General features: G+C 36.3%; 1 long non-coding RNA gene across 1 annotated transcript; it reads right to left on the bottom strand.

Moving 5' to 3' along the window:
- Nucleotides 1-25,106: 25,106 nt before the first annotated feature.
- On the bottom strand, nt 25,107-59,085 carry LOC128589693 (uncharacterized). The gene is made up of 4 exons (XR_008381118.1): nt 58,776-59,085; nt 58,483-58,606; nt 26,317-26,409; nt 25,107-25,161 (listed from the first exon to the last, which is right to left on the bottom strand). It is a non-coding gene; the product is annotated as an uncharacterized LOC128589693 (long non-coding RNA).
- Nucleotides 59,086-72,089: the final 13,004 nt, after the last annotated feature.

The following is a 72,089-nucleotide window of genomic DNA, read 5'->3' as shown; positions in this document are numbered from 1 at the left end:
TTGTGTATAATTCTTGGCTTGGTCCCTTGTAATGTGACATTGTTCAATCTATTAAATTATATCAACCCCAGATTTCTTATCTATAAATAAAAATAATATAGTACCATTCTTATAGTGTGAGTAGTAAATCAGACACTATCAATAAATCCCTATCATAATAATTAGAATTGAGTAATCTCTCAAATATATTAGCCGTCATTAATGCCATCTTAGTATTAATTTATTATAAAATAATAATCCATGATCAACTATTAAAAATCAAAATTTGTATTTTTAGAATTTTGATAGTTATGATGTATACAAGCATCTGAGTATTGCTTACTAGCTGACTTGCATCAGCTCTTACTGAGGAAGAGTCAGATGGTATATAGCACATACCTAGTCCATCTCTATAACTCATTAACATGGGGCTGCAGTTAAGTGTCTAGGATCTTGGATCAAGTTCGAAAAATCTTCTGGTCAGGTACCAAAGGTCTATTTGTTATCAACAGACACGCTGCGGATACTTTGTGTTTCTGATATTTCCTCAAGGAGTTGAACCTACTATCAGACTAAAGAAAAGGGAAAAGAAACTAGGTACTTTGATTAGTTCACTTACTATGAATAATTCTGTCATGGCCATAAGTTTTCTTAAAACTCTAATTATAACCTTTTTAAACTACAGAGCCAGTTTCTTCAGAAAAGTAAGATACTCTGGACAGTACTAGTGAAACCAGAATAGCGATTCACCAAATGGTACAAATAACAAGGAAGAATTCTTGCTGAGTTCACTAATAAAGAAACCAGTATAATTGCTTTCTCTGCTGACAATGAAGAAAATATTTTGGCCGGAAGCAGTGCACATATTTGTATGTAAAGTATATAAAAGTCTCTACATTATACACAGGGACTTTGGATAGAACAACCTTGCTCAGAATGGGCTTGTGGGTTGAAAGCTGATTGACATCTCTGGTTTAGTCTATTAACTGGAGGGATTTATAATTTAGATGGAAAAATAGACCATAATAATAACTATAAATTGATACCAGTATTTTAAACTACAGGGAAAGCAACTATCAAACTAACCCATACTGTTCCTAAACTACACACAAGAATCACATGAAATTTCTTCCACCACTGAAAGTTAAGTCTTTGAAGGTCAAGGGTGCACATTATAGTCAGCCTATTATCATTTGGAGCACTTAATAGGATGCCTGACATGTCTTAGGCATTCAATAAACAGTTTAAGTGAGCAAGAATCCAAGTAGAATTTCAGAATATATAACATAATAAAACGAGGTGAGAAATTTCTCAGAAATATGAGACATTTGTCTGGTAAGCAAGGTTTACTGGGAAGACAAACAAGTTCTGCCTATGAACCCAACCAAGTTCTGCTGCTCTAAATATAATCTCATTTCTCCATTTTATTCCTGTCCTCATTCACGAACGTGAGTTGATATGATCTCAGCAAAATTGAATGTTGCCCTTGCCCCATATATCTCTAATTTAGGAAGGTCTATTTTTCACCTTTCAATAATACTCTAAAGTACAGCTCACAAAGGAAGGCCTACAGCACAAAAACATATGGAAAAACTCTACTGACATACTACTACTACTGAACACACAACTAGTAAAAAATATAACCCTGCTACTATTGGTAACAATAAGTGAATAATGTGTTTATAAATGTAGTTTTAAAATACTAAAATGAGAACTCTCTTTTTATAAAAAATATGCCGTACTCTTTCCAAAAATGTTCCTAAATTTAGTGGTATTCAACATATATATTTTTTAAATATTAAAACCCTTTTTCCAATTTAGACAAGTGTACTTTGTATTTTTTTAAATTTCCTTATGTATTTTGACGAGAGCCATACTAATTTATGACTTTCCTTTTTGCATTTGAAGCCTACTTCATTATTTTATACATAGTACCTTTCAAATAAATGTAGATCATTTTATATATTGTGTGCAATTGATCTAGTTTGAATGGTTTTTAGTTTTCCATTTATATAACATTTTAAAAGCTAAGCAGCTACTCTGTATTAATTCACATTGTCTTTGCATATACACATGCAAATGAGCAAATGATGTATGTGTGTGCGCATATGTACATAAATATGTACAATGACAGATCTATTAATATTTATGAACTGAATTTGCAATGATTCTACACAATACTCAACTTGTAAAAATATGGTTTTATTTTATAGTCACTATAAAACTGATTCTTTTCGTTCTTAAGACTAAGTTACTAAGTCTTATGGATGTTGTTTTATAAGTTGCCTGAAAAAGTGTTGCTTCAAATATCAAGAAGGTGGTCCTAAACTTAAGTTTCTGCTATTAACTGATATATTGAAGCACTGAAAACATAAAATAAAAAGTCTTGATTTTCTTTAAATTTATCGAAACTGATAAAAGTATTGAATCACTGAAGTTCTCTTTGAAATGCTGATAGATCTTCCTTATGACACATAAGGGCCTTACGACAATATTTTTGCAGGACACTTTATTGATATTTCAATATTTTCATTGTCCTAACAATGATGCCTTTAAATGTGAGGTGTCATGTTCATGTTTACCTTCTGCTTAAATGCATTGTCCTATGATAACTGGTAATAAGCATTCGGAAAGCGTTCTATGCTGCACAGTAAATCATGAAATACTAACCTGTTTTCTGTTTCCTTTGTCTTCCTTCAATACATGTTGTTATTTCTTATACTTAGAAGTCAAAATAATTTTTTCTCCAATTGCTTCTGAGCACTTAATGAGCAACGATGAGACAGGCTGGAATTTGGCAAAATTCTGATTTCTGCATCACAAACATGTCAAAAATAACATAGTCTTGAATCTATGTTGTACCAGACCCAGGTGATGCTCCTCCCAGATTCCCTGAGCCCCAGGGAGCCCTGTTCTTTACCTGTATTGCCTCCTGTCCTAACATTATTAGCTGTTCCAGCTTCCCCGGCAAGAGTCACACTTCCTCACAGACTCCTTTTCACCCCCCATTGTGGGAGCTAGAGCAAGTCCAGTGTCTGGAAGTCAATGCAGCTGCCTGGAGAGCTTGTCAAGGCTGGATAACATAAGGTACATGTGCAGGAGAATCAGATTTCAACAGTGAGAGACAAGAAGAGGGGCTCTTCAAGTTCTCAGGAATTCTACAAGGACTTTCCAAAAACATACCTTGTGACCTAGCAACAGGTCTTTCTATTGATAGAATCTTGGTTAACTTGGCAAGCACCATCTTTTATATTTGCTTTTTCTCCTTTTCCACTTCATTCCCCTTTATTCTCCACAAAACACTGGCATATAAGTTTTATCTCTCATTATTTTGTGTGCATGTAGAATACAGGCTAATGTTTTTGTAGAATATTTTTTAAACAAAGCATTCAAGTACCTAAAGTCAGATTTCCAAAATCTCTCTACATTTAAAAAATTATAAACCATCACCCTTCATGCCACTTTCTGAGAATGAATTTTACTATCACACTTTCTTAGTGTGACATTAGGAGCTTTTATGTTTCCTACAGCTAATAAATGGTAGTACAGAGATTTAAAGTAGCATAAATTGGCGACCAATTAGCTAGAGGAGAGAATTCAAAAGCGTTAAGAATATCACTGAAGTTTTCAGTCTGGTGGACTATAAATCAATGATTACAACCAAAGCATAATGACTATACAAAATTTGGGGGAAAGATGATACACTCTTTCTCTGCTGCAACTCCTGCTATCTCAGTATATTGGCCTCTACTTGGGCGGTGGAAATGGGACCTGGTTAGGAGATAACAAATGTGGGGACTCTTCTGGGGTCATTCTTGTGGACACCGCCTGCAATTTGGTGGCCTCTCCCAGCCACATAGTCCTTTTTGAATTCATGCTATCCCCAGTACCATCTCTGTTGGTGAGATGTTGTCAACCCATGCACTTAATTTTTTTTTTTTTCCAGCAGAGAAAACAGCTTGTAGGACTGAAAAACATCATTAGTGAGGATTCTAAGCACACCCAGCACCCTCCCCTTCCTTCCTCTGATTTGTAGGCCCCTTTTAAAAGCATCATGGCCCCTCCTTGGTCTTGGTCATCTTCCCTCATAAGGAAAGTCTTCCCTTGGGAAGGGTTCTCCTCATTTGGATGATGAGTAATAGACCTGTCTGGAAGAATACTTCTGTGAGCTTTCAGTTTGGAACTTTGTTTTGGAGGGCTATTTTTCTGTTTAATCTTCCCAGTCCAGTAACCACTGAATGTTTGTATTTTTTGGTGATCATTCAAAGCAGATTGTGGCTCAGTCTTGTGTTCCCACCCCTCCCTTCTGCTTTATTCTCTAACATGTCCTCTAGAAGATAAGCGTTAAGACAGGCTCACCACAGGTTGAGAAATCCTCAGGGCCTTTTTTGGGCATCCCCCCTTTTCCCTTACCAGACTAGAGAGAAAGTGCATGAAAAGAAGCATGGGAGCTCTGAGGTTTTCTTGACTGTCTTTTGGGGTGTCCCCTTAAAATTTTTCCCCTCAGCAACACAGAGCTAAGCAATTTTGTAGTTCCCCATTCTCCCTTTGTTGCTTTAGCTTTTCTGTGGGAACTGCTGGACAGGGAAAGGGTTTATATTTTGGAAGCTAGGCATTCTGTTCAACATCAGTGGAAATGCTTCTTACAATATCCCACTGAGATTTGTTTTGAGAATGTCATGTATGGCGTTCTCAACTCATGAGGGGAGGTGCCTTGATTTATTTTGTGGGACTGTACCCGTGCCCATTGTGTCTCTTACCTGCAGAGAAGCCAGCAAGCACTCCCTCTCTCCTTGAGCTTACTTTCTGGCAGAGAGAATTAAATATTTGATTTGGGTTTGGTCTAGTAGGTTAGAAATCCCTGCAAATCACTGGATACTCCCTCTTAGGAGCTGAAGACCAATTGCTAACAATCAATAGCATAGGGAACATGGCGTCCCCTATACTGGAGGAGAACCCATTTGGATGCCTTTGTAAGAATTGGGAAATAGGATACACCCTATTCCCCTTATGTGGGGCTAGAGCTGTGCCCCCAGCATCTGATCCAGGGTCCTCATTTCTGCTAAGCTAGGGACCAGAAGCAAAAAGAATGTCCCCCTCCTACACATGACAGGGAGCCAAATTTGGTCAGGGTGCCATTAAGCTCCAGGAGGGTAATTTTATTTTCGGGGGATTGATGCTGCCATAGGTCATCCCACAGGGCTTATCTGGGTCTACTCTCAATTCTCAATCTGATTTTAGTTGGAAAAACAGCATGCCTAACTATCGGGACAACTCAAAGCTTGCTTTTCTCAATATTTGCAACCTACAACCTGGTTTGTGATCTGGGCAGATGTTCAGAAGCTGATTGACACTTTAATGACCTCAGAGGAATGGAAAATGGTTTTGGATAAGGCCAGGGAAGGAGCAGACTGCATGCATGCTGACTTTTCTGGTAACCCAGTAAGGCAGCTCCTCAGGTCACAGTACCTACCTAGGACCCAGGATGGAATGTAAACAATGGAGATGGACCTAAACTTGAGCATTACTTGCACTGTATCTTGGTTTGCCTCTAAAAGAAGAGGTTTAACAAAGGACCGGAAATTAGACAAAAACCTAATGAGGGCTCCTCATAATTCTTAGAGTAGATCTTCAAAGATATCCATAGCACATGAATGTTAATCTAGAAGCACTGGAAAATTCTAACATGATAAATATGACTTTCATCAGCCTCAATGCTCCTGACATTCAGAGAAAATTACAAAAAATGGATGGGGCTTGGGTATGCCTGTATCTCAATTAGTATACACAGGCATAACCAAGCTTTTTAGGTGTCCTCTGATCAAGATGAGGTGATAGACAAGAGAGAACAATGAAGATGAAACGGCAGGCCGGCCTTCTGCTGGCATATCCTCCCCTAGACACTCTGTCCAAGGTAGGATGCCCCTCTAGCCCCAGACCACCAACAAAAAGGGACCTCCCACTGCAGGTCCCAATCAAAGTGCTTATTGAAAATAGGAAGGGTGCCAGAAGAGAGACTGCCCAGATCATACAAAGGCAAATGCTGAGAAAGAGCCCTCCGCATTTACCAGATAATCCAGCTAGCCTGAGGCTTGCAGCTACAGTTGTCAAGATGGAGACCAGGAATGATGGGGCCAGGGGTTCCTCCACATCCAAGCAACACTCTCCATATTACCTGCATGAAGCCCCGCATCATAATGATAGTGGGTAGGAAACCAACTTTTGGACTTACTGGTAAATAGTGGTGCCACTTGCTCATTAATAAACACCAGTTGTCTAAACTGTCTTCAGAGAGTATAAAAGTGACTGCAGTCTCAGAAGAAACCTTGACAATACCATTATTACAAAGCTTGGAGTGCAAATTAGGCCAACCACACTTGAAACATAGTTTCCCGTATATTCCTGAACATTCCATTCCTTTGCTAGGATGTGATATTTTAACCGAACCAAATGCCAAGGTTACCTTCAGCCCATGACAATGGAACATTGGTGCCTCCAGAACAGGCCTGCTCTGCTGCAACCAGAAGCCTCTGCACCACTATTTACCAGTAAGTCTGAAATTTGGTTTCCCACTATCATTATGATGCAGGGCTCCATGCAGGTAATATGGAGGGTGTTGCTTGGATTTAGAGGAACCGCTGGCCCCTCATCCCTGGTCTCTATCCTTGACAACTGTAGTATCTGAAGAGATAATTGGAGAGATGAGTCTGAGGGCATGGACAGAAAGCAGACCAGGAAGGGGTAAGATTTCCATCCTAGTGCAGGTCAAGGTGTAGGTGTGGATGGCACTGCCACATTTAAATCTGTACCCCGTGAGGGAACTGGGAATCTAGTCTCCACTGACTATTTTCTTTCGGTTTGAACTCTTCAGGCCTTGCTGATCGTGCTATAACAAACCCATCCTGCCAGTCGTGGAGCCTGAGTCTAAGGAATATAGACAAGTTTAGGACCTGAGAGCATTAACCAAATTGCAGAAGACATTTACCCAGTAGGATGCAATCCTCATATATTATTCAAAACTCTCACTGGTAAACTTGCTGTTTCACAGTCTTAACTTTAAAAGATGATTTCTTCTGCTTCCCTTTGAAGCCAGCCAGAATCAAAAGAACTGTTTTCTTTTCAATGGAAGGATCCAGGTAAAAAAGCAAAGCAACAACACTGTTGTTCAATTTTTCCCCAAGGTTTTGTTTGTTTTAACATTAAAGAGGCAGAAATATTTTTGTTACATGGATAGCTTTTACAATGAATACATTAAGGCTATAAATATGCCCATTACCCAAATAGTGTTCATTGTACCTGATAAGTAGGTTTTTAAAATCTCCTACACCATCTTCAGGGAAATCCTTGCTAAAGACCTCCATGACCACCAATTAAAGGATTGGACTTTATTGCAATATGTCAAAGACATATGAGTTTTTAACATCACAAAAAAAGTGTCTGATCAGAGCACTAACTCTAAACTTTCTGGCCAAGGGAGAATAGAAAATATCCAAGAAAAAGACTCAAATTGCATAGCTAAATATCTCAGTTTTTAGTTTTCCTAAGGACAAAGGAACCTACTCTCTGATTGGAGGGACACCCTCCCCAGAGTAGCACCAAGGTCTTTGCCATGCAAACTGTGGATCTCTGACTGGGCACCTGTGTATTTCTACAGACAACTGCAAAGCAGGTCCAACATCACCTGTGCTTCTTGTCAGCAGGATGAAGCCAGAGTAGTTATCAGCCTTTCTTCACCTCCTTGGTTTACACCTATAGAATGAAGTGTTATCATGTCCAGGGGGTGCTGAAACTGCCTACATTAAAATAAGGTAAGTTCATAAAGCAGGACTAGTAATAAAAGTCTGATTTCTATGGAAATACAGATTTAACTAAAAGTTAACCAGCCATTGTTCCCTAACTTCCCTACTGCTGTAACTATTTACTGTTTAAATGTCACATATCTTTGACAAGTGCAAGATTTGTGACTTCCCTAACTACTTCTATAGACATGAATGTAAATTGCTACCCCCTACCCAGGAAATCCCATATGATCATTTCGTAATATATGAAAATAAAAGTTTAATATAAGCAATCTTTTTAATTGCAGAGTTGATAAGAATGAATTGCTAAGTTATTGCTCAAGTGAAATTTCTATCTGTATTTATTTAAAAATATTAAAAAGATACATTTATTCTATGCCACCATTTCTCTGTGAAATCTTGATTCAAATTCAGCCACCATTAGAATATTTACCAATAAAATATTTCCCTGGCAACAGATATCACATGCATAAATAGTTTTCACTGTTCATTTAACTCCTTTTTCCAGTCCAACAATTGGCATATATTTTCATGTATGGCATCAAGATTGAAAATTCAAATTCAACACCAAATGACAAGTGAAAAGTAAAAAAATAATCAGAAAAAAAATGAATCTGTATATCAACACACTCACTACCGCAAGTGAGTAGACTAGGTTGGAAAAGCACACAAATATCACTTAGGGAAGTTGGAAACTATGAGATAGGATTTATAAATGCCATCACCTAAATCACAGTGCATCCACTGTTTTAGAGAATGAAAAATATAAGCTCAGATTTTTGAGAATTTCAAGCTTTTCTGAATGTGTGATAGTAAAGAAACTAATTTTAAAGAAAACCTGTATAAAAGTAGTAAAAGAAACAAGGAGATCCAGTTCACATATTGTGTAAAACTATAGAAATTTTCTTTTAATGCTCATATTTAGCAGATTTCTTAAACTCAATTATGAAGAAAATGAAACTGTCAATCACTTTGGCATTGCTAACACATTTATCCTTATAAGAAATTAGCCTCTCAAAATGAAGTAAATTTCTTCAAAGAAAGCAACATAATAGTTATAAACAGTCCCTTTTAAATCATAAAATAAACTCAGGGAAAGGTTGCCATCTTTAGGGAAAAAAATTAATATGTGTCAAATTTGTTAGTGCAACTTTACTAAAGGTGCTAAATGTGAACACTAGCTCAGAGCCATATGTTTTGGACATAGAATCACACATTTACTTTTCAGTTCACTTACTTATTCATTTATTTAGTTAATGATTTAACATGTATCTGTTGAGCTACTATTATATGCAACACGCCGTGCTAAGTATTGAATCAAGTAAGTAGACCTTGAAAGAATAACAGCATAGAAAAAAGTAAAATAGGTAGTCAGAAGAGTCTGCTAACCAAAGAGTAGAGAGCTTGCCCAACAGCCAGACATTTGAACTTCACTTCCCTTTATCATTTAAAGTCTTTGGGATATTAGGTAAACACTGGCCTATTTACTTTATAAATTACCACAAAAAGCACAAAGAATATAAACATTTCATTTTCATGGAAGGTTTTATACATTGCAAAATACTCTATATGTTACTATTCCATTGAAAACACAGTGCCCCCCAATGACCTTACCCTTTCCATCCATTGCATGTTCCTACCTACTCAGTCAAGTTAGTTCTCTGATTCTTGCTAGAAATGTAACATAGGTCTCCAATTTTTCATACTCTCTTATATTATACAACATATAATAAATTGTTGCAATAACATTTAAGTTTCTCATTTCGCTGATTATGGAGTGTCCAGTTTTCTATAATGGGAAATCATTGTCTTTTGACTCAAATCCTGTCTTGAGAAATGGAGTATGATTAGGTTCTTGTCTATTCCTGGGTTCCTTTCTTCCCTCTTCCCAGACCACAAGTTTGAACCCAAGGAGTTGTTACTGGGGAAGGAGAGGTCCAAACAAGAAAGGTCTCAGTTGACAGGGCCCTTGGGTTCTAGCATCAGTGCTGCACAGGCATTCAGCATAAGATCTTCAATACATAGAGGGCATTATCCATTCTTCAGGACCCATTCATTAATGGATATCCCTCACCTGCAGATTTCTTTTCTAGCAGGCTGCTTAGTTTCTTTCCTCAGACTCTGGTTTTAAAGGTCTAGTCCATAAAAAACTCCATTATCTGAGATTGAAAACTCTTCTAGGCCTTAAGTACCCCTCTTTTTTCTCTACTACCCAATTCTACTACCCACAGAAAATCTCATGTTTCCTTTGTCCCATGAACTCTGTGAGGGCAAATAATCCCCAGCACAGCTTTCTGTAACAAGACAGCCTTCTGTAACAACCTTTGGCCAGACAGAATATCTACATTAATTATGTGTATCTTTCAGATAGCATTTAACTTCACTAAAAATAATGGCAAATAATGACCTGGATCTATAAATTCAGTGCAGTCAAATTACTGAACCAAGTCAAGAATAATAATTTCATTCAATCACTTCAGATACCACAGATGGATCTGAAGGGTTTTTCCCACAAAATATAATCTGAGTCACTTTCAAGTATATAGGTTCCAATGGGTAATATTAGTAAATGACAAACTAAACTTTTATATTTTTAAGATGTCATTGTATGAGAAATATAACAACCTCTTGTTGCTTGCCTGATCCCAGGGTGTAGGAAGGACTGAAAGACATGAGATATTTTTCCAAACTCGTACATGCTCACTGACAAAATAAGCCTAATTTCTAGTATCAATTTTGCTTGGCTTAACTAGTACATAAAAGATGGAATGATAATGACACTGAAATCCAATATTATACCACTAAAACTAGAGGCAGCCTCTTTTAATTGTAGGATGGATTCTATGTTGTCAATTCTCATTCAATAAAATAAAGGCATTGAGACAGATTTTTCTTCTATCTCAAATGTTAATCTTAATTCAGCTAAACCAGAAAAGCTAAAATGCATTTGATTCATGAAATAAAAATCCTTGCTTTGATAGGATTTTTAATATCATTTATTTTTTTAAAAGCATAGTTTGTTTTATCTGTTACTATGAGTATAGTATGAATACAGTGCCTTTTTTGACAAAAGAATTAAAATTCAAAAATTACCCACCATATTTCAGGGTGCCATTTTTAAAGCAGAAGTAAGTATATATAAAACGAAATAAATAGAAGCAATCGCATTCCTGAAGTGCCCCCTGAAAGACCACAGTATTTCATGCTGTCTCAGATTCTCATAAAATGTTCTTAAGAATTATGTTCTGCCTTTTCAATAATAAACAATATTATTTATTTCAGACAGAGAATGACACAAATGTATTCTGGATATGTTTTTTTAACTATTAACATTCAACAGAAATCTGACTGTATATAATGTAGAGTAGCAGATATTAGACACACGAATTCTAGCTGACTTTTCTTTCCCCCATCACATTCTCACTGATATATTGTTTGATTTGGTATAATCATGAGCTGTGTGTAGGCGTGATCTAATCCCATTGTTGTTGACTAAAGTGTAAGAGATCTTCCAAATTTCCCTTGAAAAATTATGTTCTAACTGAAGAATCTGCTTGCCAATAATAACATGTAGTCCAAATTACCCTGGGGCTGAATCATAGCTCAAACCATTATCTTGCAAAAGAGTCATTACTTTTCAACAAACAAATATCTGATTTTGCATTCTAAAAATTAAATCTGGAGGTCATTTCATTTTACTTCCAAAAATGACTTGTGAATGAAATAGAAACATGTCTTTCTCCTCCTGCCTCCAGCAATGCATATAAAGTCATGGTCACAAGCCCTCTTGATCCAGTAAGAAATTAAAAAGGAAGTCTTCCAATTCTGTCTATATAATTTACAAGATCAGAATTAGAGGGATAATGAACTTGCCAGAAGGCCAGAACCTAAGCATTATTAGTCAGCATTGTAGGATCCCATTATTTGATCTACCGGTGCTCAAGTCTACTATGTTGTAACTGAAGAAAAGAGGAAGAAAAAAATACAAACCACATATAGACAAAAGGTATCTAAATGATCTTTCAGTAGAGTGGATTCTACAAACAATTTATTCATTTTTTCCAAATTAAGCTTCTTTATTTCTAATTCCTTAGACTCTTTGCTCTTCCTAGACCATAGTTGTTACTAATAAATGACTCTAAGGAATCTAAAATAAATAAGACAGCATCACTATCCTCAAGATGCTCACAGTCTTAGAGGAAGAGACAGTTGCACAAACAAGAAATTTTACCATAATGTAGCAAAGTATATCGGAGAACTAGAAGGTGCTGCAACATATAGGAAAAAGCTAATCCTTCAAGACCAACTATGGTGGTATTAGACGAAACTACATAACTGACTGACATAAAAATTAAAGAATACGTAATAAAAACTTGTTTTATAAAATATTCAATCAAGCAAGTATCCGATTTACCAAACAATCTGAAATTCAAATAAAACTTTTCATTAGGAAAATAACCATTGTTAGAAGTCTATTTTAAAATGTCCATTTGTGGCTTCTTAAGGTAAATTCAAAATCATAAGGGAAGGGTCACATTAGAAAATCTATAATTTGTGTTTGCATCAATTCATAAATAAATCAAAAATGGAAGAAGAAAAATAGGAAAATGAATCAACATCCTTTCACCTGGATCAAGCCTCAGGTCACAGAGCACTATAGGGAGGAATCAGTGACCAACTCCCGCCCCCAGCCTCACAGCTATTAAACAACTACAGCTCCATGAGAAAATTCAGTACAAGCAATATGTATAAAATACCAAAAAATAAAAATACATAGTGATGGACTAGCCTGTGTCTCACTCTTTAAAAAAAAAAATTTTAAACTAACAATCCATGTACTGGCATATCAAGCAAATAAAGGAACCAGGATAAAAACATTAAACCAGATAGAATCATGACTAAGCATCATCATCAGAAAGAAAACACTTAAATCTCTATTCACAATAAAAACAAATAAGCGTAATGGTCTGAAGCATTATTTTTGACTCTCTAATGCAGCCTACACATGTAAAAGCTCTTTACAAACTACAAGTTACTATGAAACACCAGCTTATAATCACCAGCTTTAAGCAAAATGGTTTTGCTGGCATGATTTAGTCTTCTTAGAAAATTATCTTCCTATTCAAGAACCAGAAAAGATGTAGAAGAGTGGACCTAAATTTTAAGGAACAACAACAACAAAGATATTTGAGCAATAGATAAGCATTAACTTGGTGAACCTTCTTTTTGGATGGTGACAAGCAACTTAGGTCAAACACAGAACCCATTGATCTCAGGGGAAAGTCTTTCTGAATTCTACCAATGATAAACATGTTCAATTTGAACCAGAAAGTCAAGGTAGAAGGGCATCAGTCCCACCCGTTTGGATAGGAGGCTTCCTCTTCAATCACAACACAGAAATTTGGAAAACCAAAAAGATCCTTACTGTATCTGTGCTCCTATAATCAGAATTAAGGTGAGCTCTACGTGTGTAATATTTACTGTGGCTCTAGAATTTCCATATGAGGTAATTTCCTTTAGCAAAGGATCCAATCTGTCACCAGTTTCATAGTGCTTTAGGCTTATTGGGTTCTTTTATTAAAATAATTGAACATATTTCTCCCTGATAAAGAATTCCTCCCTAAATTTACGTATGTTAGTGAAAATTTAGCAAGCATATCACTCACACTGTCATATTGAATTTGACCTGTGGCTTTGTATAAGAAGAAGGAATGAAATTATCCATAAGTAAAGTCTGCAATTATGCTCCAAATAAAATGACCCCTGGGGGGGGGGGGAATAAGTCATTCTGAAAGCTGCATAATTCTGAATCCATCACTAAAGATTTATTTTATTTATTTATTTATTTATTTATTTTTGAGACAGAATCTCAAGCTGTCACCCGGGTAGAGTAAGTACCATGGCATTATCAAAGCTCACAACAACCTGTAACTCTTGGGCCCAAGTAATCCTCCTGCTTCAGTTTCCCTAGTTTTAGTGGAGACTGGGTCTTGCTCTTGCTCAGACTGATCTCAAACTCCTGAGCTCAAGCAATCCACCTGCCTTCACCTCCCAGAGTGCTAGGGTTATACGCATGAGCCATCTCATCCAACCTAAAGATTGATTTTATACTTACAGCTTAGAGAGAATAAAAAGAAAAACAATTTGGTGGTATAAAACTCATTATCTTGATGAGGTATCACTTTTGCTCAAAGAAAATGATTCACACTGTGTTTGTTAGCCATTCGTCTGTCGTCTTTAGAGAAAGTTCTATTCATGTCTCTTGCCCATTGATATAAGGGATTGTTGGCTTTTTTCATGTAGATTAATTTGAGTTCTCTATAGATCCTGGTTATCAAGCTTTTGTCTGATTGAAAATATGCAAATATCCTTTCCCATTCTGTGGGTTGTCTCTTTGCTTTGGTTATTGTCTCCTTAGCTGTACAGAAACTTTTCAGTTTAATGAAGTCCCATTTGTTTATTTTTGTTGTTGTTGCAATTGCCATGGCAGTCTTCTTCATGAAGTCTTCCCCCAGGCCAATATCTTCCAGTGTTTTGCCTATGCTTTCTTGGAGGATTTTTATTGTTTCATGCCTTAAATTTAAGTCCTTTATCCATCTTGAATCAATTTTTGTGAGTGGGGAAAGGTGTGGGTCCAGTTTCAGTCTTTTACATGTAGACATCCAGTTCTCCCAACACCATTTATTGAATAGGGAGTCTTTCTCCCAAGGTAAGTTCTTGTTTGGTTTATCGAGGATTAGGTGGTTGTAAGATGTTAGTTTCATTTCTTGGTGTTCAATTCGATTCCAAGTGTCTATGTCTCTGTTTTTGTGCCAGTACCATGCTGTCTTGAGCACTATGGCTTTGTAGTACAGACTAAAATCTGGTATGCTGATGCCCCCAGCTTTATTTTTGTTACTAAGAACTGCCTTAGCTATACGGGGTTTTTTCCGGTTCCATACAAAACGCAGAATCATTTTTTCCAAATCTTGAAAGTTCATCATCCCCATATATTAGAGAAATGCAAATCAAAACATCCCTGAGATATCATCTAACCCCAGTGAGAATGGCCCACATCACAAAATCTCAAAACTGCAGATGCTGGCGTGGATGTGGAGAGAAGGGAACACTTTTACACTGCTGGTGGGACTGCAAACTAGTACAACCTTTCTGGAAGGAAGTATGGAGAAACCTCAAAGCACTCAACCTAGACCTCCCATTCGATCCTGCAATCCCATTACTGGGCATCTACCCAGAAGGAAAGAAATCCTTTTATCATAAGGACACTTGTACTAGACTGTTTATTGCACCTCAATTTACAATCGCCAAAATGTGGAAACAGCCTAAATGCCCACCAACCCAGGAATGGATTAACAAGCTGTGGTATATGTATACCATGGAATACTATTCAGCCATTAAAAAAAATGGAGACTTTACATCCTTCGTATTAACCTGGATGGACGTGGAAGACATTATTCTTAGTAAAGCATCACAAGAATGGAGAAGCATGAATCCTATGTACTCAATCTTGATATGAGGACAATTAATGACAATTAAGGTTATGGGGGGGGAAGCAGAAAGAGGGATGGAGGGAGGGGGGTGGGGACTTAGTTTGTGTCACACTTTATGGGGGCAAGACATGATTGCAAGAGGGACTTTACCTAACAATTGTAATCAGTGTAACTGGCTTATTGTACCCTCAATGAATCCCCAACAATAAAAAAAAAAAAAAAGTAACATGTGCTTGAAGAAAAAAGACATCTGTTTTTCCCTCATTTTTTAGCCATAATTATATTAAAGTCTAAAATCTGTTTCTAATAAAAAAAAAAAGAAAGAAAATGATTCACACAACTTCTATGAAAGTCTTACCAATACACATGTTGTGGAAATATAAACTTTGACTTGCAAACAAGCTCTAAAGAGGGTGAGTTGATAATGAGTGATAGTTGTCCAGTTACCCTTGGTTTTTCCAAATAATACTGTACTTCCTCTAGCCTCCGAACCCTAGCTTCTGATTCATTCTTGGTTCTCGGAGATGCTGAACAAATTACTGTTACAGGTGTTTCTTGGAGTCTTAAAGGAAAACTTGATACAATTGTTCTTGTCCACTAGTTCCAGAATCCTAGGAGTACAGTGATATAAATACTTATTTGATTTACAGAGAAGCTCACCTCCCTGTAGTGTCATGCTGAATTCAGAAGAAAGGGAAGAAACATAACCAGATGCCAAATGACGTCTTTTTTTTACCTGGGCGGTTCAAGTTGAGAGAAAGCATTGAATGTATACTCCTGAAAGACAAAGAGAAAGCACAGGCATTTGCTTCTATTGATGATCTCTAGTGACAAATCAGCCAAATTGAGAATAAAATTATATGAAGACAAATGTCACAATTAGCTAAGAGACTTCAGAAACAGAAAAATAAACAGAAACCATACAGCTGTGTAAAAATCTAACAGGATACATCAAGTTAGAAAAATTATTTCTGAATGAATGATTAAAAATACTCAGCTTGTTATACAAAAGTGGAACCAATTTTAGTGAAATAAGAACATTTTAACAGAGAATCAGTTCCTATGATGAAGCACTTATCAATATTAGTTCATAAAAGTAAAAGGAATTGTCTTGAATCTCAGATAATCCACCTGCTCTTTCCCTTTATTTGGGGCTGCGTATATTCATTAATAACATAAACTGGTGTGTGGCTTTGAGTTTTAGTAATCTAAGGATTGTCTGAAACTCTAATTTCATGCAGCTCTCAATACATAAAATTCTGATCAGGATATATTTAAAAGGACAAATCAACGATACTTCCATTTCTTAAAAACAAAACAAAAAATCAAAATCAAAAGGCTATCTGCTTTGGAGTATTAAATAACACGATGAAATTATATTTTTTTATCCTTTCTAACCCCTATGTTCATTTAAATCCAATTATCCATCCACTTACTAGATGGAGAAACCGGCGTTTAGGAGAAACTCCTGTTTTACCATGAGCTATTTTTTCTACATCAAAAACTGACTGAAAGCTTTTCATGCTTCATGAACATTCTGGGCTTTGTGAAAGAAAGAAGCGTCCGTGCAGAGTGTCTGCGGGAGGATGCTTCCCTCCCGTACACCTGTTCAGTTTTGTGATGCACTGGCCCACAAATCACCTCTCCCTCTTTGTCAACCTCAAAGCTTCTCTGCTTCTCCAGTGACCTGAGGCTGATGCAACAAAAGGAGGCGATTCCAAAGAAATGTCAGAGGCCCTCTGCTACCAAAAATAACACCCTGCTAAAACTTGATAGCTAGAAAACGAAAAGGTAACATTTTTATTGGCTTTTATGTAGGACATTTTAAAAATAAGACAACTGAAGCATTGTTAATTCCAGTTCCTATTTATTAATCCAAGGAATGGGACTATGTGCACTCAGTTCTAGTGGCAGGGCAGAAGAGAAATATCATTCTAGTGTTTAGGGCTCCACAATCAGACGCAAAGCACCAGCGCTGCCGTTAACTCCTTCAGCACTCGTGGTTCCTGTGTCTTAGACAGACCTGATCCAGGGTTTCTCTCAGTAGCCAAGGTCTTTCCTGTGCTCTGGTACATCTGTCTTTTCTATCTAACAAGTACCATTTTCCTTCCTTAAATTTACACATATGCCTTGTTACAGCCACACTTATGGTGGCATTAAAAAATAAAATCTAAGTTTCAAGTACTTAAGTGTACAAATTGTACATGAACTTTATGTCCACCCTGTATATAAACATATAGATTTTATGCATGTTTAAACTATGGGACTAAAGAAAAGCTTAAAAACTTTTTGATAATTATTTTGTTGATTCAGTTTCTAAAAGAAAAAGGACCACCTGATTGGAAACAAAAGCTATTCATGGCTTTAATATTCTAGTTCTAAATGTTTTTCTTTTTCTTTTCTTTTTTTTTTTTTTTGAGACAGTGTCTCACTATGTCACCCTCAGTAGAGTGCCGTGGCGTCACACAGCTCACAGCAACCTCCAACTCCTGGGCTGAAGCGATTCTCTTGCCTCAGCCTCCCGAGTAGCTGGGACTACAGGCACCAACCACAACGCCCAGCTACTAAATGTTTTCTGATAAAGTGCAAGTCCCTCAAATACTCATTGCACATGGATCTATTTTATATTATTGTAGTAATATTGCTTTTTACATTTCTAAAGGTACTGTGGAAATATATAAAAATCCATACCATTTCTAATTATTTGATATCTGGTATACACAAAAAGATTTCATAACCTGAGAAAATCAGTTACAATGATGTACATACACACATTTTTTGTGTTTTCACTATGTGCCAGGAATCATACTAAATCCTTTTGATGAATTATTCCATTTAATCTCCCCAAATCCATGAAAGAGATAGAATGACCCTCACAATTTCACAAATGAGAAGCAGGGTCAGGGAGGTTCAATGGCATACTGAATTTGTCAAACCTGGTATGGGAGGATTTGTACTTGAAACTCCTCTAGTCTGAAAACTTTGAACAGTTTACAATCCATAATGGAAACTTTGTACCTCTTTTCAATTTCTTCCCTGGATACTTGCTAAAATATGCCTTAAAAGATTTTCTTTGTGCACCAACTCTGTTGAACACCTCAGAGGATCTAATAAAGGAGCACAAATACATATGGTCAAAGAACAGCAACAGGTCATCCGGTAATGTCCCTCGTCATGAGAACAGCAAAGTACTTCTCAGCAAAATTATTTCTGCTGGTTGCCAAAGTAGCCTGTCTGGATACCTGAGAAATCAAATAAACAAAATATAGGTGATTGGAGAGTGGAGGATGTGGGGAACATAAAGATCAAACTAGCAACTACTTTCAATAATTTACACCTGTTAAGGGCACCGTCCATGGGTTCTACCCAGGGTCCCCGGCTCATGTGGTTGGTCTTTATCAACTATATTGTGAACTCTTTGGAGGGAAGAGCTACATCCAGATGACCTCTGCATCTCTAGTGGTGCTCAGTATCGGCTTGATTGAATTAAATTAATAAATCAGGGTAGATCGTCATAGTCTGGCTAGATTATTGTTATATCCTAAATACATGGTGTTTTAAAGTCCCTCAGGTGATGCATAAATTAGCATTTTTCTTTTCTTACCAAGTGCTATTTCAGCTGAGAGAAAGTAGAGAATTCAACCTTCTCAATTTACTTTTCTTAAATGTTAAATCTTCAAATGCTCTTTTTTTTTTTCCAGCTAGAAGACAAGTTTTGCCACCATTAGAATTTCTGAAACTTACATGGATTAATGGAAAACCTATCTATAAGGCATTCCTTTACGGAGCTGGGATTAGTAAATTAAAGTTAAGGCAATGGAAACAGGGCAACCAAAGGGGGCAGTTTGCTCAAGACTGTCCCAGTTTTAGAACTGAAAACCTACATTATAGAAATCCTCTCAGTCCTCTGCAAATTGAGGTAGTTGCTCACCCCCACCCCCAATTACAAACAATTTCCATAAAAGAAGATCATTTCAATTAGAGGAAGCCAATCAAATAATAAATATTTCATGAGCTTCTATTGACTGGTGAAGTTTTTGTCTTTGTTTGTTTGTTTGTTTTGTTGTTCTTGTTGTTGTGAGAAGTGAGTGGATTTAAGAACTTTACCTTCTGGAGGCAAAATAAATTTACACTAAAAGCAAATATTTCTATGCTCAGTTGTAAGAGATTCTATGAGATAAAGTTTGAGAATAATCTTGACTCATGCAGATGTTTGGTCTTTCCGTAACTATTGAGACAAGAAAAAAGCAATATATTCTAGGACAGAGAAAAAAACGTATCTGATTAGACAAGAAAAAAAATTGAAAATGATTGAAATTAAGCAAGAGAAAAATCAAATAAGGTGCCTAAGGACGTATTTTCCAGTCATAGTTGCCTGTTAGAATCCCCTATGGAGCTCAGGAAAGCCTTTTATGCCTAGGAATAATTCCCAGAAATTTCGAATTCCTAATTCTGGGATGGGGCCCAAGAACGGGTATTTTTGCATAGTTCCCAGGTAATTTTAATATCTAGTTCTTCCCTTGAATTATTGTATTCTTATAAAAATAAATGAATTTATTTATTTTATTCATGTTTATTAAATCATAACTGTGTACATTAATGCATTTATGGGGTACAATGTACTGTTTATATACAATTTGGAATGCTTACATCAAACTGGTTAATATAACCTTCACCTCACCTACTTATTTGTTGTGTTAAGACATTTCTACTCTACTCTTAATAGTTTTGACATGTACCCTTGCATTGTGCACATTAGATGAGGTCCCACCCAGTACCCTCCTTCCTCCCCTCAGCTCCTCCACCTCTTCTCTCCTTCATTCTGTTTTATCACTTGTATGAAAGTGTGGTGATTATATATTAGTTTCATAATAGTATTGAGTACATTGGATACTTTTTCTTCCATTCTTGAGATAATTTACTAAGAAGAATATGTTCCAGCTCCATCTAGGTAAACATAAAAGATGTGAAGTCTCCATTTCTTTATGGCTGCATAGTATTCCAGGGTATACATACCATAATTTGTTAATCCATTCATGAGTCGATGGGCACTTCAGCTATTTCCATGTCTTGGCAATTATGAATTGGGCTGCAATAAATATTCTGGTGAAAATGTCTTTGTTCTAAAATGATTTTTGATCATGTGAGTATGTACCTAGACGAGGAATTGCAGGATTGAATGGTAAGTCTACTTTTAGCTTGTATTCCCACCAGCAGTGTAGAAGTGTTACCTTCTCTGTATACACACCAACACCTGTAGTTTTGTGATATGGCGATGTGGGCTAACCTTACTGGAGTTAGATGCTATCCCAAATATGATATCTGGTGTGGATTTGCATTTCTCTGATGAGTAAAGATGATGAGCATTTTCCACATGTTTGTAGGCCATGAGCCCGTCTTCTTCATGCTACCAGAATTCGGGCTATGCTATAACTCTATAGTGATCAAAACAGCCTGGTACTGGCACAAAAATAGACAAGTAGATTTATGGAACAGAAGAGAGAGCCAAGAGTTGAACCCAGCCACTTGTCATTTGATCTTTAATAAGCCTATCACAAGCATTAATTGGGGGAAAAATTTCCTATTTAATAAATGGCACTGGGTGACTTGGTTGGTGACCTGTAGAAGACTGAAATTGGACCCTCACCTTTCACCATTAACAAAAATTGGTTCTCACTGGATAAAAGATTTAAACTTATGATAAGAAACCATAAAGATACTAGGAGAGAGTGCAAAGAAAATGCTTGAAGAAATAGGCCTGAGACAATATTTTATGAGGAGGATCCCCCGGGCAATTTGAAGCAACACCAAAAATATATTACTGGGATCTGATTAAACTAAAAAGCTTCTTCACAGCCAAGGATACAGTAAGTAAAGCAAGCAGACAGCCCTCAGAATGGGGGAAGATCATTGCAGGTTATGTTTCTGACAAAGGTTTGATAACTAGAATCCACAGGGACCTCAAACTAATTAATAAGAAAAGAACAAATGATCTCATTTCATTGTGGGCAAGAGACTTGAACAGAAGCATCTCTGAAAATAAATAAATTTAATGAAGACAAGCTGAGCCGGAGGTAAAATGGGCCCTTTGATTAATTAATTAATATGTTCGCTTTTCATATTATAAAAATGAAGATACATGTGCAAACAGGTTCTCTTTCAAACTTGTTAGGAGTTGAGCATTATGAAGCTGATAGAAAACTTACATGTTAGCAATTACTTGGGTGGCAATACTAACTAATGGAGACCATGCTTCCATCCTATTTGTTTTGCACAACAAATATACTATAACTTATCTATATATACACACATGTGGATGCATAAAACAGTGCATTGATTTTTTAATCAGATAAGGAAAGGGAACAAATTATCATCAGTAAAGTCCTTGTCTAAATTGAAACCCAAGGACATGTATAAAGAGAAATGAACACTTAGAATCCATAATAGGATATGATAGCAATAACCTCTTCAATGCCATTTTAAAATTTCTTCAGGTCAATAATGGCCAAATGTTCTAATGCAGTGATTTCTCAGTGATCTGTGTCAGTTGACTAAATAATGTGAGTCTTATACTAGTCAAAAAAATCAATACTTTGAAAATAAAATTGGAAGAATGGGTATTCCTGGTGAGGTATTTTTTAAAACCAGATTGAGAAAGACTTGTTTACTCTCTAAACAATTTTTATTCTAAGTCTAAAACACATCAGAACTAAAAGCTTTAGTATGGAAATAAAAATTGTTAATAAGAGGTTGCTTGAATGGTTTTGTGCCATAAGATGTACACATGTAACAGTGTAAAAACTTAGAGGTTTGAAAAGAAATGGTAAACTGTGAATCTGTTCAGTGGACATGGTAAAACAAAAATGAAAACATGAGAAAATTTTGAAACGAGAATTTAGAAGGAATCTGCAATCCCATTATAGTGAATTAGGGATAAGAACTGTAAGTCTCAGTCCACGTACCATGAGGCAAGTCGCTTTGCTGGCTGTGACCTGATTTCTACATCTGGATTACTGACTAGAAAACAAACATAAAACTTGCTATTAGTATTATCTACCATGGTTTAGATTGGTAAGTTAATTGGAACAAGGCTACTCGCTTGATCACATTGAGCAACAAGCATAGAATTAAAGGTCTAAAGTCACGGGATACATCTACAAATTTGAGTAGTAATTTCTCAATACTAAAACTTTCTTAAATTTGTCCTATTTTAAGATAAAGTGAAAAGCAACACACATCCTTCCCTGGTGGATCCATTGCCATGTCTTCAAAAAAGATTAAATATGTACATTAATACAAAGCATAAAATGATAAGCACTTTCAATATAAAATATCTATTCAGAAACAAAACCTAATACTTGTGTTCTTGTAGTTGAAATAAAAAGTATTTAAATAGAAAACATTTTCAAATTACCATCATTTTTTCATCTTGAGAGCTGTGATAAATACTTTTTTTAAACTTATTAAAATGCCCAAATGTCCTATAAATATTTCCCAGCTATGGTTCTTCTGTCATCAGATGAAAATTGTTCAGCTGCTTCAGCAGATTTTGTGAGCTGCAAACCAGAATTTTAGGCCTTCCCTAATAAGCAGTAGAAAAAGTACTGTTGTCTGGAAATTAATGTATCTTGCTCTTTCTCAACTAACTTGAGGTCTGCAAAGAATACTATTCCTTTTTTTTCTGTTTCAAGTACTAATGGTGTCATCAACTGTTGCAGGAAAACACACAGCTCCATGCCTCTTAGTTAGCTGTAGGCTCATTTTTCACTGGTCACATGAAAACTGTAGACTGATTAAGTAGCAAGAGCTATCAACCCCACTCACTAGGAACATTAGCAAGCCGTGGAATTCTTTACAAAGTATGTCAGAAGGAAAGGCAATGGTTCCCATTCCTTAAAGGTATATTTAGTTATTACAGGCGTGTGATATAAAGTGAAATTCATGTTGTTCTTATCAGATATGGAAAAGCCCAGGTGGGCTTGCTAGGCCTTGAGTGAAGTGAAAATGCATGCTGCCTGGGTGCAAAAAATGGATTAGATGCCAAAAAATAATAATAATAGTAAGCTGTAACATATGGAAATAAGCATGTCGTTTTCCATCATAATGTGTCTAAGCAACAGTTTCTGTAAGCTTTTTCCTTTCCTTTTCAGCCTTATTGAGATACACTTGACAAATAACAAGTATTTACAGTACAGTGTGATGTTTTGATATATGTATATATTGTGAAGTGATTACCACAATCATGCTAATTAACATGTCCATACCACATGTAATTATCTTGTGTGTGTGTGTGTGTGGTGACAACACTTAAGATTTACTTTCCTAATAAATTCCAAGTATATAATGCAGTGTTGTTAATGACAGTCACCATGCTGTACTTTAGATTTCCAGAACATAATCAGTCTGTATACATGAAACTTTGTACGTTGTAAGTTTTCATCAAAGGACATAAAATGAAGTATGTATGGAAAAGAACAACAAAAGTTCAACTTTTATATTCTAAGATATCTACTATACCTAATGAAAGTATCATCAAGGAAATTTATTAGTACTAAAGTGAAATGAAAAGATCGTTTGAAAAAAAACTATGGGCTCATGGTTCAATCCTAACTCACAGCATGAAAATAAACACTTTGATGGATTTCCTAAAAATTCCCAAATAATACCAAGGAGGTAGCCAACCCTACCATGTTGAAAGCACATCTCTTATATTCGCTTATATCCTAAAAATAAGAGGAAAGGTAACATCTCTTTTAGTTAATCCACATTGTAGTTCAGCCAGAAAACTCTAGAGAGAAGTTTGAAAATAGAAAGTTCCTAAGTTCTTGGTAGTAGCTCATTCATTAACCAAGTTAGTTTAATAGCCAGAAATTCTTCCCATGTTTTAAAATGTTATTCTCGGTGGCATTAGTAAGAACACATGGTACAACTTTTCTAGTCTTGACAAACTTTACCTGTCTTGTGCATTTCAAGCATGTTTATGAATCTTTGTCTCATTTCATATAGAAGGACAAGTCATTCATAGCTGGTTTTACTCACTGTTACTTAAGCAAACATATATATATATATATATACACTATACATGTAATACATAAAATATTTATATATCTTTTAAAATGTGCTAGCAATTTATTTTAAAGATAATTTAGAGTGTTTGCCTTTGAAAGCACTTCACATTTACTATATCTCTTTTAATCTATTGTATAATCTTGATTGATAACTAAATCAGGTAGTTATAGGATTAAAGGAACAAACAAGAAACAGAGGCATATCTGTTTTTTTCATATCGTCCTTATACCATACCCTCCTTTAAAACTTCTAAACCAGATTATAAATATACAAAGAATTAGTACAAAGAATTATTCATAACTATGTGCGCACACAGGCACACACAAAACAAAAACATAATTCTTTTCAAACAGCAGGAAAATCATTAAATATTTGTGAGTGAGTATATGGATTTCTCGAATAAATGACCAGATTATCCCAAGAGACATGTAGAATAACAGTTGGCAATTATGTATTGCTTCTGGATTTCTTCAGATTTGCTGCACCTCTTTAACCTAAAATTCCACTAGTTTGCACACTAACTCGTATTTGGATCTGATAGCCAAATCACATATGCTATATGTTTATATGAGGTTTGATTACAAGCATCTTTCACTAAACCTGCCAAGATATATCATGGACCAAACTGAGTCATGGCTTTCCTACTTTTTTCCAGAATAGCCCGTGCTTCCTCTTCCTTCGTTTTCCTCTTACTCTCCACAGGAATGTCTTGGTTTGGGATACAGTGGACTCTATATTAGTACAAATTTTGTCAAAGGATATGAGAATTCTTTCTGATCTACCCAACTTCATCAAAAGTCATCAGCATATTCTCAGAGAAGCAACTGGAAAAATCAGACCAAATCAAAAGAATAGAAAATTGAAACAGTAATAAAATAGTTTGCATTATCAACATTAACAAAGAGACATTATCATCAAATCTCAGTTCTGATATATCTGCCAAACCCATCCAATGTGTTCTATTTATTTTATTATTAAATCATAGCTGTGTATATTAATGCAATCACGGGGCACCATACACTGGTTTTATAGACCATTTGACACATTTTCATCACACTGGTTAACATAGCCTTCCTGGCATTTTCTTAGTTATTGTGTTAAGATGTTTATATTCTACATTTACTAAGTTTCACATATACCCTTGTAAGATGCACCGCAGGTGTGATCCCACCAATCACCCTCCCTCCGCCCATCCTTTCCCTCCCTCCCCTACCTCTCCTCAATGTGTTCTATTTCTACCATCTCCACTTTTTGCACCCAACCTGTAACAACTCTCACCAGACAATAGTACTTTCATAACCAATCTCCATGGATCTTACTATGTATCCTTCACCATGACACTTCTTGGTGACCATTTATCACAGAATGATCATAACAATCTTTTCAAAATACAAATCAGATTCTCTGGCACTTCCAAGGCTTCCCTTTGTACTTTATATATTAAAAAAAAAAAAAAGATTCCTAACATGGATTTAAATAACGTGAATTACCTGAATTCCTCTCTACAGTCTCATCTCCCATGGATTCACGTATCTGTTGTTGTATAACAAGGCACCCCAAACCTTAGTGACTAAAATAACATGATCACTTATTTGCTCATTATTTTGCAATGTTAGAAGAGCTTGAAAGGAGCAGCTCATCTCTGCTGTGTGTGGCATCTGCCAGGGCCACTTGACTGGCTAGCAGGGCACTTCCAAGATGGTTGGCTCACATGTCTGGAAAGTTGATTTTGTCTGTAGGGTAGGAGCCCAGCTAGAGCAGTGGGCAAGGGGGCTCAGTTGTCTTTCATGTGGGCTCTCCTTGTTGCTGACTGAGATTTCTCACAGAAAGGTAGCCAGGTTTCAAGAAGGAGAAAATTGAAGCTGCATGTCCTTTTTTGTAATTCCAGAAACAGAACGGGTACAATATCACTCCTAACATACTTTATTCACAAAGAAGGTCATGGACCCAGATTCAAGTGTATGGATATTAGGACTCACCTTTTGGGGTTTGCAGTGTTAAAGAATTCCCAGTGTTCCTTAATCTGTCAAATCCATCATACACCTTCTTTCTTTGTTCCACCCTTCTAGCACCTGTCAGCATGATGATAGAATTCAGTGTAGATAAAACAACATAAGAAAAACATATATAAATATATATATATATATTTGTATCTGTTCTCCATAACAGTTATCCAATTTTACACTGATATCGTGGTCATATACTGGATGAAAGAGTTTGTCCTGGTTAAAATGATCAAATCTAATATTAGTAATGAAGATATACCTGAAAATACAGGCCTGAGACATAACTTTAATTTGCTCCTCCTGATCTTTTTCTAAGCTTCTCATACCCCTGATATTCAGTGTATGATATACCCAGTTTATGATACCCCATCAGTCCTTTAACCAGAACATAAGAGAAGCAGAAGGATGAAGGAGACAGAAAGAAGACAATCAGAGGGATTAAGGGGGGGGGGACAGAGAGAGACAGAGAGAAATAGAGACTTACACAAATATGATTAATTCTGCAATATCTTCAGTTCGACATCTGCTTTCATTCAAATCATTAAATCAAACATACTTATTGTGTAAAGTTTATTCAAATAAAACCACTAGAAATATTTTTGTACATAAAATAAAATAAAATCATAATAGGCAATTTCAAGGAATAAAAGCAACATAATTGACCAGTAAAAACTGAGAATATTTAGAAATTAACTGAAAATACTAGACTTGAATTAAGAAATAATTTGTATCTAATGACTTGTTTGGAAATATTCATTAGCCAGATGAATTAGATAGATACTTGATTATGATGTTGTATGCAATAGAGATTAAATTTGGCTCCTTTTTATTTAAGAAGAATCAATTTTAAAACACAGAAAGTACGAAAAATATAAGGTGAATCAACATTGTAGTTGAGATGAGCTGACCTATTTTCTTTCCCACTTAGAAATCTGGGGATTCTCCAAGAATACTTTCTCCATAAAATGACCAGATGTTTTAGCCCCTTCAGAAAGCCAGATTTAAATTCTGTTCCCAGTTTAGGGAAAATCTCCAATTTCTATTTGTCATTCCAGTACTCTGGGAAGCCAAGGTGGGTGGATTGCCTGAGCTCATGAGTTTGAGAGCAGCCTGAGCCAGAGCAAGACCTCGTCTCTGAAAATAGCGCCTGTAGTATTAGCTACTTTGGGAGGCTGAGGCAAGAGGATCACTTGAGCCTTACAGTTTGAGGTTGGTGTGAGCTGTGACTCCACAATACACTATTGAAGGTGGCCAAGTGAGTCTCTGTTTAAAAAAAAAAAAAAATTTAAATGTGCAGTAAGGCTATGCAGAACCCCCAAGAAGAGTCAAAGTATCATAAATTGGTTTCATTTCATTTTGAAAGTGAGGAACTAGGAACAGAAGGCAGGAACTAGGGCACTTCCTAGACTTAAAGAAAAGAAGTAAGGTTGCTGTATAGAATTATTTTCTAAGCATTTGACAGTTATTTGACCTTAAGCAATTTAACTGCCATGATGACACCAAATATAGAATTTATTATAAAATAATCCTTTATACTTTGCTGTAAAGTTTTTATTTGAGGTGAATACTTTTTAAAACTAATACTATCCCATGTGCCTTCTTTTTTTTATAGGGAGAAGAAACAGTTTGAAGTTAGAGATAAATAGGTAATAATTAAAAGAAAGAGAGCTGAATAGAAAGGAAAGCATTTTACAAAGAGGTAGAGTATTTCGATATCCTTTGCCATCACATTGCCTAAGGCAATCCTGGAAGATAATTAGAATGAATAACCACACCTGTGGACGCTGTGAGGTTAAAAACCCAAATGGCTAGTAATGATGTAATGATTAAATTATTAAAGCCCTTACAAGATGAAAGATTTTGGACTTTGTGCAAAATTAGATTATGAAAAATAAGTTTATAAAAAGTCTAGTGAAAATATATTCATACAGTCACAAATGCATTCTGACTGTACTAGGTATTATGTCTACACACACACACACACACATCTACAGCATCTCACTATATAATTACAGCATGATATGATAGGTGAACATTTTTCTGGCCAACATTGAAATTGTTTCAAAGCTACATGTTTTCAATTAGAAAGGAGAAATAGTGAGTACACAAATGACTATTTTCAAAGAAAAATATTTTCAAAGAAAAATAAACATTAAGGAGTTCCAGGGCAAAATAGAGCATGACACTATAAACAGCACATATTTTTTATCCCAATGGAAGGAAAAATTGGCCAGCTCTAGAAAAAGAAGTGAAACAAGCAGCTATGCGAAGAATTGATTAAGGATACAGGTTGTTGAGAAACACAAAACTGATTTTAGCCATGATTGTCTGCGTTAGATGGTTTTCTTCAATATTTTCAAATTCAAGATCACTCAAAATATCCCATGGCATTTTCCACTCTACTACAGTGAAACCCTATCAGGTTTCTTCCTCTCTTATCAACCCACGCTTCCAACCGAGTCTCAATTTCATGTCCAGGTGCTGACTTAGCAGAAACACCATGCACGGGGGCACCGTGACTTCTACCCCTAACCACGAGACACTTTTCATTTATATTCATCAAAGAAGTACTCCACAGGCATCAAACCATGTACCCAGATCTAAGTGTGTTATTTGATTATCCGACTTAATCCCATTAGACACTGATCTTTTAAATAGCACAAAAACTGCTGACAAAAATGCCCCTGCAAACATTAAAAAAATCCCTATGTGAGGAGTATTCGATTTCACAATTAGCCTTAGTAAAAGCTAATGTTTACATTTATTTAAATATTCATCAGAGGCAATTTCAAGTGAAAAGGAAAGGCATTGGGTTTCTTAAGAAAATAAAATTTTGTAAGACATAGTGCAATGCAGTGAGATGAGCGGATCTATGTTCTTTCCCACTTAGAAATCTGGGGATTCTCCAAGAATACTTTCTCCATAAAATGGCCAGATGTTTTAGTGTCTTCAGAAACCCATATTTAAATTCTGTTCCCAGTTTAGAGAAAACCCCCAATTTCTATTTATCACTAAATCTATGTTTTTAAGAGCACACACACATTAAATAGTATATGCACTATATAGAAAGTTACATGGGCATAAAATAAAATAACCATTAATATTCAGAAACAATTCAAAATATCTAGAGAAAAAAAGGAACTACAACATATATTAAAAAGGCCACAAGAACACTTTTTGGATAAACAAGAAGAATTGAAAATCAGACTCTTAAAATTGTCATGTAATGGCACAGAAGAAATGTTCAATAAATAAGCGATTACTGGATACTCAGTAAAATGTTCATCTAGAAATTTTTTTTTATTTTTTTAGGTGACTGATATTAATAGAATACCAGACAAAAGTTTCAGAAGAACCACATCATAAACAAAGCAGATTATTTCCTTGTGACACTATTCCCTTATCAGCCACATGGACCTAATGAGAAATCTCATTAAATCTTTCGGTTCAAAGGGAGTTGGGGGAAAGTATTACACTAATATTATTGCATAAGTGTACTTGTGGAAGACAAAGCTGTATAAATTCTGAGCACTTTCTCTTTTTAACCTACATTATATCCTTTACTAAAATGATCAGGAAAACAAAATTAAAAGATAATTGTAAAAGTACACGTTTATATAAAAGGTTTCAACAAAACTAGCTGGATCTTTTATTAAAAGGTAAATAATATCAATATGAAATATTTCTGGAACCAAAATAGTGGATTCATAAATGCTATCAAATATAATTATTTTTTTCATGTCAAGTAAAAACTATTAAAGCAATTTTCCTCAAAAAGATACCCAATTCCTAGTTCTGGCCTACTGATTTTAGCACCATTTCATGGCCTAGAGGGAACAAAAAATATTTAGAGCTAAATTAAATCATGTCCTAAATGGAATATAAATAATTTTTTGGCTACCCCTTATCTCTCATTTGTATTTCCTTGATTTTTGCCTTAAGAGTGCTTAAACTATTGTGTATGTAATCATTTAACACATTCACCGAATATGCACCAAGCTCTGATCTGGGTATTTGAACTGAATAATAACCCTCACTTTGAGGGTTCACTGCTCACTGGAGAACACCAGCATGCAAATTGCACACAAGAAAGAGGAAGTGTGCAGTGCTGGTGAGAATGCAGACTGATACATCCATTTTGGCAACAATTTTTATTATTCTTCTAAAGTAGAATAGGCAAATATTCTTATACCTGCAATTCTGTGCCCTAAAGTAATTCTTGCACATGTTCATCCAAGGAATGAGCAAGCATGCTCATAGCAGCTTAATATTTTAAAACATTTTTAAAAGAACTCAAGCATTCACTTTTAAAAATATATGTGAAATAAATACATGTAAAGAGTTACAAAAGAAATATAGTACAGCTGTGAAAATAAATAACCCCGAGGTTACAGCAATACCACAAAGAATCTTAGAAATATAGACAAAGATAGCATCGGGTGAGCAAAAGAACGGGTAGTAAACTCTATACAGTGTGATATCTAATTAAAATCAAAAGCAAGGAAATAAAAGAATTATATTTTTAGTGATTCCTGGTTACACCATTTTAAAATGAAAAAGAAATATAAACACTAAATTCAACTTAGTGGTCCAAAATGATGGCACCCAGATAGCTTCACCAGAATGATCACAATCTATTATAAGCTTTGTGGTGGAATCCCAATACAATTATTATGCTTCTTTATTGTTTATAGGTTATATATTTTTATCAGAAATTTGCATCAAATTTATTAAAATATTATAATAACTGGATAATTATAAAGGAAAACAAACCTCTGTAAATGTCATATTATGGCACTAATTCTGACTGAAGTTAATAGGGAAGGAAGCCATGAAGTTTTAGCAGGGCTAAAAAGATAAAATGACTTTCCAGGAGAACAAGAGCAAGTCAAAGAAAGGAAAGAACATGAATGAGACGGCAGAGATGTGAAAGAGCAGAGTGTGGAAACCTCTCTGGGCTGGGAGAAGAGGGAGAAGATGATGTTGAGCAGGAACTCACCGTAGGCCCCGTGGAGAGCCTCACCTGCCACAAAAGAAAGTTTATCTCGTAAGTAGTGGCATGGTGGTGATGGCTTGTTTTAAGCAGGTAAAGTTACGAGAGAATAATTTCTTGAATGACAATGTTGACAGGTTGTTGAACAGAATTAGTGAAGGAAAAACAAGTGTCAGTGACTGCAACTTAAAAAGTCACGCAGTAATCTAGGTGATACAAGGCGAAGTTTTGATGATAAATTTTAGCAGGAGAGGAAGAGAGGGAAAGAGACAGGTTTTAAAGATATTTAAGGCCTAGATTTGGTGATTAAACAAATGTTCCAAATTGTATATAAAATCAGCACATTGTACCCCATAAATGTGTTAACGTACACAGTTATGATTTATTAAAAATGGTTAAGGAAAAAAATGAGGCATGGAAAATCCTAAACTTTGATATATAATGGGCTGATGCGTGATAAAGCTTTCAAGTAAGTAACATAGGGAAGAAACTAATTCAGCCAGGGAAGATAGTAAATTTAATTTGGTACTTTGGGGGATTAAGAAGTATTGGGAGATTCGTGTGATGTTGATAGATGGTTATTAGATGTAATGTTCATCGATGCAAGTTGGTATCCAAATGTATGTAACCCCAGTGAGTAATTGTGACCAAGGAATAATATGATTTCCTTTGGAGAGAAAGTAGAGACTAAGATGTGAGGAGTACTAAGGATGGATGAAACATGGCAAAAGAGAGAGAAAGAGAAAAAGATGGTGAAAAGTGTCGGACCCTAGAGCCAGAGTGTCTAGGCTTGTCCTCTTCCCCTACCAGCCACCTTACTCCTCTCTGCTTCAAGTTCCACAACTGTACCATGAAAATAAGATAGAACGACAGAGGATTGTTGTGTGAATTACGTTAACCAATATGTGTACAATATCTCATGTATATTTTTTGCCCATTTGACAATTTGTTAAGCATGTATTATAGCCTAGCATTCTGGGCCTGATTGTGCAGGACTGTGATTATCTGTTACCTTAAGAGTACTTGTCCATGTGCTGTGATTTGAATACCCTGAAGGAGTACTTATCACACTCTCTCAAAACCACTCAATATGTCTCCCATCTATTGATTGATATCAGAACCTCCCTTAACTGATGAAAAACCTTTCCATTCATAATACTAAATAAGTCTTAAAATGCAGAGTTATGGCTAAAGTAACATAGTAATCTAAATTTATATTAAAGAGTAAAGGGACTAAACTTTGATTCTTTGTTAAAAACATATGTTGAGAGCAGTGAGAAAAAAATGGTAAGGCACTGATCACTTCATGTAGATGGAATACTTGGGCAGGAGTGGACACTCTAGAAAGATGAAGATGGGGAGCAGTTGGCTCGACTATTTGCATTGAAGTAATTGTTCTTGAACTACGATTTTTGGAGAACAATATTTTTTCCAACATAATAAGGAATCACTCTACTTTCAAACCCCAGTTTCCTCCTCTGTGGATTAAATGAAGTAATCCAAATAACATACTTAGCACAGTCCCCATCTTATAACACATGCTCAATAAATCTTGTCTATAAACATATATTTTTCAGGCTGTGCAAAAATGCCTGGTCGCCCACAGTAATCCTATCCCATTCTCACCCACTGATGTAAAACCTACTTGTCACACTTGTCAAGAAACACTCTTCAGGATGACTTATGAAAGTGGACTTTTATGCTGGGGTGAGAGAAGATGATAGTTATAAAGGAATAATGATAATAATAATAATAGCAAAGAGCATTTGTGATGTGCTATATACTGTGCTACCATTTTACATTCAATATTAGTGCATGAAATGTTTAGTCTACTAAATACTTTGCTTTTTCCATTATCAAGTAAAAGGCTAAGGATGTGGCTATTTATGAAAGATAAAATGTTTCTAAAAAGTTGTAGAAGTACCAAATGAAAAATTATATCAATAGTAGAAAAAGTTAATATGTGACAAATTTGTCATTTCATTAACATTACCATGGATAGACACTCAGGATACCATTGTCATGAAGACAGCTCACTTTAGTACGATATGCTCCTTTCCCCTACTTATTTCCCTTCATCCTTCTCAAAAATACTGGCCGATGACTACTAAATCCATGCTGCTTCTCAGGAACTTAAGGACAATTGACATTCTGCAGCCCTCATTCTCTACTTCTCATTACTCTCAATCCCCAGACTTGGAGGATATCTAATTATGTGCTCAAAATTTTTAAGTTTAGCTATTTTATTTAAAAAAGGACAACTTTTCTAATAACTAAAGAACAGACATTGAAGTTTCAGAAAATATGTGTAAGTAGGAAAACAAATTGAAAACTCATTCTGCTATGTTCTCTTTTGGTGCTAGTTCAAGACTGAATGTTTCATTAAGAAGAGGTGGCGCCTGTGGCTCAAAGGAGTAGGGTGCTGGCCCTATATGCCAGAGGTGGTGGGTTCAAACCCAGCCCTGGCCAAGCACTGCAAAAAAAAAAAAAAAAAAAAAAAAAGAAGAAGAAGAAGAGAAACTCAACAAAATAATGACAAATAGATGGGAGCACACGTCAAATTATCATCATTAGACCAGCCATTTACTGTCTTAAAATAAAATTTGCCTAAAATTATATCTAATTTCTCAGTTAAAAGGTTTTCTTCATTTTTAAAATGGCAAAATTTTGTTTAAAACTGTATTCACTCCTTTAAAACTCCACAATCACTTTGTAACAGAAGTATAATACTGATGCTGTGGGTACTATTAGAGGCACATTTTTTCAGTGATCACATAATGACAAGTAGAATAAAAAGAAGGGAAAATAATTTTATTCCAGTTCTAATTGAGTTTGATAAGAGTGAGACAAAGAAAAGAGACTTTTTCCTTTTCATATCTTAAATCACCTACTTTAGGTAAGATTTTTTAAAAAATGTTCTTCTTAACATTTTTCACAATAGATTTGTTATGTATTTATTTTCATTTCATATTTTAAGTATGGAAAAGGGATACCTGACCTTAAAACAAGAATAGGTTATAGAAAAACAACCGCTGACCAGAAGAAATCAGCGCATGGCAGATTTATATAAAATAGAGTTTTGCTGCCCTCTTTTGGAGCAAGTAAGTAAACAAGAGCACTTTTGAGCCTGTGCTTTCTACCATTGTCCGTATCTTGTACCACCTGCCACATTGCTTAGGAAACAAAGGACTAAGACTCAACTATCCAATTCCCTATTAAGAAAAAATTGAAAATTTGTTTTAATTGTATGGATGCAAAAAATTTAAAATATTATTTAGCAAAAGATTACTTAACAGCTTACTGAATGACAGTATAATTGCTTGGAATACCACAAATCCAGGTTAGATGATAACCGCACAAACTGAAATAATAAATCTTATAAATGGTATTTGAGGCTTCATGTAGCCTCATATTCACAATTATGTTAAGTTCAAATTTGAAGTGTAAAATAAAATGTGATGTATCAAATTATGAAAAACATTAGGAAAGTTTTTAATCTAACCTGCCATAATTAAGAAGCAGCACTGAGTATATTTTAATGTCTATTACATTCATACACATTTTGGTAATAACGTATCATCTGAATGTAGTAGTCCAACATTCAGTGAGGCTGTGGAGACTTTAAAGAGTAATAGGTTCAGACAAAAGCTTAGTTGATCTTAACCTTCATCACCTTTTCACTCTTCCACCAGAAAAGACACTGACAAGTGCACATGACGTAAAATATTAAACTTCAGTAATAATAACTGTAAGTTTCATCTGGCACTGAATATAACAAAATAAAACAGTAAAACTAACTATATGCATATGCTTTTGCTGAAATGGATGAAAGAGATCAAATACAGTGTGTGTGTCAAAAACCACAAAAATGGTGAAATTTATTGTAAATGTTTTTCAGCAGAATGAATCCCTTGGGAAGTTCGCACCTTGAAAATCTGATAAAAGAAATGACCGCACATTATAATTGTAGTCAAGAAGAAGGTAGTACTTTAGAACACTAGGAAACATCAACAACAAACAGAACTCAAAACAACAGTTAACAGAAGCAGTTAAGGGACTTGGACCAAAACAAACATGTAGCCAAAACATTCATAATAAAATTAACTATCAGGGGCAGCACCTGTGGCTCAAAGGAGTAGGGCGCTGGCCCCATATACCGGAGGTGGTGGTGTCAAACCCGGCCCTGGCCAAAAATTGCAAAAAACAAACAAACAAACAAACAAGAAAAAAAACCCTATCATTTGCTTCAGAAAAACGTGGGTTTTAAACCAATCAAAAATGAAATTTACTCACAGGTTTAAAGTCTTCTACTGTGGAAGATAAATTATTAGCAGCATCTTCATGTGTGGACAAAAGCCCTCTGTAATTCCACGAAAATAGGAGATTTCAAGATTATTGGCTTCAATAAAACATGTTAAGAGCTAGTGTTAACAATTTCAGATGTTAGCAGAGATCAATATATTTTAGAATATAATTTTATGTGAATAAATTAAATCAATAAAAATATATAATTCAAAAACTCTTATAATTAGTCATCTTCATTCCCTTTAAGGCATTATTTCTGCAAACAAACTTATTATTATTCCATAATATTCTGATGCTTACATCAAAACAATCAATGCAGGTTTTAGTGGTGACAAGTATTTATTATTATTCATATTCATTTATTCCAAAATTTACAAATATATTTGAATTTGGTCATTGTTATTTTTCAAAAGTTATATAATACTTCAACACAGATGTCAAATGCAAATTATCAACTGATTGACAAAGATTTGTTATTACAAATAAAGGAACTACGTAAAATTTCTGGATCATCCAGAAGTTTGATTAGGGCAATGAGGTATAAATAAAGCTCAATTAAGTGGTTTTGTAGGAGTCAAAACACCCAGGTGCAACTAACCCCATTGAATAATGTAGAATAAACCGAAATCTAGAGATAACTAATTTGTTTAATTGGGAGTAAGAAAATTAAATAGACTTCGTCTAGACAGAATGACTTCACTGCATACATTTGCTCCCATACAAGCCAGAATCTAATGAAAATTCCAAATTACTTTATTAAATAAAGGTCTTTAGTTATGCATATATGTTGCTTTCTACAGGGGTCTCACAATTTCACCGTAGCAGTAGTAAATTTCACACTGCATTAAAATATAGTAGAAAAGTCCCCTGAAGGGAATGTAACAAATAGTACAGAATTAACAAAACTCCTATTTATTATTTTTTTGTTGCTTTCTATTTAAATTTACTGCTATCAATAAATGACCCTGCAGTGCTTGTGAGATCCTTTAGACTAAATTTGCTGATTTCATGACACATTGTATAATTTGTAAACAAATGAGGACTGACAAAACTGAGAACACAAGGACCGTCCCAACTTGCTTATATCCTCTATTTCTGATATGTCTGTGTGTTTAGTTTACTATGTTAGGAAAACGTAATACCTAAAAAAAGGTATCAGGAAAGATGTGGACATAATTCTCATAAGAAGATTGAAACATGTCTTTGATTGGTGTAACGTATCAAAAACATAACCAGCAAGGGAAGTTAGCAACTCCTGGGAAGTTGCAGCAAACCTGAACTTTCGATTTGGAGCACTCATATTATTTTCGTATACAATCGACATGCACTGAATCATGTCGAAACAGGAGAATCACATTCTAAAAATTCAAAAAGTGCTGGCAATGATTTGGAGTAGCTTGAAAGACAAGTGTCTTTCTTCCATAATTTAAGGAAGAAACAATGATTACAGTGGCAATTGAGAGCTCTGAAAAAGATACACTGGCTTAAATAAATGAGTTGCTATTTTACAAGTTGTATAGAATAGCAGATATCATTTTTATGAGCTGATTCTAGAGTCTTAGAGTATCAGTAAAGTAATTTCCACTGTTTCAAACTTTGTAAACTAAGGACTAAAATAAAGGAGAAAGACATAGTCTATAGACAGACCTTTAATAAAAAACCCTGCTGATTCTGCTGCTTCCAACAGAGCTAAAAAGTCCATAGGTGATCAGATACCAGCATTCCTCAACACTATAGCCACTTGGGGTGTGTGTGTGTGTGTGTGTGTGTGTGTGTTTCTTTTCTGGTTACTGGCTGTTGCCTATAATCAATTCTTATTGCCACTGGCAAGTAAAACCTGCCACACATTTGCCTGTCAAGGTTAGGCATAAAAACCCAAATGTAACTTGGCACAGAGTGACTTTGTCAGTTCCTATTGTTTGTTCAAGTACTAATAAAGAGAGAAAAAGGCAGAGAAAACAACGGCAGTCTAGGAATACATAGGGACAAGGAAGTCTCCTACCATTTTACATGCATTGTGCCAGAGAATATATCAGGATATATTCAAGGAAAAATATCATGCATATCCCATGGAAACTGGATAAATATTATCTAGCCCAAATCCCACACCCAATACATATGGGAGGCTGCCAAAATTTAGCTCCTTTTCTATGAGACAGGGTTTTCCCATTTAGGAGATCAGATTGGTTATGCGGGTTTGTGGTGGAAAACGAATTTTTTTGTGGAAAGAATGGGTGTTTTAAAAGAGAAGTTATATAATAAATGGAGGCATGCAACTGTACACATGAAGGAACTAAAAGCAAAAACTAGCTCATAGAATCTACCATCTAAAGCAGTTAATTAAGGCAGCAGTCCTGGGCCCTGCATGACACAACGGTGTTCACTGGTGGGGCAAAGTCAAGTGTGCCAGCACATTTTAGCATTCGTTCTGCTGCTTGATGCCCAGAAAGGTGACTTGGCATCCTTATTATATAAGATACATTTTGTGGCAGGCAATGGCTGGGCACCAGATTCTCTCAGGCATTCTTCATCACTACTCAAAAAGCATGATCCCCTTCCTTGCTAGGAGAACCCCAGTGTGTGATGATATAATCACCCCTGGGGCATAAATTGTGTTTAGTAGTTCTATTTCCCTTTTGCCCAGAGATTTGTGTGGGGTGTTTATGTAACCCAATGATGGGCCATTAAACTAAAGGAAAGTTGGCTGGTGGGCAGGATAATAGATGTGATAAAGAACATGTTCTTTTTCCATTTTGACCTTCATGCTCTTGTTTTCTACTTTGAAAGTTGCTGTGGGATGCCATGGGGCTTGGAACTCTGGCACCACATGACCATGAGAGGAGACATTGCTGATCCCTTAAGTAAGAAAGGGTGAAAAGATAGCCTTGTAACATCCCTAAGTGGTGCAACCATTCTGTATCACCACACCTCTTGTTATTTATAATAATAAAATTCTGCATTGTTAGAGCTATTATTGTTAGAGCATTCTATTTCCTAAAGCAAAATTCAGTCCTCACAGTTACATAGCATAGCGTGGGAAGTTCAGGTCAAGTATCAGAAATCACTGTCGTGAATGAAAATGTTCTTGTTGGGCAAAGGTCAAGGTTGTTGCAGAAAAACTATTCAGCAAATAGTTGAAAGTATTGGGATTTTCTTCATGGATCTAAAAAGTGATATATTCATAAAGCACCTGGTTGATATGGCTCATTTGACATATCTTAAATTTTAGCCCTTGGAAGTAATAATAGGAACAATAACAGAAACAATAGCAGCCACTCTTATTTGTTGAGTAATCAGTATGCACCAGACATTAAACTAAGTATTATTTTATTAATCGCAGGCAGGAAAACCCCAGGCATATAACAGATCCTTAATAAGCTTAAGCTTATTAACTTCACTATTTAAAAATGAACACATGAACAAGTGACAGAACACAGAACTCTTATTAATTCCATTTAACAAATGAGGAAATTAAGGCTCAGAACCTTAAGCAAATTGTTCAAGATCACACATACAGTTAGTACAAAGGAAATTTAATGACATGTCTTTCTAGTTCAAAAACTCATCCCCTTAAGGGGTCTGGCCCACAAATACTATTTTCAGGTACTATTTCCATGCTACTAAAGGAGCAATTGGAGCTGTGAAAGCGGACACACACCTCTCTTAATATTGGCTGAGTGTCTTGGGTTGGTACCCGTGTTCAATCTACGGTGTTCTGAGTCTGTTGCTGGGTGCCAGGTACCTTCCAGTTACACCACAATGTTTCAAAATAAGCCTTGCTTAGATAAAGAATGTACTAGAAATAGTGGAGTTATCTCCACATTAACTTTACACATCTTACAGAGGAGGTTGTGGGCAACCAAATGATGAGCTTCAAGAACACCCTCAAAGTTTGCAGCATGTCCAGGAGAAGAGGATCTGGGAAGACTGGTAGAGGGTTCAGATGTCTATCATGTAGAAATAAAGCTAATTTTTGTCCACAAATGATTAAGCGAGCAATAACAGTTTATTTTCTATGACTTAATTTCTGTATCCAAATTTATCATTTTTATAGGTTGGTGGAAAGTATTACCTCATTAATTATTGCTGTCAATTTTCCACACTTCTTTCTAGAGTCCTGCCCAGTGTCCAGGGCCTTCCTCTGTTGTAAGGATCTGTGAGTGACAGACGCTTTGGCTATCTATCCACAAATTTGCTCTGAAATGCCCACCACCTCCGTTAACATGGCCACACTGTAGTTAACTGGCTCTAATAGTTCCACACCACAATGCAGCCATTTTCCTGGAGATCTGGTACCTACCCAATAAGCTATCTTAAATGAAACTATTTCCCCTACTTCTCCAGGATCCTTAACCCATGTGCTCCTCCAACAATCTGTCACAGGTCATAAACGAGGAGACCCTCTGTCCAGTGCCAATGAAAAGCTCTCATCTCTCTTGTCCTTTGCCATTTTTCTCCAAATACTCTCTATGCCTATACATTTCCTTCCTCTTACCTCCTGCACAAACTCTCCCAGTTCTCCTGAGGTATTTAGGTTTGAAAACTAAAATTAGAGATGGTTGGATGGGTATTGAAGTGGAAGGAGGTTTGTAGACTGCTTACTCAGCAGTCTCCCCAGCATACTCACACATTAATGATCACTACTCTACCCACAAAAAGCTTCAATTACCTGCTTAAGAAAGGGCAGAGCAAAAAAGGAAATACGAGAATATAAAGACTTTCAAGTAATATCCCTAAGTATTATGGAGTCACATTGGCAAATCTGAAAAGTATTTTTCTTTTACGGGTAGTACATGAATCATTCTGTGTGGGAGGTATGAAACCAGAGAAGCTTTGTTATGATTTTCTGTGTATGTATTCATGGCGAATGGGCTAGTTTGGGCCTTCAAATGGTGAAGTCCATTTGCGTGATCCCACCGGAGACTCCAAACACCAGTTATACAGGCACACTTAAGATTTGAAAGCAACTCCTCTTCTTCTTTGATAGAAAATATTCTCTGAAAAGTAATACATTTTCTAGGAAATGAAATTGGGCAGGGAAAAATGGTAGGATAAAAGAAGAGTAACAAATGGAGTGGTGATCTTGATGGGCAGGAGGAGAGCCAGGTGTTTTCAATCAGACTGCGTGAGAACCAAAGGAGACATGGGTTACAGCGCACTAATGGACACGGGGTTGAAAAGCTCATGAACTTGATTTTGTCCATGCAGATTTCTGAAATTAGAGCCTCAATTTGGGACTAGCAACAGAAAATGCCTCCCTGTTCCACACCCCTGTTCATGGCTCAAGTGCTAGCAGTGAGATTATAAGATTTTGTAAGTGCTGGTCTGTGCTCTGATTGGTGCTCTCCTGGTGACTTGGATGGATTCACGCAACTAGAGTTAATCTCAGTTTGGGTCTGAAAAGTCAGCTTCAGAGGCACTCATCCTGTCCTATTATGTGCCATCCCAGGCACGTATCAGTCTACATATTGAGAGTCCCTACCTACAAGTAGATAAGTAGCCAAGTGACGCTTACCACAGGGCAAAATAATAAACTCTCAGGTTATATGGCCAGGTCCTCATTATCATGAGAGCCCTTATCCAAGACAGTTTCCAGTAGTAGGTGGTAAAAAGATCATTACATCATCTATCATTCAGCAGACATTTTAATCATCTACAACTTTGGGATTGGAGGGCTACTCAAAAGCACGTCAAATCCTGTATAATTTAGAAAGCCTGAGAAGGTCTCTTAACAGCTTTAGAAAGGAAAGTTCAAATGTATGCATAAGTTTGAAAGCTAAAATTATTTAGAATATCTACATAATTTGCAGGATGCATTCAACTATAAGTAAACAAACTGCTGGTAATTCTCTTTAATCAGAAATTATGTAATCCATTAACCTAAAGTCATTTACTTTGGACGTACTATTGAATGAGAGATCTGAGAATGTGATTTCATATATAATAGAATTAAAAATTGGAGCGAAGGTATTATAAATAAATACTTTTCATGATTATTAAGAAAAAGAAAACCTTTCCAAGTTATTTGTTTACTAGATGACTTTTTAGCTAGATAAAAAAAAAATCTACACAGTTTAGATAATAAGTACCTGTGTGACAAGTGCAAAAATAATATTCAGGGATAAATATCTTTGAGCAAATGGATAGAACCATTTTTAATTTATTGCACATGTAGCCATCTTTAGAATTTTAATTGGATTTCTATGATAAAACATTAAAAATCACACATGTAATAGATTTAAAGCCTAGAGAAGATGTTCATAAATATGAAACATTTCTCAGGGTGATTTTCCATGTCATGAGACTATTTTAATGCTTTGCTACAACTTTCCTGAAATGTTCTTTAAAAGCTGACTTGTTGGTGTGAACAGTAATGAGATCACGGATACAGGGTCCAGTTGGAAGTTTAGCTCTCCACATTATAGACATGTTTTAAAGGTAAAAGCACTCTCACACACACTCTGCTCTGCTAGAATTATGAAATAAATAGCTTTCCAAATATCCATACACTGAATATGGTTTTAAAAGATACACAGAACTCCTAGAGATCAAAGAAATGATTTATATGGGCCTATGTAAAGTAAAAGTTTGAGACCCAGGATTTTGGTTACTCTTTTGTCATGGATTCACTCATAAATATTATATTAGGTATGGTGTTAAACATTGAGTATTTAGAAATAAATAAGCATAGTCTAGCCCTTCAAAAAGTTCTCAAGTGCATAAGCAAGAAAGATGTGTAGAGACAAATTACTAGACCAGGTGGCAAGTACTTTAACAGAAAGTAGACTGAGTTGTGCAGCAATGGCAAAAGAGCCACTGGATGGCTCAGGGGATGCCTCACAGAGGAGACGTCAGTCACCCCAGCTGCATCTGCAATGGTGGGTAGGATTTACACAACTAGAAAAGAGGAGATCATTTCTGGTACATGATGGAAGTCTGAGGGCATGAGCTTGCTTCACTTCCCTCCTAAGATCTTATCAAAATTAAAAATACAATCACGTCTTAAAAATTCAGCAAACCAGGACTTTTTTTTTTTTTTACGTATTTTTGAGTGTGGCTCAAGTTACTCCACTTCTGCTTAGAAAGAACATAAAATACAGGAAACATTAGGCAGTGTGCTTGGCAAAAGGCTTCTTCAGAAGTAGGTTTCACCCTGGACTAGCTTCAAAATTATCCATATCATAAGTTGGCGAGCATGAAGCAAAAGAATGGTCATCAGGCACCAATGATGGTAAAGAATTCTTTCAAGAGGGTCTAGGTTACGTAGGGTAGATACTCTTTCTCTTTTGCTAACAGAGAAATGGCAGCAATTATTCCTGTGAGGGAGTAGGAAGCAGGAATTCCACTGTGGGCATGGTGGCTGGGAAAGGACATGGAGCCTAAGCTAACTTCAGCCTTCTGTGGTGTGTTCAGAGGAGAAAGGCAAAGACACAGCCAGTCAGCAGGGAGAGTCTCTCGGTCCTGGTTTGGAACACGGTGCTCTCCTTGTTTGGAACAAGCCTGCTTGGGCTTTTTTTATCAACAATAACATTCACAGATCCACTACAGCTGCGGACTCTGTCTGGGCTGGCGCCCCAGATGAGCTGCAGGAGAGCCAGCAAACGTCCCATCACTTGCATCGCTGCCTAAGCTCTTCCCTGTCACATCAGCAGCAGCATTAGATTCTCATAGGAGCAAACACTACTACATGGGAGGGATGGAGGTTGAGCGCTTCTTATGAGAATCTAATGCCTGATGATCTAAGGTGGAGCTGAAGACATGGGACTGTCTCCTTACAGGAAAACAAGGTCAGGACTCCCATTGCTTCTCCATGATGGTGAGCTGTGTAAATATTTCATTATATATTTCGATGTAATAATAAGGGAAACAAAGTACACAATAAATGTAATGCACTGAATCATCCTGAAACCATCCATGGTCCATGGCTGTCTTCTATAAAACTGGTCACAGGTTTGAAAAAGGCTGGAAACCGCTGCAATAAATCCTTCCTCTTTGGGAGAACGGTATTTTAAATAAACAGGTCTTCCAAATTTTACTTGTGCTAATTAACAAACCCTTCTTACGTAAAAGAAAACAAAATTGAAAATAAAAAGAAAAAAAGAAAGAAATCAAGAGGAAAGCACAAAGCAGGAAGGAAAAAAATGACAGAAGCTTTATAAATCACATTTGAAAAAAAAGATAAAACACTGACATCAGAGGGAATATATATAATTCAAGAAAGTGACCATAACTTTAAAAATATTTTTAACTGATGCCCTTAAAGTGAAGCAAAACGTTAATGCACCTACAAAGAACAGGCTGCTATGGGAACGGAAGCAACCTGAAAAAAAAAATTTCTTAGATTTTTTTTTTTTTAAAAAAGCTATTGCCATAATTTTTATAAAAAGTGAATTATAGCTTGGGCACAGTTGGAAAATTCCTCAGAAAGAAAATCTAGCTTTTGTTAAATAACACTAAAAAATTAGTGATGAGATTTCTTTTTAGACATAAACTCTCATAATAAAAGAAGACATCAGCAAAAAAACGGTTTAGAAGATGGAAAAGTCCGTGAATGGGCTGTGAGGGATGTAAAAGATCACACAGCCATAGGGGAAGCCTGCAAGCAGAGCTTTTATGCTGCAGAGCCCCCAGTCGGAATCAGCAGCAATGTGCCACTGGAGGTGAGGCTGAGAATGAACACTGGCTGGAATGCTATTTGAAGAGAGGTGTCCCAGTTGGGATATTTGACTCTCCAAGCCTCATGTTAAAATCTGATCCCCAATGCTGTGGCCTAATGAGAGGTTTTGAATCTCGAGAGCGGATCCCTCATGAATGTCTTGGCACTGTCCCTGAGTGAGTTCTTGCTCTGTTGGTTCCGGCCAGAAGTGGTCTGGTTGTTAGAGCCTGGCACATGCTCATTCTCTCTCTCTCTTTCTCTCCCTCTCTCTGCCTCTCTCTCTTCCTCTGATCCATTCACACCATTTTCCCCTTTCCCCTTCCACTATGAGTGGAAGCTGCCTGAAGCCCTTATCAGAAGCAGATGTTGAGAGGCTTCTTGTACAGCCTGCAGAACCATGAGTCAATTAAACCTTCTCTTTATAAATTACCCAGGCTCAGGTACTCCTCTGTAACAACATAAATAGACTAAGCAGGTAAAATATCAAATTTTCAACCTCATGCAGCTGTCAAACTTTCCCTGCTTCCCTCTTTCCTTCTATTCCCCCCAACCTCCAGTTTGAAAGGTTATTTCTAGAGAGTCCAGCAGAGGAGCTCAGAACTAGTGATTTAGGTGCACCACTCTGGTCCTTTACTGAAAACAAAAGAATTGAGAGAAAGCCTATATGCTAAACAAGCCTTCGTTCCCACTCAGTTCCCCAAACACAATCACTCAGGCACATACACCTGCCAGTCAAATGTTGATGTTGACGTAGCAGCCTCCAGCAGGGGAGATATTTCTTTGGAGGTCATCTGCCTTTGCTCTCTCGAACCAAGATTTCATCTGTCTTTGAAATATAAAATTTTGCTTTATCTTTGAAATTCTGAAATTTTAGATTTGAGTTTATGAGTCTTCATCTATATTGCCAACAACTTGATTTCATTAGTCAAAAGACTCGTTTCTATTTTAAGTTCTGGAAAATTCTAATTCACTGTTCTTTTTGTAACCGTGTTTCTTTCTCCTTGTCTGAAGTCATTTCTTCAGGAACTTCTGGTTATCTACTCTATCTTCCCTGTTTTTTATTTTTCACTTTTATTTTTAATTTTTATAGGTAGATAAGCAGGCAGTTATGAGAAATAAAACAGACAAGACCCATAGAACCTTTATTGAGTTTTTCCCATTGTAACATCATGCAAAACTATACTATGGTATCACAACTAGGATATTGATGTTGATACAATTCAAATACAGAGCAGCTCCCTCACCACAAAGCTCCATCACCACAAAGACACCTACTTCTGCCCTTTTAGAGTCATATTGACCTCCCTTTTCCCATCCCAAACCACCCTTTTTCTTAGCCCCTAGCAACCATTAATCCCATCTTCATTTCTATTATTTTTTTCACTTCAAGAATGTTTTAAAAATGGATTCTCACATCATTTGGTTGAACATTTGCTTTTTTCACTCAGCGTAATTCCCTCAAGATCCATCCAGGGTGTTGGATGTACCAATAGTCCATTCCTTTTGATGCCAGGTAGTGTTCTATGCTATAAATGTATCATCACCTGTTTAACATTTCACCAGTTCAAGGACATTTTGACTTTTTCCAGTTTTTAACTCTGAATGAAGCCATGTACAGATTTCTGTGATAACAAAGTTTATCAGAAGTGCAATTGCTGGGCTGTATTAGTTTCCATGTTTAATTTGATAATAAACAGACCGACAAGTGGTTTTTCAGGGTATCTATACCACTCTCACACAAAATGTACCACCTCTTCTTCATCCTCACCATAATTTGATCGTCACAATTTTATGTTTTAATCATTTTGTTAGGTATGCTGTGATAGCACATGTGGCTTTCCTTTTCATTCTCCTGATGGCTTATGATGTTGAATAGATTTTCATGTGCTAATTTGCCATCCACGCATACCCCCTGGTGAAATATCTGTTTGTGTCTTTTGTCTGTATTCTAATGGGTTGTTTGTTTTACTGTTGAATTTTAAGAATTTATTTTGTATTCAAGGTGCTAGTTATCTCTAGGTGCTAGGAACTTGCACATTTTTTCTCTTGTACTGTAGTTTGTCTTTTCATCTTCTTACTAGTGCTTTGCAGAGAAAAATTCTCTAATTCTAACGAGAGCCAAGCTACTAAGTTTTTGATTTATATGTTGTGTTTTCGTATCAAATTATTCCCCAAGCCCTAAATCCTGAGCATTTTCTCATTTTATTCTAAAAGTTTTACGGTTTTATGTTCTACCTGTAAGTCCACAATCTGGTTAGTGGTAGTTTTTATGAAAAGTGTGACATTTAGATCAAGGATCACGTTCTTTTGCCTATGGATATCTAAATGTTACAGCACCAATTATAGAAAAAGCTCTTTTCTCAAATTAATTTTTTGCCTTTATTAAAAATCTATTTGGTATACACACACACTATATATATATGAGTCTTTTGGGGGATTCTCTCGTTTGTCCTATTCTCCTAGCAATACCACACCATATTATTTAATACAGCTAAATACTAGACTTTAATGTTGAGTATACTGATTGCTCTCACTTTATTCTTTCTAAAGCTGCTTTAGGACCTATGTATTTTCATATAAATTTTAGAATAAACTTATATATATCTACAAAAACAACCCTAGAATTTTGAAAGGAATTGCATTAAACTTATAGATCAATTTGAGGAGAATTGGCATCTTTAAGTCTTGCAATCCATGAAATGTTTTTATGTCTCCCTATTTGTTTAGATCTTTGATTTCTTTCATGACAATTTTGCAATTTTCAGCATAGAGATCCTATATGCATTCTTTTTGATTTTATACATAAGCATTTTTTATTTTCCTTAGCGTTATTATAAATATTCTGCGTTCATTGTTGGGATATATTAATGTGATTGATATTTCTGTGTGTTTATCTTGTTTTCTGTGACCTTGCTAAATTTATAAGATCTAGGATTATTCTTTTTTAGCTTTCTTGGAACTTCCTATGTAGAATATAATAAAATATGCAAATATAAACTATTTTATTTTTTCTATATGCCTTTCATTTATTTTTCTGGCCTAATTGCAGCGTCTAGAACTTTCAGCCCTCTGTGGCATGAGAGTGATGTAAGTGGACACCCTTGCCTGGTCCTGAGGTTAGAGAGTGTTCACTGCGTTTAGCATGGAATTAGATTTATATTTCTTGTAGATATTCTTTGTCCGGGTCGAGTAAATGCCTCTATTGCTGTCTTTCTAAGAAATTTTACCTTGAGCGGGTATTGGATTTTACCGTTACTTTCTCCATGTTGATTGATATTATCATGAGATTTCTTTTTCTTTAGTCTGTTCATATGATGGAACATATTGGTTGATTTATGAATATTGCACTAGCTTACCTAGTTGGAATAAATCTCATTTGGTCATCGGATATAATCTTTTTCTAGATTATAAGATTCAATTTTCTAATAATGTATTGAATATTTTTGCATCTAAAATGTATTGGAACAAGGTGTATTGGAACAAGTAAGTACTGGTAGTTTGTCTTTTTCAAGAAACCGATCCATTTCTTCAGAGTTGTCAAATTTGTGAGAGTACATTTCTTACTAATATTCCTATGTTTTTGTTATAAAAGCTGCAAGATCTGTAGTGATATCTCCTATTTTATTTCTGATATTGATGATTTATGTTTTATCTCTTTATTTTTTAAGACTTGTTAGTAATTTATCAATTTTAGGGATCTAATAACCAGCTTTTTCTTTTACCAATTTGTTTTACTTTCTTTTTTGAAACTCATTGAATTTTATCATCATCTTTGTTATTTCCTTTATCCTTTCTTTGGTTTGGCTCTTCTTTTTCTTGTCTCCAGGTAAGAACTTATATTATGAATTTTCTCTTCTAATATCTTTTCACATTTAAAGAATGTATTTGTGTCTCCATGCTTAATTGTGGATTAACTATGCATTACTTAATCTAGCCACGCATTACATATTGACCTACAAACAATCTAGAGAGTCTCTTCCTTTTGTTTATATTGTATTTAAAATGTTTTATTTTCCACTTAAGGATTACAAATTGATAATTGATTTGTTTTAAATGCATCTGAAATTATTGAATTTTTACTTTTCTAGTTTCATATTTTTTGTACATAATCTGCTTCCCCTTGAAAGGGAATCTGTTGCAGAAGTACATTGAGCTGACCTTGCTCTTCCTGGAAAGGGCACAACCAGTGACTAAGCAAGATGAAGCTTCTGTTGTGTAACCATTTCTGATCATAATAGGACTCCTTTACAGCATTTTTGTGCTAAAATTTCCTGGAGGTTAGCTGAGATTTAATCCTAGCTGCACTATAGTTTATGGCACTTTCTACCTATTCCCCTCGCTTTTTATAGACTTGTATTGAAAGGCTTTTCATTATTGCTTACTCTCTCATTTATTTTATGGAAGAATTAACCCCCCAAAGTCTCTTGCACTCCTAATGTGATACTTTCCACATCACCCAACTCACACACTAAATTGAAGTGATTTAACATTTTTTTAAATCTTTTTACCTTGCCCTATTACTTGCTTTTTTCATAGGCAACTATTATTCTAATAAATGAGTTTATTGGCTTTCCTGTCATTTCCTCATTTACTATGGTATTTTAAGTTTTTTTCCCACAAAACAGTTTTTGTTCCACATTATAATTTTTATCTCACCAGAAAATAGCACTTTTTAGAATTGTTTCCATGTAATTCCCATGGCTTCCCATCAGAACAGCACCTTGTCACGATTACTATTTTTGTAGAAATATTGAGTTTTACAGATAATACCATAGTTGGTTTAATCTAGTTGCTCCGTGGGAGACTCTGTCTCCTCCTGACAGTCCAATCAGCAAGTAGACCCCTATACTAAATGCAGTCTTATTTATGCCCAGGCTTGTTCATTAAATCTTTTAACCAAAGGCTTTGGACAATGAGAATAATTTGTTTTCAATATCTTCTCCTGGGCACTTATAATTCCATCATTTTCTGATGCTGAATTCACCATCTCTAGCTTTTCTGAGTTTTTGTTCTGCCTACTAAAATGTCTATCTGCTGGGATTTGCTTTCTATTATACACATCTACTATTTACATACATATGTAAATTAGTGCTATTATCTCAAGTTAAAATTTAAGGACAATGACTTTGAATCATAAATTATATACTTTTGGATCCAAGTTACTAACCAAGTTCAATAGAAATACAAAGATATAGAGTCATAAAAAAATAGAAGTTTGAGCATGTAATAACACAGACAAATTATTCCAAAGTATATTCTAAAGAAAATATTACAAAGCACACAAAAGTGATCTAAGAAATGGGAAAACATTGAAGAACAACTGTATCAGCCAGCAATACACAGAAAAGCAATACCAGTATAAAATAAAAGTGCTTTGAAGTGTCCTTTGGAAGCTATGTCCAGAGGGCTCTGTGAAGAATTTCTTCAAAAATAAATAGAATCCATTAATAAAAGGAACAATTATGAATCTGGAAGCTCTTAAGGTATAATGATAAAGTACTTCCAAAATGGTTGATTAAAAACCTTAGAAATCATACTCCTTCATAAAAGCAATGAGAACAATGTAAGCTTGCAAAATTAACCTTTTATCAGCTCCGAAATTAATAGCTTATAATAATCTTAGAAGTGTTTTTCAAGAAAAACAGTTGAATATATCAATATCAACAAGGGTTTGTGCCATTTTAACTCATTCTATTTCCATCTTCCACTCTCCAGCTCTATAGTAGCCTTGAAAATTATCAGTCTAATAGCCATTTGGAGGGGACAGAATCGATTTACAGCTCTCCTAGAAACTCCATACAAGTATATTGTCACTCTTTGACTTCTGTCAGCAGACTAGAAAACCCCATTTTCTGGGATTGTCTCTATTTTCCCTAACTCAGAATTCAATTATAAGAAAGTTTATGCCCAGGAAATTTAGTGAAAATGAGCAGTAGCAATTGTTTAACATCTCTGCTGCCTGTGGCAGTGATGCTAGTTGAGGCAAATAGATGGGTCGAAAATCTTAAAAAGAGAATCCTGAAAATAAGAAGTCCAAAGGAAGATTTGATAAACTCTAACAAATTCCTGGGAACTCATGTACCTGTTCAAGAAAAACCTGATAAAGCCGTAATCTCTTACCTCTGGCTGATCCTACATTTCTCTTCAAGCAAAAAGTAAAAGAGAACATATAGAGAGAAACAGACAAGATTTAAAAAAAAAAAAAAAAAAGGAATTCTGGATTTGAAAGAAAATGAAACATTTACTAGAGGTTCCCATCAGCAGATGTGAGATGGCAAAATTATAAAAAAAAAAAAAAAAAAAAAAAATCACCAAACTTGAAAATAGGTCACTGATATTAATCAGTCTGAAAAACAAGGGGAAAAAGGAATTGAGGAGATATAAGACCTATGGAACACTGTTAGGCATACCAATATATACATTAGAAGAATTTCAAAAAGAAAGGAGAAAAAAAGCAGAAAAATATTTGAATTAAGAATGGTACATCAGGGCGGCGCCTGTGGCTCAGTGAGTAGGGCGCCGGCCCCATATGCCGAGGGTGGCGGGTTCAAGGCCAGCCCCGGCCAAATTGCAACAAAAAAATAGCCGGGCGTTGTGGCAGGCGCCTGTAGTCCCAGCTGCTCGGGAGGCTGAGGCAAGAGAATCATGTAAGCCCAAGAGTTAAAGGTTGCTGTGAGCTGTGTGATGCCACGGCACTCTACCTGAGGGCGGTATGTGAGACTCTGTCTCTACAAAAAAAAAAAAAAAAAGAATGGTACATCAGTGTTGGCACAGATGTGGAGAAAAGGGAACACTTTTGCACTGCTGGTGGAAATGCAAATTAATACATTCCTTTTGGAAACAGATATGGAGAACACTTAGAGATCTAAAAATAGATCTGCCATTCAATCCTGTAATCCCTCTATTGGGCATATACCCAGAAGACCAAAAATCACATCATAACAAAGATATTTGTACCAGAATGTTTATTGCAGCCCAATTCATAATTGCTAAGTCATGGAAGAAGCCCAAGTGCCCATCGATCCACGAATGGATTAATAAATTGTGGTATATGTACACCATGGAATATTATGCAGCCTTAAAGAAAGATAAAGACTTTACCTCTTTCATGTTTACATGGATGGAGCTGGAACATATTCTTCTTAGTAAAGTATCTCAAGAATGAAAGAAATGTACTCAGCCCTACTATGAGACTAATTTAGGGTTTTCACATGAAAGCTATAACCCAGTTACAACCTAAGAATAGGGGGAAGGGGGAAAGGGAGGGGAGGGAGGGGGAGGTGGGTAGAGGGAAGGGAATTGGTGGGATTACACCAGCGGTGCATCTTACAAGGGTATATGTGAAACTTGGTAAACGGTCTGTGAAGCTAGTGAATGATGCCCCATGAATATATCAATGTACACAGCTATGATTTAATAAAAAAAAAAAATAAAAAAATAAAGAATAAAAAAAGAATGGTACATCATTCTTTTAAAACTTCTAAAATCTGATTAAAAAAACATTGATCAACACATCCATGTCAACAAACTCTAATATAGATAAACTCAGAGATCTTCACGTAAGTGCATCATAGTCAAAGTTTTGAAAGTCAATGATAAAGAGAGACTCACGAAAGCAACATGAGATCAACAACTCACATATACCAAATCCTCAATACGACCGACATCTGACTTATCAGAGACCATAGAGGCAGAAGGTGGTGGGGCACATTCAAAGTGTTGAAAGGAAAAGAAATTCAAACAAGAAATGCATATCCAGCAAAAACTATCACTTAAAAAATAAAGGAGAAATTAACACATCTTGTTCTAAACTAGTAAGTTAATTGTAATCCTAGATGTAACCACCAAGAAAATGAGTCAAAAATTAAACCAAAGAAAATAAATAACACACTAGGAAATGCTTATATGATACAAATTAAGAACTCAATGGAAGAACGGAGGGGAAAAAATAAGAACAGAAACAAAAAAATATAGAAAACACATAGGAAAATGACAAATATAAATTCCCACTTTATCAGTAATTAGATTAAACATAAGTAGATTATGCATGCACATCAAAGGCAGAATGGCAGAATAAATTTTAAAAAGTGATTCAACTACATGTGAAAGAGACTCACTTCAGATTTAAAAACACAAATAGTTCGTAAACAAAAGTGGAAAGAAGCTTTTCTCTTGCTGCTCTTAGGATTCTTTCATTTACCTTGACTTAAATCATCTCTCTTTTTTTTTTTTTTTTAATTGTTGGGGATTCATTGAGGGTACAATAAGCCAGTTACACTGATTGCATTTGTTAGGTAAAGTCCCTCTTGCAATCATGTCTTGCCCCAGAAGGTGTGGCACACACCAAGGCCCCACCCTCTCCCTCTTCCCTAAAACTTGGTGAAGTTTGTCTTTCAATGAAACTCCCAGGTGTTTGTGGAGCTTCTTGTATCTGTTTATCTAAATCCCTACCAAGACTAAGACTTTTCCCTTAATGTTCCTTCAAATAGATTTTCCCAAACTTTTTGCTTTTTCTTCTTCTCCCTCTGCAGTACCTACAACTCTTAGATTTGGACACATTACGTAGTTCCATGTTTCTTGAAGGCTTTGCTCATTTCTTTGATTCTTTTTTCTTTCTTTCTTTTTGTATTACTAGATTAATTTTAAAGGCTTGTTTTCAAGCTCTGAAATTCTTTCTTCTGCTTGGTCTAGTCTATTACTGTAATTTCCCACCATATTTTGTAATTCATTTAATAGTTTTTTTACTTCCAGAAGTTCTGTTTGTAAAATATATATCTCTTTTAAACATTGTCATTCATATCTTGAATTGTTTCTCTGGTTTCTTTGTGATGGTTTTCAACTCTCTCTTGGATCTCCTGGAGGATCTTTAAAATCAGCATTTTGAATTCTTGATCTAGTATTTCAAAGATTTCATTTTGATTTAGCCATTGCTGGAGAGTTACTGGGATCCTTTGAGGGGTGTTGTAAAACTTCGTTTATTCGTATTACCAGCATTATTTCTCTGGTTCCTTCCTCTCTAAATAGACTATTTCTTTTTATTTTTGAATGTATTTGCGATTGGATCAGGTCCCTCCTCCCCATTTGAATGTGTGACTGCTGTATGTGGTGTGCGATATCCTTGCTTCGGTTCTGGGTGTTTTTCGTGGTGGACTCTGAGTTTCTTAGATATGGATAGCTTTCCTATGGTGGCTTCGTCAGGTGCTGGTTGTAACAGCTACGTACTGGGCGTGTGAGCAGGTTGGAACCGAGAATGGTGGGGGAATCGTGGGGGTATCAGGAAGTTTATCTCATTCCACACAACTGCGCGTCTTTGGCCGTACTTTTTCATTAGGTTGTGCAGTTCAGCCAGTATGCCAGGAGGTGGCACCCATGAGTGAAAAAGAGCCAGCTGTGGTAGGTGTGCATGGGCAGAACCTCAAGGGCAGGCATAAGCCTCCTCCCCGACCCGACTGGAATGCGCTGAGATCTCCCCGGGGGGAGGGAGCCACACCAGCTCTACTACTAGGCCTGTAGGAATGTGATATGGCTCCCCATCATCCCCCATCAGGTGCTCAGGACGTAAAGATGAGTCACCACTGTGTATCTTTGAGAAAGCTGGTGTTCACTGTAAAAAGGAAGAAGAGGAACCTGACCCCTTGCGCACACGTCCTGAAGAGGAACCTGACCCCAGAGGGCACACGTCCAGTGGGGGTGCTGTCGCCACTAAATGCCCTAGAATGACCATCAGCCAGCACACCGGTGCGGAGTTCTCAGGGGAGCAGACCAGCTGTGTCTGCAGCAGTAGGCGAAGGGGGAGAATTCCCTCTCTCTGCGTCTCTTCCAGAGCACTGCCTCTGTCTGGCAGCTGGAGTAGAACCAAAGTCCTCCCCACAGAGCCTGGCACAGAGGTGGCTGCTTCTCGCCTGAAGGAAACGCAGTCGCTCTGACCACCAGCAGAGAGCTCTGAGGTGCAGAAAGGCTCAGCTCGGGTTCCCTGTTATTCGGTCAGTCCCCTTCCACTAAAAGCAGCGTTTCCTGTGGGCCAGACCACCAGTCCCCCACATTTTTAGCACCAGGGACAGGTCACACGGAAGACAATTTTTCCACTGACAGGGGTGTAGGGCTGTTGTATGGTTTGGGCATGAAAGAAGCCCATTACACCACCACTTCAGGGCATCAGGCATCAGATTCTCATAAGAAACTCACAACCTAGATCCCACCCCACCACCACCCCCCACCCCGCATGTGCAGTCTGCAGTCAGGTTCCGCTCCCGGGAGCATCTGATGCTCCAGCTGAGTCCACAAGAGGTGGGACTGGGGCGGTGAGGGGGGGACTCCATCAAAGGTGAGCAGCTGTAAACACAGACGAAGCTTTGCGGGCTCCCACTGCTCACCTGCTGCTGTGCAGCCCAGTTCCTGACAGGCAGCAGACCAGGCTGTCCACCCCGGGGTTGAGATTCCTGCTGCGCCTCTGGGACTGGCCACCCCTGGTGGCTTTAGCAATCCCTGTGAGTGCCGGAATGTCTATGGGGTAGACCCAACCTCGCACACTGCAAAGTCCCACCATGTGCGCACACAGCGTGGGCTCCTTCATACCACAGCGCAGGTCCTGGGAAAGCAAGTGACACTGTACAAGCCGGTAGCCCGCTGTAATGCCTTCAAGAAGTCCCCAAATCACAGCCCTCCAGTATTTGGGCTCACAGGGCAGAGGAACTAAGTTAAGAAACCAGAAGTCTGTCACAAGGGCTAAGGAAGTGGCAAAATACTAAGCCCCTGGGGGTTTGATCTCTGCCTGTTTCTCAGTTCTTTCTTTTTCTGCACCACAGCTTTTTCCTTAGAGATCTCCAACAGGCTCCAGTGCTGCCCACTCAACGCTCCCTCCAGCCATGACTATCCACCTCTAACCCAAGTTCTTTTGCGGGGATTATTAGCTTGGGAGATCTCCAGTGGTAACTATGGAGACTGAGAAGTCCAGGATCTGAAGTCAGCAAGCCGGAGACCCCAGCGGGCAGTCTGAGACTTCAGAGAGCTTATGATAGAAGTTCCAGTGGGAAAGCGGGCACTCTGGGGTCAAGGTCATAATGTACGATTCTTTTTGTAGGACGGGAGTGTGGGGTTTCACATTACTTCTATCATTTTTCTTCCTTCTGTTTTATTGATTTTTACTCTCAACTTTTATATTTTTTCTTTCTCTCATTTTTGAGTTTAATTTGCTCTTCTTTGTCTATTTTCTCAATATGAAAGCTTCGCTTTCCGTTGTAAAATCTTTCTTGTTTTCTCCCACCTCTCTCAATGCTGTCACTGTCCAGGAAGTGATGCCTCCATTGTGTCCAATACATTACAGCAAGTGTTTTCATTTGTATTGCATTCAAAATATTTTTTAGTTTTATTTTGATTTCTTTTGACCCACAAGTTTAGATATACGCTTTTAAAATCAATCAATATTTCAACATTTCCTTGAATTTATTTTTATTTCTAATTGCATTCTAATTATTAAATCTAATTGAATTTTAATTAATTCAATCATTTAAATTTTTTGAGATTTTTTTCTATTCCCTGACAAATGGTCTATTTGTGAGAAAAGCTACATATTTGCTCGGAAAGAATGTGAATTATGGGGCAGCACCTGTGGCTCAGTGAGTAGGGCGCCAGCCCCATATGCCGAGGGTGGCGAGTTCAAACCCAGCTCCGGCCAAACTGCAACAAAAAAATAACCGGGCATTGTGGCGGGTGCCTGTAGTCCCAGCTGCTTGGCAGGCTGAGTTAAAAGAATCCCCTAAGCCCAAGGATTTGGAGGTTGCTGTGAGCTGTGTGACGCCACGGCACTCTACCGAGGGCGATCAGGTGAGACTCTGTCTCTACAAAAAAAAAAGAATGTGTGGGCGGCGCCTGTGGCTCAGTGAGTAGGGCGCCGGCCCCATATGCCGAGGGTGGCGGGTTCAAACCCAGCCCCGGCCAAACTGCAACAAAAAAATAGCCGGGCGTTGTGGCGGGCGCCTGTAGTCTCAGCTGCTCGGGAGGCTGAGGCAAGAGAATCACGTAAGCCCAAGAGTTAGAGGTTGCTGTGAGCCGTGTGACGCCACGGCACTCTACCAGAGGGCGGTACAGTGAGACTCTGTCTCTACAAAAAAAAAAAAAAAAAAAAAAAAAAAAAAAAGAATGTGAATTATGTTGTTGGTGGGGGGGTTAAATGTTTCTATAAATATCAGTCCAGACAATTGGATCAATAATATTTTTCAAGTCTTATGTATCTTTCCTATTTTCTTTGTAATTGTTTTATGAATTATTGAGTGTGGGCTATGGAAATCTCCTATAGTTTGTGCTTTATATATTTGGGGGTTATGTTGTTAATTGTGCATACAATTATGATTTTTGTTATATTCTTGATGTATAAACACTTCTATGAAACTATCAATGTGCATAAAGATACATAACTATATTCTTTGCCTCCAAAAATATTTCCATATTTGCATAGTAGTCTTTTTTATTATTATTTTTACATATACATGTGTTTATTAGATTTCCATTTTTTTGCTGTCACAAAATTCAAAAGGCTTAAATTTTAATAACAATAACAATGTTTAAAATAAGGACTAGAAACAAAAACCTTGTAAAGAACAAACAAACATAAATACATGCAGAAAAGGAATCAGCAATTGCTACATTGAAATTTTAAGCGATAATAATAATAATGATAATGCAAAGAAAGTAACATTCACATTGTCAAATAAGGGTATGTCTATTAGAGAATGCTTTGACTCTGAGGTTCAGTATGGAGTCATCAGTTAATTCATTATAAAGCAATTCTCATGTGTGGAAAAGGTAAGATATTAAAAGACATCCATTAATTCAGTTTTGAAGGTCCTATTAACTGATGAGTGCATAGTAGTCTTTTTCCATCTTTTAACTTTCAACCTAATTTTAAGTTTTATTTTAATTTTTTAATTTTATTTTTAACTTTAAATGTGTCTCTTTTAGACAACATATACCTCATCTTTTATTTTCATTACAACAATCTCTGTCTTTATGTAGAAGTAGTTATATTTACATGTGATTAGTAATATATTTATTGATAATTTTTTTACTATTTGCTATTTTTTTCAATGTTTATTGTTGTGCTGTTGTTTTAACTCTAAGGCATATGTTTTTATTTTGTTATTTTTACATAGTTTCAGTTTTATGTGGTTACTTTCACATTTAGTTAATAAAAGGGATTATATAAGTTCATAGCAAATTGGTTTGACCAAAGGGATATAATATATGTCGAACTTGTAGCCCTGGGTACATCAGCTGAGGAACAGTGAAAGCATCAGGGGTTTGACTGTTCAAACCTGCTGGGCAGTGGGAAATGAAGAGACGGAGACCTTGGACTTCAGCTCGCTGTCAGTGTTTAGATGCCGTGTTAACAGTCCAGGCTAGTTATGGATAAAAAGCAAACTAAACACAGAAACCCAGGAAATTCCAAAAGCTATGGAAGAAGAGCCAGAAAGGTTTCTGAGAAGAACCAGTCAGAAACAGAAAAAGGAAATAACGCTATGTTAAAAACTAAGACAAAAGCACATTTCTAGAAGGGAAGTCTACATTATAAACTTCTGGAGATCAGCCACTCCTGGCCCATTCGCCCTAGGCTGGTTTCCTTCTGCAGTAGCTGATCGTTACCTACAAAGATCTAGCAACTGTACGGTGTCCACCAAAATTTTGGTTGGAAATGTTTTCTTAATATAAGAGAACAGATTGGCTCACAGAAATGGTTTAATAAGACATTTTCTCTAAAAGGATTACTTATGTTATCTAATAACGTAAGTCATGGGTATTTATTGACAACTATTCATAGGCTTGCTCTAATGAGGGAGCATGAATTAACAAAGAGAAGGTCTTGGTAGAATTTTCCTTAGAAGTGGATTCTCCTATTCATTATGATGCAACTCTTATGTGTGAAAAAGGAAAGATAGTAAAAGATGTCCATTAATTCAGTTTTGAAGGTCCTGTTAGCTTAAGAAACAAATACTTGAAAAATGCAAAATTAAGAAGATACTGTTGCATCAAAGAGCCTAATAGTGTTGAAACTGAAGAAATGTGAGGGCTGTTTTACAGAGTTGCTAGACAAATGCCATGAACTTCTATAAAAGTACATTGTCAACAACATGTAATACATCAAAGTGGAAGCCAGGAGGATAAGAATCCCAACCTTGTTATTTCTCCTTACCTTGTTTCCAAGCTTTTGGTAACATTATGTTTTCCATTTCCTGAATACGCATTTATTGAACACCTGTCAAGTGCCAGACACTAGGTACTTGAGGTCCATTAGTGAACAAAACACATAAAAATCTCTGCATGCAAAGAGATGACATTTTGATAGGGGAAGACAGATAATAAATAATAGACATATTATGTAAATAAGTAATATAGTTTCTATGATTTAAAAATATTTTATTTGGTTAAATGTTAAGATATTGTTCTCTGAGATGCTCGGGCAAAACACTTAGCAAATAAACTCACCCTCCTTGCAATCTTGTGTGTTACAAATTCTTTTACTGGCTTTGGTCCATTTCTTGCTTTCTAAAGTCCAGAGCTTGGATTCATCAGTAAGCTGTAAGTCCCACATCTGAAAATATAAAACATATCATGCCCCGTCCATATAACATTTTGTTTTACTAGCATTTGAGAGCAACTTTACTTTTGAAGTTACTTAGCTTTGGGTACTGTGGCATACGCCTGTGGTCCCATCTACTCAAGAGACTGAGGCAGGAGATCACGTTAGCCAAGACTTTTGAGGCTGCAGTGAGCTATAACAGCGCCACTGAACTCCAGCCTAGGCAAGAGAGCAAGAAGCCATCTCTAACAAGAAAAAAAAGGTGGGGGGAGAAACAGATCATTTGACTTGAAGTAATTTATTTAACTTAGCCTGACTATGATTTTTTGCTATTATCATGTGTTATAAGAAATTCTTAGAAAAATAAAATTAAAAATCCAACCTATAAAATTTCAAAGGTTAATGAAATTTTTAAATACTAAAACTATTATTTATTTTCCATGGTGTTCATGGACACTTTATTAAATATTTACTTACATTGTGATTTGACTTTTCACATTTTCTATCTAATAATTTTTTACAAGTGTCAAAAATTGTTTTTTCCACTAATTCCCCAGTGGCAACAATAGTTTATGGCACAAAGTAGGTACTCAACACATATTTGTTAAATGAAATGGTAAATGAATGATCTTAAAATATTTTTTAAAAATATATGTAGTCCCCCTAAAACTTATAAGCCAAGGTACCTTTATAAAACTACAGCCAAAATCACAAAAGAGCTGGATATGATGTTTTTCTCTTGTGTCCTTATTTAAAAATCCAATATTTTCACTGCAAAATTCTCTGCTTGTAGACATAGCCTATGTCTCTCAATAAAATTATTTATCTTGCTGAAATATCTTAAATTTAAGATAGGGAACAGAGAGGGAGTAGAATATGAAAAATATAATATTCACATAAAATAGAAACTTTGTATCCAGAATCTGTATAAATTTAGAGGCCATAGCAGCAAGCAAATTATCAAAACAAAAAAAAAAATACCAAGCGGTTGTAGGCCAAATATGTTTTCTGGACAATGAAAAGCTGAACTTTTATGGGAAAAGAAATCCTGTTGTTTAACCTTTATGTTGTAGGGAAATTACAATTGATGATCATTTATTTTATATTTCAAAATAGTTAGAAAAAGTAGAACTGTAATATTAACCAACACAAAGAAAAGTGCTTGAGGTGAGTAATATCCCAATTACTCTGACTTGATCAATATATACCTTATACAGGTATCAAAATTTCCATGTACCCCCCCAAATATTTACAACTATAATATATCAATTTTAAAACTACAAAAGGTAATGAATAATTTTTTTTGAGTATCACTTCTCATCCTTGCTGTGCAAAGAAACAGATGGAAACACACGAGGACCGAAGCATTGACATTTGTTTCCTGAAGAAGCACAGAGGCTCCTTAGAAGTACCTGGGCACTACCTCTTTTCCACACATCTATAACCACTGACACTCCAACTTGAAATAAATGATTACACTGTGGGAATTTTATAGTAATTTATTCTCAAATTATCCAACCAAAATATAAAGACTTTTAAAATCACCTGTTTTTTCTCTCCAGGATAGAGTTCATTCTAGTTCTCCTCCATGACTACAGAGAGACTGAGATTCAAACCTGCAAAACGAGGCATTGCACTTACAGGACACAATTCTTCCTTGGCAGACACTTGTTAACCTCTTACAATTATGCAAGGTAACAAGATTAGGTCTGGGCAGTATGCTGTGGGGAGCAGTGATGTGAATTCCTACTAGAGCACCAGAGAGGGGCAAGACTATCCAGGTGACTCTTCTGATGCATCCCTTCAAGGGCAATGTGGTGGGACAGGGCAAATTACTAGGAATGAACACCTGGGGAGGACAGAGAGCAGGAGAAACTTGGGCCTGAGTGAATAGGTGCTCCGGAAAGCCTCCTATTCCAGTTCCTTATTTTGTGTGAATAAGAAATAAACCTCTGCTATGTTAAGCAATTTAGAATCGGGGTCTTGTCTAAGACTGTATCACAATCTTGACTCTTCTGATACCATAGCCAGTTATGCAAAATGATCTGCACATAAAACTTTTAAATAAATAAATTCCGCTCATGACTGGGTGGAGGCCATCAAGGACACTTCCAGTTATGTGAAACTTATCTGACCCAGCTACGATGAAAACACCAGTAAATTGAATCTATATAATTTCTAAAACACAACTTTAATTCCAAAACAGAATTTTAGAAAGTTTCAAAGATACTTTTCCTTTCTCTATACGGTGACCAATGAATCCCTTAATGTTATTTTTATGCCAACATTTAGCAGCAGAGCGAATGGTCAGGACTTTAAACTTTTTAACACATTTCTTAGAAGAGATGAACTATTTCCTTTACGGAGAGAATGTGACGTGGAGGGTGACATTTGACATATTAAATAGCATCACAGGTCTCATAGCTGGGCAAGTTCCAAGTTCGTGGCAGTGGTTCATTCGCTTACTGTCAACGGGAGGCTGAAAGCAGAACAGGAGCCAGTAACTTTACCCACAGTCTCCAGATGCCTGCCCCTTCATCACACAGTGTGTGGTGTCTGCTGGTCTCTCTCCAACAAGGCTCAAGGGGGCAGTATAACAGGAAGGTGAGAGTCAACTGCCAAGGGTGCAGAAGGGAATCCCTGGCCATCAGCTATTTCACTATCAATTCCAGTTTCCTTAAGGGATTTAAAACTGTCATTATGTTAAGTACCTATAATAGCCTCAGGCAGCAGACAAAATACTGGATTTTCCCGCATAATATTATAATAGCATTTATGCTGTGAAGTGCTGTCTGCTCTCATGAATTTCTGGGTCTTGCGGGATATGATTTCCAGTGTGGCAACATTACAGTGACTGTTGCCAGACCTAGCAGAGTGACATTTGAATTTCAGCATTTAGAAATGGTCTTTTCCTCATCCCTTCACAGCTATGGCCTTATCTGTTGATTGTTTCTTTTTGTTTTAAGTAAAAGCAAATAGAATGTAATTGCATTTCTGAAATGTCTTAACACTGTCTCAGAAAATTCGTGAAATGAGAAGACCTGACAATAGAGATGATAAATCACATTGCCCTAAGATAGGGAATGCTACATGCTTTATAGTATCAATTTTTATTCTAAAAGAGTTACCTATTCTGGATTCTCACTAAAATGAATAATACTTTGAGGAATTGATTGAGAAAAATATATCTACCTAAATATTTTCATTTGCTTTTATATAGTTTTATTATTTCAAATATAAATGTCATATACAGAGGGTGTCAAAAAAGGGTTGAACATTTTAACAAAGATCTTTTAAATTATGTATACATTTTTGGCACCCCCAGTGTAGAGCTAAATGTCTGCTTTTACTTACTGATTATAAACACTAGAAATTAACAATATTATATTTTCTGATTTGGTCTATATTTTTCAAATAAGTTTCATAGTTTAAAAGAAAAATAGTTTTTTCAACTAAGTTTCAAAGTTTAAAAGAAAAATAGATATTTCTAGAATTAATTCTAGTTCATCTTAAAACAAAGATCAAAATGTAATGCTATTGGGAAAATTTATATTTCTCCAATGATTGGAATTATCTTCATAAATAAAGCAATGTCATATTATAAACCATTGTCTGCTAGTCTGTTAAATCCGTATGGTTTACAGTGATGAAAATATTTTCAAAATAAAACAAAAACATGTAAGAAATAATCATGTCATTAAAAGAAACTATACAATAATGAGTATTTGAGAAGGTTCATCTATGTCTTAAGAGGTAATTCCTTAAGGACATAAATGAAATAATCCTGGTTATTTACCCAGATTGATTAACTATCAAAATGAAAGACTGAAAAAATAAAAACATACCTAACCATTCTTTTGTCCAACCTTTGGCAACATGCTTTCATTCTGATATGCTTTTCCAAAAGTGTATTAAAAAAAAAAAAAAACTACTTACACTAAATGTTTGCATTGCATATGGGTAACACGGGGGCAAGTCTATGGAACAGGGAGCTGGTTTTCTGTTTGATTTCATAAACGTTTCTCCTATTCAACTCTATTTAAAACAGGCTACCAGAGAGACCAGTCTCTGTGAAGGCATTCTAAGGGTGTTTACCAAAAGTAAATGCAATAGAACCTCCGTAGCTGCCCACGTCCCTACACTGACCACCCTGTTAACTGCATAGATAGGACATGCACCCCATGACATATTAGTACCATAGGCCTAGTTTCTTGACCACTTCCATATGTTGACCAGTTTATTACCATCCCGTGGGTGGTCAACTTACAGAGGCTCTACTGTATACCTGAGTAAATGTGTAGTAAAATTAAGCTCATCAGATCAGAAAAGTAAAAAGTTGAACTTAAAGGAAGGAAGATGTGACTTATAAAAAACACAAAAATTAGTGCAGCTAATGTTTTGACTATGCAACTAGTTCCCAGTCACTAGAAAATTCCTTTCATTTAAATTGTCTCATTTAATCCTTAATGCTAAGAATAAAGCACTATTTAACGTATTTTACAGTTGCTACTTGTAAAGCCTGATGCCTTACATCTGCCATGTATTTCTCATACTCATACTGGGGAATGGGAATGGGTTGTTTCATGAGGAACCTGAGAGACATTTAGTCAGGTCCCTTGACCCACAATTGCTGCTTTCTAGAAGAAGCCTCTTGAGTCAACATCTTACGTTATCTCCATGAAATTGAAAATGATCTGAAAGCTGAAGTCTTGGTGACTAGACAGGTCCCTGTAATTGCTCATCTTAATGAATTTAATGGTAACTCAATTTGGGGGTCTAATTCTCAAAACACTTAAATTGTATCTTTTTCTTGAGTCTAATGACTATATGTTAACATAACAAAATCATTAGTAACTTAGTGGTAAAGTATATATTTTCATGCTGTGATTCTAATGATTCCCAGGGAACTGTAGTAATTAGGGGCAGAGTAGCATGTGGATTGAGGGTCTGGGCTCCAGGGTCAGCTACCTGACTTCGAACCCCGGTCCTGCCACCTCTACGTGCCCTTGGGAGTAACCGACTTTGCAGAACATCAGTTTTAATAGTACATATATCACAGGGCTTCTGTAAGAATTATAAGTATAAATCTATTCACAGAATCTAGAATGGTGCTTAGCCCAAAGCAGTTTCTCAACAATTGTTAACGTGCACTTGCCCTCTGGGGTCTTTATACGTCTGAGCCATGTGCCATCCCATCCTAAGATCCCTTCTCTACCAGCCCACTGGTGGTTCTGAAAAATCTAGTTTCCATTCCAACTCTGACCCTCACTATGTTGTCTCATTTGAGGGGAGATCATTGGGTTCTGTTTGTGTATTGATGTGAATGATCTGGAATGTGTGGGAATCTATGAGGTTTCATACATTTGTCCAAAGCTTTCCTAGGCAAAGCTAATCTGAGTAGGGTTATTTAGGATGTGAAATAATATTTTAACTCAATACTTCTTTAATTTTTTCTCTACTTATTGTGTTTTTACAGGAAGAAAAGATGATTTTTTCAAATCCACACACAGAGATCCTACAGTTGCATAGACCTTTATGCTATATCATATTGAGGGTATTTTTTTAATCACCTGAATAGAAATTTTCAGTACTTCCATGCTAGTTTCCTGAAGACCCAGGAATTCTGTTTTCTGTTTCCAGAAAGTCTCATAAGCCTTATGAGTTTAGTTTCTCCTAATGGATGCATTGCAATAATAATCCTCTGCTACTTTATAGGGATGGGGAGGGATTAAATGAGTAAGAGTTGTAGAAGTGACATGGAAACCAGAGTGCTCAGAAGTGTTGGTTAAATATCTGAATTCCTTGAGAGCAAAGATCATTACTATGCCTGGGTCATGCTAAATATGCAATAACTATCCGTTAAAATAATTAAAAGCATTGTCATTAGCTCTGAAAAAAATTAATAGTGGTTTATAAAATTACACAGAAAAGATACTTTTATCCAACAAGTAATTAGAACCACTGATTAATAGTAAAAGCGGTATGAATTGGCCCAAACTCAGAAGAATTCAAAGAAATTTCAACATGTGCACCTTTAAAAAGAAAATGAATCCTTGCCTTCTGCATTTCTAAAAAGGAAAAATTTTGGTTGCATTAGAAATAAGAAATAGTGAGGAGAGAATTTTTCTGTGAACCAGATGGATTATTTTTCAGCTCTTAGGAAATATTGTAACCAGCCACCATAAAAGCCTCCGACTGAGATGTTTAAAGGTGAGCAGTTCTAGCCTTCAACCAGGCAGGTTGGGGGAGGGGTGAATTGCTGTGCAAAAGAACAGGGAGTCATGTGGTCCAACTGTAAAATAGAAAAATTGCATGTAATTATTTTGCAAGCAGAGTACAATGATGTGAAAGGAAGAACTAATGATGATGCACTCAGCTTGTTAGAAGCTTTTCCTTCTGGGGAGCTCAAGGTTACAAGAAGTGCTGCTCACTGGATTTTTGTTCTTTTCTTTCCCTGGATACATAATGTTACAATAAACCCTGCACAGAGGGGGTTAATGTTGCCAGGATGATTTTAAATAATTTTTACGACCAAAGCCAGAGATATAAGCCTGGCAATAATTCTCCCTGACTTCAAGAATCCTATATTGATTGATTAATTATTCCACCAATGAACTAACAGGTATTGACCTTATCTGGTTGAGTAGCATTTAGCCAAAAGTCAGTAATCTGCATCGATCACTTAATGGAACATCAAAGCTCAGCATTCTGACAGGTTTATGTCATTCAGCAAAAAATCTGTCTATGTTTTGCTGCTACCTTGCCCTTTTGTATCAAGCAATCTTTATAAAAAACAAAAAGCAATGAAAAAATTAAGTCTTGGAAAAAATGCTTTGTTATGTAAAAGGAAGTTCTTGGACCATTGCAAGATACTTCTGCTAAAAGACCCCACTAGGGGTTTCTTTGCAATCTGAGAAGCCATTTTCTGCATGCTTGTGATATACGATATCTTGATGAAGCATGAAATTATCAAAACAATGAGCCCTGGGATAATTAACACAAGAGCAGAGCTTCACAGAGGCAACCCTGAACAAGTGGCATTCTCTAGGGAAGGGTAAATATAAAGAGAATGTGGGCCAGTGATTCAGAATAATGCAGGATCAGACATGATCTATCCTTGCCCATTCTAACTGCCAAAATTCTGATCAAATATTCAAGCAAAATTTACTGATTCTTATACCTCTATATCTACTTCAATGATAAGAAAAGTTTGTTATATAAAAACAGAAAGATCTATTGATAATTTCTAAACCCACTTTTACAAAAAATATATGCTTTAATATCATATTTACATACAGTGAATCTGAAACATACATAGTGTATTCTTATTACAATTTTGTTTCCTCCTCATTAAAGGATTGGTAATGAAACCCTCACCAAGCATTGGGTAATCCTCTGGGAGCTTCATCGATGACTCTAATGCCACGGTATTGGGATCCCCATTTCCAGCTTCAGAACTCTTATTTTTAAGTTTTAATTATTGCTAATGCACTTGACTCAAGTAGTTACTCAAGTAGTTCAAGGCTTTTGAAATGGCTTTCAGGAAGATGCTGCCACTTTCCACTATGTGAGCCTGGTATTGTGCCCTCTCAGTCCCTATCACAAATGGGTGCTCTCTCCACATCTGTGCTCCTCAGAACTGCTTTGTGGCCGGAGGATCCATCTCCTAATGCCTTAGCGGTAAATTACAGGCCTATTGGGTTTAAAGCTCTTTTAGTGGGAAACGGACATTCCTGCTTGGATTCTTACTTCCCACAATCGCCAAGCACCATTTTGGCTGACTATTTGCTTTGCCCAAAGTGCCTTACTTCTCCACATCTGAAGACAAGCCATGCACCACAGTTCCCCCACTGTTCTGTAAGCTTGATTTATGTCTAGGACTTGTTTAATAAGTAAAACTGAAATTTCCTTTTACCGTTAAAATGTGAATATTTTCCACAACCAATCTAATAATCACCGTCTATAATAAAAATGCTAAATAGATTTCAGCCTAGATTTTAACCATGTGGCTCATATTTATATTTTTTAGCTCTGTGGCCCAAGGTGAGTCTTACACCATTATATTTTTATCTGCAAAATATGGATGTTGTACTAGAAGAAATTTAAATTCTATCTGCTGACATTTCATTAAGCTTGATTTGATATTTATCAATAATTTATTTCAGAATATGTGGATTGAGAAGTTCACAAAAAGAAAAATGGCCTCCTAGAGTAGCTTTTCCTCTAAGCTAAAATGAAATCAGAAAAGGCATGAAAAAAAGACACTCTGCACCAACCTTAATGACCATGGAGAGTGATTTGATTGATTACCAGACAATGCGCAACCTACTTTGGACTGAAAGTTGATTGACTTAAGAAGGAAGGAAAGGAGAATGGAAGGAGGGAGAGAGACAGAAGGGAGGGAGAGGGAGAGGGTGGAAAGTAAGAGAGAAAAATGTAAAATGTTTAGAGTCCAGAAAGAAGAAAGGGGGACAGAGACTTTCACCTCGGCCTTCTGTGCCTTTGTGATTCATCAACAATGGCAAAGCTCAGAGAATTATTTAAAATATGAAATGAATGACTTTCACATTAGTGTTATTTTTCTTTTAAATATGAAGTGATTAAATTAAATCAGTGTGGCAAGAAAAAATGTACAACACATTTTGTTATGGTTTTGTAGAGTATATGAAGTATTTTTTTCCAAAAATTGTTCATACTTTCAATGGAGGCATAGAAATTGATACTGTCGACTGACATTTTAGTCACTTGTTTGAATTTTGCTTTCATATTGTCTCCTTCATATACTGTATTTTGCTCCACAATAAATTAGTACATTGAATTTACATCAATATTTATTTATTTTCATAATATGCTTAAGAGTCTCTTCATACTGTAAAAAAGATATATTGTTCACCTGAAAAAGTACAGATGACGTTCACTGTTCAAAAAGCGCTAACCTTTAATCTTGTAATTTGAAGAAGAGTAACACCTATCTTCTTGGTGAAATAAGTTAGCAGAATAAATAACAATACAAGTGGGCAGAGCTTATTGCAGGTAGCTTGGGAAATAAGTATATAAACCATTAGTATTACTAAATTAGACAAATATATTAATTGTTAAATTTCTAGATGTTCAAGTCATTGCAGTGAATGAGCAACTAGGAATCTAAATATGAGGCCTGACAATTAAGTTTGCAAACCCATCCTAGAAAACATGCTGGATACCTCATTACTGGGCATCACCATGGTCATGTCTGGAGTACGTCTCTTGGGAGCTATGCACCAAGGCCAGTGCCTACCCCACCCTTCAAAGCAATTCTGGGACTCTTTTTCTAGACTGGCCATCAGACCCATCACTGTGTGGCCCACTAAAATACACAACAATAATGGACTCCACTCAGCAAGACACTGCCACACATCCACATGAACACAGCTCTGAGACACTGATTTACCAAGGTTATGGAACCTTCCAAGTTAATTGTACAGCACTGTGGCAAGTTCACAAACTTAATTGTCATACTTCATAAGATGACAAACAGCTCTGATGATCATTCCAGAAAAAAAGTTCCAAAATCGTTTTGAAAGGTGGCCTCAGTGCTGGCATTGATACATAATTTCCGAAGGGAGTGCTTTTAAGAAGAACTTAATGATACTCAGCAGTAAGGTAGGCAGCACTTTTTCTAGGTTGAGTTCCTGAACTTAATTGTTAACCTTTGTATGTGAAGTTCAATGAAAAAGTACAAAACTCCAACTAATCCAGAAGAAGCACAACTTTACTATAGCTCCAGGGATCCCACATGTTTTGGTATTGGTTCCTTTTATGCTTGAATAAAATTATCCAGAACCCCTAACATCTGTGTTTTATTTGGGTCCTAGCAATTGGTATTAACAATTAAAACTGAAACATTTAAAAATGTTTATGCATTATTTCATTTTTAAATGACAACAAACATTTTACATGTAACACCAACAACCGCTTGAAGAAAAATAAATTTCTGAAAAAATGAGAAGAGAATGGCAATGTTTTATTTTTTATTCAAATTTCTTTAACATGTCTTAATTGAAACTAGCTGGATTTTTACAACTGCATTTCCATTTGATCTATTTTAATATGTTGTCGTTGTTGTTTTCTTCTTGAGGCAGTGTCTCACTCTGGATCTGTCTCCCTAGGTAGACTGCCATGGCATCATCACAGCTCACAGCAACCTCAATCTCTTGGGCTCAAGAGATACTCTTGTCTCAGCCTCCCGTGTAACCAAAGTAAACTGGGACTTCAGGTGCCTGCCACAGCACATGCCTAGTTTTCCTACTTTCAGTAAAGAAAAGGCTGGTCTTGAACTCCTGATCTCAAGCAATCTACCTGCCTTGGCCTTCCAGAGTGCTAGGATTACAGGTGTGAGCCATTGCACCCAGCCTTGCAATATGTTTTTTTTTTCAGTTTTTGGCTGGGGCTGGGTTTGAACCCGCACCTACAGCACATGGGGCCAGCACCCTACTCCTTTGAGCCCCAGGTGCCGCCCTGAAATATGGTTTTTTGATGGAAGTAAACAAAGAAAATCAGACCTTAAACAGATTTGTAGCTGGAAAAGACAGCAGCATTTAAATATATTTTTAAAGACAACTGTAGATATCCCTTTTTAGTAGCCTAGCAAAACTCAGTAAGTGGTAGTTTCCTAAGATTAATTGCAATGTAGAATCTATTTTAATGAACTGCCCTGCATTACATTAAAATTCTTTGCTCTGACTTGCTTTATGTATGAAACTTTTACCTATAGATGACTTTTAAAAATAGACTTCATTTTTTGAACACTTTTAGGATCACAACACATTGACGTGAAAGTGTTGTACGTAATTTCCATATACTCCCTATACCCCACCCCACCCCCTGCACACACAGCCTCCCAACTATCAAATTAGAACTGCACATTGGCTATCATCAGTCAACCTGTTCTGACACATTGTTATCATTACGTTTATATTTGCATTAGGGCTTACTCTTGGGGTTGTCTATTCTACAGGTTTGAACGAATGTATAATCACATATAATTATAGTATCAAACAGAATACAGGAGAACCTCCATAGTTTACCACCTTCCTACACTGACCACCCCTGAAGTTGACCTAATTTGGCGCCACACATTCATATCAGTACAACAGGGCTACTTCCTTATGTTGACCACCTCCATATGTGGAGTAATTTGATAGTCCCTTGAGCGATCAACCTACAGCTGTTCTGCTATAGTTTCACTGCCCTAAAAATCTTCTTAGCTATGTCTACTTATCTCTCCCTTCCACACCCCACCCCTGACAATCACTCATCTTTTTACTGTCTCCATAGTTTTACTTCTTCCAGAATGGCGTATGGTCTAGATCATACAGGAAAGCAGTTTTCCAGATTGATTTCTTTCACTTAGCATAATACTATGTATTTAAGCTTTCTCCATGATTTTTTCACAGCTTCATCGCCCATTTCTTTCTTTTCTTTTTTTCTTTAGAGATAGAGTCTCACTTTGTTGCCCTCAGTAGAGTGCCGTGGTGTTACAGCTCACAGCAACCTCCAGCTCTTGGGCTTAAGTGATTCTCTTGCCTCAGCTTCCCGAGTAGCTGGGACTATAGGTGCCCACCACAACACCTATTTTTTTTTTTATTGCAGTTTGGTCAGGGCTGAGTTCAAACCCACCACCCTCGGTATATGGGGCCAGCGCCCTACTCACTGAGCCACAGGCGCCACTCCAGATCACCCATTTCTTTTTAGCACTAAATAACATTTCATGATCTGGATATACCACAGTTTATCCATTAACTTGCTGAGGGACATCTTGATGGCTTCTGAGTTTTTGACAGTTATCAGTAAGTTGCTATAAATATCCAAGTTCATGTTTTGGGTGGACCTAAGTTATGAATTTTATTTGGGTAAATGTAGTTTCCAACTGTTGGGTCATATGGTAAAAGTAGGTTTAGTTCCGTGAGAAACTGCCGGGCTGTCTTCCAAAGTGACTGTACTATTTTGTGTTCCCACCAGCAATGAACGAGAGCTCCTTTTGCTCCACATTCCTACCAACATTTGGTGTTGTCTGTGTTCTGCTTACTATTATTTGCTATTCTAATAATGTGTATGGTATCTCATTGTTATATTACTTTGCAATCCCCTTTTGACTTCGATGTTGAACATCTTCTCCTACGCTTACTTACCATCTTTGGTGAGGGGCATAAATAATTTTTTCATGTTGTCCATTTGTCATTTGGAAGCTCTTGTTTCCCTGAATCATGCATATATTCCAAATGTTAACTACTTCATTATGTGACATCAAAATTCACATTTGTTAATATCTCTGCCAATACTATCAGAGAAGTTTTCAAGTGTTGTCAAGTACATCATGGCAAATATAGGGCTCTCAAAATTAAAATTTCCCCTTGAATGTTCAAATTTTATCACTGGCAACATACACTGACAATTGTTTTCCTTTGACAGTATTATTTTATTCACTTTCTAGAAAAACATGCATCAAATACTCAAATCTGAATAACCATAGTTTGCAATTCATTCTTTAAGTGAAAATGATTCTTGATTAAAAAAAAAAAGTTAAAAAGCACCTAGTCCAGCTCCTTGCTCAAATAATTGCACAGGTAATTTCTTTGAGACAACAGCTGTACTTATTTATGCAGCCCCACATTTTATGTTTCTCACCATATGCAGAACACTAGAAAGATAATGAATTAAGCGGTCAAGTTTCAGTAAAGTTAACAATTTCATGCTTTATCATTTATAATTTATAATTTAAAATGCTTTTTCATCTAAACTTTTAGTGCATGGCAGTGAAAAATATACTTTCTATAGTACTATCTATCTATGATTTGTGCTAATAAGCCATTGGTTGTACCCACCATGAATTGAAAGGCAAACAATATGTTAGTGTTATTATATAGATAGTTTTGAACTTGGACTTCCTGGAAGGGAAAGGGACCACTCCCTAAAAACTGCTATTTCTGTGTGTTTTTACCTATTGGTTACAGTATTTTTGAGGAATTGCTGAAACATGTATACTCACATTCTAGAGGACTTTACATACACAGTATATACATACATACAAGCAGTTTGGGGGGGCTCATGAACCATGAGAAGGCTGCCTATAGACAAGTAGAGCACAGTTAATGAAACTTACTTAAGCCATGGGTTTTATTAGGCGATCACGTAAAACTTTCTATTACAAAACTCTGCAAAGCCCTAAAGTTTAAATGCCT

This window comes from Nycticebus coucang, chromosome 1 (genome assembly GCF_027406575.1).
Source record: "Nycticebus coucang isolate mNycCou1 chromosome 1, mNycCou1.pri, whole genome shotgun sequence".
Classification (NCBI taxonomy): Eukaryota; Metazoa; Chordata; class Mammalia; order Primates; family Lorisidae; genus Nycticebus; species Nycticebus coucang.
The sequence above is the reverse complement of the archived record's forward strand: the minus strand, read 5'-3'. Positions and strand labels throughout refer to the sequence as shown.